Source organism: Nyctibius grandis, chromosome 9, assembly GCF_013368605.1.
Source record: "Nyctibius grandis isolate bNycGra1 chromosome 9, bNycGra1.pri, whole genome shotgun sequence".
NCBI classification, from domain to species: Eukaryota; Metazoa; Chordata; class Aves; order Nyctibiiformes; family Nyctibiidae; genus Nyctibius; species Nyctibius grandis.
In genome coordinates this window covers 41,403,874-41,461,005 of record NC_090666.1, presented here as the reverse complement: position 1 = coordinate 41,461,005, position 57,132 = coordinate 41,403,874, and the positions used below count along the sequence as shown (strand labels likewise).

Here is a 57,132-nt window from a genome sequence, read left to right as displayed (position 1 = left end):
TTGTCTTAGAGTTAAATTAGTGTGTAATGGATTGAAACCAGATTGGACTAAACAGATTTTCCCATTCTTGGTTACAGAAACAATCATAACTTTGGAAGAAAAAGCAGCGTACCTGGGGCACAGGGGAAAGGCTATTCTGGCACACCGATGGGCTCAAGACATCCCTCAGATTTTCTGCCCAGGAGATTTTGGGCCACCATGTCTCTTCACGCCTGCACATCCACTCGCCCTGAGACTGGGGAGGGATGCTGGGTTGCACCACGTAACTTTTGCAGTTTCAACACTACTACGTATGAAGCAAGAATGGGAAGATGATGCTGGTATTCACGGAAAGGAGTGGATAAAGCCACTGAGGACTGGATGTAGCCAACATTCAGGAAGAAGTTCAGCTCCTCCACAGTTATTCCCTTTAAGTTCTCAGGTTTCAGTCCAAATACATTGATTTCTTGTTTGGTTTTTTTTTTTTTTTTTTCTTTAAGCTGTAGTTACTGGGTGACAATACAGACTGTGATTAAATGGGGTTAAATTCATAGCAAAATGTAACTCTTCATTAATTTTTTGAGATTATGCCATTAAAAAATACCCAAAGCACCCACAGATCGCATTTCAAGATACACCAGGTGACTCGGAAACTAAGAACACACTAAGAAAACAGGGACCTTAACTTGAAACTCTCCTTTCCTGTATAACAGAAAGGCACTTCAGAAACAAACCAAGTACTTGGTGAGCTACATGCTTAAAAGGACAGAATAATGTCATAACATTACACTTGAAGTCCCAATATAAATGGTTGTAGATAAACTACATTCACAAGTCTTACCTGAACAATGCTCCCTGATACATAACAAACCAGAAATCACTATTCGAATCATACTGCAGCTATGCACGATCAAATTAGGGAATTAAAGAAGAATGTCATATCCTCAACACACACTTGCACACAAAAATAACTGAGTCATTGGTATCCCCTGCTGTGTACCACTATCAGGAGAAAGTAAAAGACTGCCTAACAATACTCCCTTCCTTTTCTCTTTTTTTTTTTTTAATGAAGATTTTTATGGAGTACAGTATTACTCATCACTCTCCTTTTCTTGCACTTGAAGCACACGTTAATTGCTAGAAATTCTTACGACGACTATTATGGCCCTACTTTACAGTAAAGCTACATCAATACTAATCCTTTAAACGAACCTCATTCACCCTATGGCACACTTACCAGTACAGCCTTTAGAGTCCACAAAATCCTTTTCTCCACCTCACTTTTTTCCAGAATCTATTAAAAGTTAAAAAGCCTTTTAGCTGGAGCTTCTAAGGAATTAGATGAGGATTAGACTATACCAAGTCATAGATGCACAGCAATCTTAGACATTTTCGGTCCAATTTATTGTGAAAGTGATGTATGTTCGTAGCCAGAAGAGTCTATAGTTCAGAGCTCGGCAGCTAAGTGTACAACTTCCAATTGGCAGAAGAAATGACTTCACATTTTCATTAAACCTCAAAAAGGTTTTGGGGATATGGTACAGAAGCAATGTTATTTTTATATATCAAGAAGAATAACTTCTTTTTTCCTTTCAGACTCAGTTTTGCAACAATTCTGCCTCCAAAAACAACCCGCATTCATACTTCAGACTACATAGATCACAGTCATTCCCAGAAATGAACTTAATTCTACACAAAACCTTCAACATCTGTCAAAAGCTCATGTACCTGTAAAGAACAATTGATGAGGAAGCAGCAGATCCAATGAAGGCGATGAATAAGCATTTTGCATTTGCACAGGTGCCTCCCCCGTGTGCTGACACCCCCAGTCCTGTGTCACGTCTCACCTGCCCAAGGCAGTGACGCTGAAGTGTCGCAGGTTCCTCTGACTACTCTCACCAGACAGAATCTATTATCACCTCTCCTTGCAGACTTCGTACTGAACAGAAAACAAGGCATCAGTTAAGCAAAAAATAGCTAATTTTAGACATCTGAGTTTCTGACAAGCTCCCAGTATTTCAAGCTCTGCAAGTGTTTTTAACTGTCAGAACATTTCACTGACAGAACGTAAGACAAAACACGTTTAAACACAACTTAGATTAAAAACAGCTCTTTATATAAAAAGCCAAGAGGAAAAATACACTGACTGCATGACATATAGACAAATCATAGCTTAACTTTCTTCGGGTGGTGACTGGACTAGACAACGTCCCGAGGTTCCTTCCAACCTCAACGATTCTATGATTTATAAGAAATACAGAAACATTAACCAAACAGCAGAAAATCCAAATGATTCGCTCAAAGTAGTACCTGAATTTCCTCTTGCAGAACAAGGAACTGTATCGTTCTGATTACTGCCAGGGCTCAGGGCACAGCTACCAGCCCTTCCCTCCCCTACCGTATACTGTGAGCACAAATAACCACATGAGCTGAACTCTTTTAGAAAAAAGTGCATCTGCTTGGGTCAAAAATCATCAAAAGACCACTAACAGCCTCTAAAATTTACACTTCTGTTGCTTGCACATTGTGAAATAAACACATATGCAACGTGTCCATGTTTTGATATGTATTTTTATTTCCCTGCAGTTTTCACTTATCAAGAACAAGTAACAGGGAAAGTTGTCTGAACTAGTGCATAAACAAACATTCTGAAACACCACTACACGTATCTAATTTACAAGAACCGTATAAAAAAAGTCACTAAAACACTACACTACGAAGGTGTCCAACGCTTACAGTCAGACTTTTTCCAACCCGTTACTTGCCTTGTAGCCACAGGAAAACTCTCCAAAATTGAAAAGACAATCTTGCCACAACCCTCCCTCCCCCCCACCACCTGGGATGGCTCGATATCTAGACATCCAATAATTAATTATTGCAATGATATATAATGCAATACATACCTGGTAAAATATCCTTTATGTGGTGTGTTACAGTTTTAAAGCCGGTTAAAATATGCAGTCTTCAGATAAAATGTAATCAGTTGAAAATTTTCTCATATCTGCACAGTTTTATATGTGCTAGATGCATAATTTTCCTAGTCAGTTTTTTTTTCCTGTGTAATTATTTTTTATAAACTGGTATTATAAATAGAAATATACATTCAAAATATATGGAAAAGTGAGTTACTACATTAAATTTGCATGTATCGATCCATCCCTTTCCCCTGCACAGTAATAGAAAATACTATTTTGCCTTGAACTTCATATTTGACAGTGAAATGCCACTAAAGTATTTACCAAAAAGTCCATCTAGTCAAATTGTGAAACAAAATGAACCAAGTGAAAACTTTACATTTTCTTTAGAAAAAAATTACAAGAATTTTGTTTCCTAGCTATGAATCTTTAACTTTTTTTTTTTTTAGACACAAAGTTGGATTTATTTGTACAAGATACAAAATGTAAACATGGCAAAATAAATAGTTAAAACAAGTGATGCAGGATCCCATTTCATGCTCATGATCCCATTAAAGAATTATTTTTTAATCCATTCAGTTGCAAATTCAAGTGCAAAAGCATGATGATGAATATCTACTATTCAAGTAACAGAAATAATATTGATGATACAAATAAACTATTTTACAAGGTAGTGATTTTCCCAATTTTACAAAATTTACATTATATATCGACTTAATACACGATATAATGATAGTCCATTTAGGTCCATTTTTGTTCTCTGTGATCCACAGAGCGATGTATTTTGCATTTAGTTGGAATATAAATGACTACACCATTAGCACAGGTTGCGACACTGCTTTGAGGTTATGTCACTTCCATTGCTACTGTTGTCTCTGCTATGCCGTTTAAACCCAGTCGTTCTGGTTCATGGTTCTCTCTGCAATAAAAGAAATATCCCATAGTTAGAGGTAGAACATGAGTATTTCCTTACGTGGTTTTAATGATTTCTTACACAGCTGTTACCTGGGTCAGGGAAGGACCTTAACACATACTCTAGAATCAGATTATTTAGGAGTAAATACTGATATTTAAGAACTGCTTTTACTCCACTAGCGGTGCGGTCCCTTCTCCAAAATTGTTGCATTTAGCTGTAAATTACCAGCCTAAATTATGGATAAGAGTCCTAAAAAGTCTCCTGAAGGAGCAGTCAAGACATACCATAATGACTCAGTATCAATTATCCTGTTAATGAGCAAAGCATTGTTCTAACATAATCCCCCCTCCCCAATTCTGCTTTAGCACTAGTGCAAGAAATCTTAAATGTTTTTCTAATTTATTACCATTCTCCATAGAGAAGGTCAAGACCTGTTCAGCTAAGGTGGTACTTCTCAAGGCATTTACTGACATGTCTTGAAATACCCCTCTGACTTGAGGGAAATCAGAACTAAATGCATTAATAATATAAAAGTATGCTTTAAGGCACGATTGATAATTTAAAAATACCTTTTTCTCAGTCTATACAGTGACTAAATAATACAGGCAATCCTCCACCTCCAAAAGCTCTTTTTAACCCCTCCAGAAGCATTGTGAAATAATCAGCAAGCCACATTTGCCAATAGCCACTTTGTACTTTTCTAGCTCATAAACAAACGTGCCCTTTTTTCAAACATCATGCAATTCAGCAGAGACTTAAAACAGCCCAAATATTGTCATGTTCAAAAAAACTTAGCCAACTTCCAGCTCCTGCCACTCCTGTGAGACATCTTCTAAGTCTCCTGAAATAATAGTGTTGCTGCTCAGTGGCAATAAATATCTGTCTGTATTTGTAAGATGCAGGCTGGCACATACCTGGTTTATATTTTACATAAATATATAACACATATATCCATATGTATATATAAAATAGGCATGTGCCAACCTGTATCTTATATACAAAGTTAGGGAGAGAACATGCAGAGTTTGATAGAATCTACCTGAAAGTGCTGTGTGAGAAGGGACAAATGAAAATGTTTACAATAAAGCCATTTTAAACACTTTTGGAAGTTTACCAAAACTACTGGTGCCTAAAATCAGTGCAAATTATTTGGGAGTTCATCTGCAAAATCAGCTCTTGTGGTTTGTCACAGCCATGCTGAAGATGTCAGCAGCTGGATGCTTTTGTGAGGTTGAGTCCAGAGGAGGGCGACCAAGCTGGTGAAGGGCCTGGAGGGTCTGACCTACGAGGAACGGCTGAGGGAGCTGGGGGTGTTTAGCCTGGAGAAGAGGAGGCTCAGAGGTGACCTTAGTGCAGTCTACAACTACCTGAAGGGAGGTTGTAGCGGGGTGGGAGTCGGCCTCTTCTCCCAGGCAACTAGTGATAGGACAAGAGGACACAGCCTCAAGCTTGGCCAGGGGAGGGTCAGGTTGGACATTAGGAAGCATTTCTTCTCAGCAAGGGTCATTAGCCATTGGAAGGGGCTGCCCAGGGAGGTGGTGGAGTCACCATCTCTGGAGGGGTTTAAGAAAAGACTGGACATGGCACTTAGTGCCCCGGTCTAGTTGCCATGGTGGTGTCAGGGCAATGGTTGGACTCGATCCCAGAGGGTTCTTCCAACCTGGCTGATTCTGTGATTCTGTGAAGCTACACTGAGAAGTCTCCTAGAGGCTGGAAACAATTCTATTGAGTGCTCTGATGCAGAGTTGGGCCCATCTATGGAGACAGTCACGTAGCACAAACGTAACCTACAGGTGCTCTACCTTGGTACACACTTACCTTGCTATACTGCTGATGGCACTGCTAGGAGTTACCTTTGGCACTCTGTCCATACTGGCAGCAACTGTGGCAAGTTTTAAGGCTGTTGGCGACGGTGCTGAAGTCCTTGTATTGATATGCACATTGACCGGAGAAACAACACTGACATTGTTGAGGTGCACGGCGTTTGTCAGGCAAGAATTGTTCATGGGAAGCGTCTGAGGGCTGCTTGTGCACAATGCTGGAATTAAGTGGTTTGTGGTGGTGTGGCCAACTGTCCTTACAAGCTGTACAGTTGAAATCCCTGGGCTGGATGATAAAGCCATGTTGGTGGAGTACAAAGTTCTAGAGGTTCCTGTTACAAAACAATTAAAAATATGCCATTCCTTAGATTCAAAGCCAAAGATTAAATAACCTCAAGGGTAATGCTTTAAGCACATATGTCACTGGAATGGTGCAAGGATCTGTTTTTTAAAGAGTCACAAAAGGTAAAATTTTAGAAATATTTCTAGTTCACATTAGAAATATTTTTTCTTTCATTCACAAGAACATCAGAAAGTGAAAGAAGTTCCTGTATGACAAAGAACTTCTATATTGCCCAACTTTGTACACCTCATTTTAGGTGCCTTAAATTAAAGGGGCAACATTCCCCATAAAAGTAAATCGAATGGGGAACACCTTAGCTAGGCAACCTCAAAGACCAACTGTGAAGCCAAATTCTGATGCTTTGAATCACCTCCTCACCTCCTACCTTGTTCTGCTGGCAACACAAGGAGGTTCTGGGGACCACTCTCTCTCAAGGCAGCAAAACTAGGGGTCTCAGACTAGGCAAAGTAAAAAACCCCTCTCCAGTTATGCTGCAGTGCTCCGTTTGCACTCCTGAGCTGTGAGAAACTTCAGGTTTCATGGTGTATACTCAAACCAGAGGCTCTCAAATTTCATCTTGGTATCCAAGCTATCCATATCCCTGATCTTATACCCCTTAAAACATCACCCTCTCTGATATGATCTAAGAGAATTATACACAGATGTCTTTTTCTTCGCTGGAACTGTTCCAGTATATTGATTTTATTCAGTTGTGGTTTCCTCCCTCTATTAATTTCATATTCTCATTAACCCAGCCTGGCAGGAGGTCTATAAAACTATCACATCATTAGCTGTTAAAACAACAAATTACTCCAAAAGCCTTTTATTTGTTATGGCATCAAGTGCCAAATAACATTTATCTCTCGGCAACACGGCTACTGCCCCAGGATGAGTGGCATTACTGCCTTCTGATAAGGGAGGTGCAGCAGGAGGGGTGGGGGAAGGTAGTGAATGCCCATGTCTACACTTCTGCCTGAACTTGGGAGGAATCCTAAATGCAACGAAACCCAAAATTTACAGTAATGTCAAAAGAATTGCTAAAAGTAGTTGATGAGTATGTTTTTGTCTGAATAAGCAAGTGAGACAATGACCAAATAACACAACAACTTTTCTATTTCCTTCTCACAGTACTTAATGTTTTAAGCAATGGATTTTTTTTAATTACACATTCACACTGTTTTTAAAATGCTGTCACTTAGGCTTTTCATCATAACAGATCAGTAAAAGATAAAAGCCTACAGAAGAAAATAGAAACAATGCTCTTCCAATGTAAAAGAGCATTTGGTGGTTTTATTACCACACTAACCTACATGCCATTGCACAAAGTATTTTAAAGAACAATATTTAAAAGTATCACAATTACTATACTTTGTGGTTTTTATTAAATAGTATTTTAAAAATCAGAAATAAGATCAGTTGACATATTCTCAGCTCACACTAGACCCCAAGTTTTAAGAAATCATCACCTGAAGGCTGGACAACACCATTAATGTTGTTGTGGCTGGTGTTTTGTTCCTTCGTTACCTCGCTGCGACTCGGAGCGGGTGCACTAACCACTGCAGATGCAGCAAAGTGGGCGCTGGCTGAATCGAGGGTTTTTGACATACAGTCAGAGGTGCTGGAGCCCTGCAAGAATTAAAAAAAAAAAATTTCTTTATAATTATCCAAGTACAAAATGAAATACCACGTTAGGATTGCTATAATGTACAATCACCAGCAAATTGTAATCTAATGCACCGTAACATTAAATATTTCCATATCACAAGTCTGATGAAAAGTTGAAAATTAGTGTCCAAATGAGTGTTGAGTAAGTCCTGCCCGATTCAGCCAGTCAATGGCAAACGCAATTCTTAGCACAACAGATCACTTCCATGATGTGTTGTTCAGCCTGGAGAAGAGAAGGCTCCGGGGAGACCTTCTAGCACCTTCCAGTACCTGAAGGGGCTACAGGAAAGCTGAAGAGGGACTTTTTACAAGGGCATGGAGTGACAGGACGAGGGGGAATGGTTTTAAACTGAAAGAGAGGAGATTTAGATGAGATATGAGGAAGAAATTCTTTGCTGTGAGGGTGGTGAGACCCTGGTCCAGGTTGCCAGAGCAGCTGTGGCTGCCCCCTCCCTGGCAGTGTTCACGGCCAGGCTGGATGGGGCTTGGAGCAACCTGGTCTGGTGGAAGGTGTCCCTGCCCATGGCAGGGGGGTTGGAACTGGATGATCTTTAAGGTCCCTTCCAACCCAAACCGTTCTGTGATTCTATGTGTTTGAGAAGTTTCCTCTAAGAAAATGACTATGCCTTAAGTTTCCTTCTCTGTTTTGTCTCCAGGCAGCAAATATACTGCAACTGCACGTCTAAGGAACTTCCAGTATTTATGGTACATTCATTCTCACGGAATAACTTGTACCACAGCGTAAGTGCCCACTGCATTCTGGAAGTACACATGTCCTATTGGTCCAGTTTCTCTGAAGGACTGGGAAGTACTGGAAAGACACCCTGAAATGGCTGAATGTATCATTCTGCAATTTCAATTTATATTAACTAAGAAAATGATGTTCCATAGATATTCAGAGTGTCTTAAAAATCCAAAATTCATTCCTTTTTTAAAAATATTCTGGTATCATGTCTTTATACTTACAAAAAATGCAATCAGTAACTGTTAGTAACACAGAATCCCTGATTAATCAAAGTAGAAAACACTGAAGAGAAGGGACAAGCAGCACTGGCAATTAGATATAATATGCTCAAAGTAAAGTAAGTTTTCCTAGTCACAGACAACAGCAACAGCTTTTTTATTTTCTTGGTAAGAAACTAACAGAAAACTAAGCTTGACATAAAAGTATATATTCTTCCCTTGCAAGGCATCACCGAGGAAAAATATGATTCTTTTACCAGACAGAAGTAGTTAAGACTGGGGATGGGGAGGGGGAAGGAATCAAATTAAATATGCAAAACTATCTTTTTCCTCTCAGAAGCTACCAACTTTTAGTGCTCAGTGAACATCTGTTCGTAACAGAATTGTTACCTCATAAAGTAGCTTTAATAAAGAAGTCTCTTCGGAGCACTTATACAAGGGAGGATCAAACTAGTGACAATGGTATGAGTTGGCAGAGCACTGGCTATTTCTACACTGACCAACTCTGCGGACGCAACTAACACATTAAAATATGAAGTCTCTTACTCAGCTTTTAAAATGCAGCCATGATATATAACATTAAAAAACAAAGCAATAACAAAAAAATAGGCTTTGGTGTTAAAACTTTAAAATATTTCCTCATTCCAAACAGAAAAATGAAAGCAAGGTATTTGTACCAGCTGCAGCACAAGTTGCCTTCCAGGCACTATACAGCAAACTGGGAAAGCATCTTGACCCAAACCCATTCACATTCATTCTAAAATTTAACATATTTACTGAGGTGTTATATTTAGCTTATAAGAGAGAGGAAAAACACAGTAAGCAAAAAGGAAGATACAGCATATGACAAGGTGTCAGGTGCATTACCTGTGCTTTCGGATGCGTCTGTTGTGAGGAATGCTGAGATTGCTGTTTCTGCTGGAGCTGAGCAAGTTGTTGCCGCTGCATTTGAACTAACTGCTGTTGATGTGTCTGAAATTGTTCCTCCGTGATCCCCCCCGTTACTACAGAAAAGAAAGCCAAGGCAGTGTTAAATAGGCGTGCAGAAAACAAATACATCTAAAATGCAGGAGTGCAGCCGTGTTGGATAACAACCGGTTGCAGACAACATACATTGTGCTAGATGCTTGCAAAGACCTTAATATATTCTTATGTAAAGGAGAGGTGAAGCTGAATTTGTTTGTTGTGTTCTTTTAGCATTGAATCAATTCATAACAAAAGGATTCACAGCTTTCATTGCTTTTAAGCAGTTTCTGTCTTTGGTGGGTTTCTCTCCAAAGCTTAAAGAAATTCTCTTCCTGGTTTTCAGAAAACAAGCATGTCCTAAAACTCATAGCTGAGGAAGTACACCTGGCTGAGCTGGGTGTTGTAGCTCCCAGAAAACGCTGTCAGTTCATTCCTGCACAACATCCCTTCCTACGGTCCCTTATTATTGTCCTTTTCCCTGACACCAGCACAGCCTCTGTGAAGGAAGCACACGCCTGGCATTTGAGAGCACCTACTTTAACAGCACAACCAGAATTCATATACTTAAATACTCTGTATACAGATTATTTAAATATATGTATTTTCACCTGAACAGGATTTTCTCTGCCAATTAATTTTTTTAAACTGGAATAAGAGTTTAAGAGTGACATAATACACTTGTTTGTTTATGAGGACCAGGTTAATGCAACCCCATCAGAATCATACTCTCAACAAGTAAAGGGAATGGTGAAGTTAAAAAAGCTGTTCTCAATCTTCTCCCTCCAAAGAACAGCACACTTGATAAATTGACAACACTGTCAACTGTTTCATGTTAAAACCTGAGTTTTGTACAACTAAGTTCTCCTAGGAGGAAGTAAAATGAGAATTCACTTCTCAAAGATTCCCATTAACTACATTTCAGCAGTTCACTCTGAACTCTGTTTTTCAAAGACTGAAGCTGTCATTCACCTCAAACACCTGGATTCTGCAGCAATATCTTATCAAGAGACACTGAGCTAACATTAAAATATGATGTGATTTATCTCTCAGGGTCTGGCTGTTTCATTTACTAGTTCTAATACTCGCAGTTGTCCTGAAATTCCATTCTAAATAACTACCAAAATTATGACTGTGACTGTTTAGAAATTATTACTGAAGCTTCTTCTCTACTGCTACATTATTAAAACAGGCTTCAGCCACGTTAGGAGGGCACTTAAAAGTCCAATGACTTAAACAGTTACTCCCATTAGATTCTAGGGATTTTATTATCACTTCCAACATATTTTAAAATAAAATTTATTTCATATGTAAATGTACTTTGTTCCTCTTGAAGACTCTTGGTCCTGCTCTGGCAGGGCGGTTGGACTCAATGATCTCCAGAGGTCCCTTCCAACCTCTAATATTCTATGATTCTATGATTCTTACCTATTACTACAAGCACTCAACTCAAAGTTCAATCAGCAAAACCTGTTAAGTTCCCTCACAACAGTCTCCCAAAACGTGTTGCATTACTAAAGGCAACAGAGCCAAGAACAGCATTATGGAACATTACATATATATATTTTTCTATTTTTAAGTTCTGAGGTAACAAATTCCAGAACATTTATTAAAAAAATGTTTTAGAACAAGCTTATGTGGCACAAAGAAATACCTGAATTGCATTTAGCCGTAATTAGCTATTATTTATCTGCAGTACAGGGGTATTCATCTACACTCAAATTGCATTCTTCTACGGACCGTAAAGACATAATACAGAAAGCAGTCTCCACATCCAAGGATCATCTAATTTAGCCTACATTATCAATCCCATGTTTTCAATCTCCCTTCCTTCTCAGTTTGACACAGACCACGAAGTCACAAAACACTCTATTACAATGCACAGGGAAGATTACTGTAGTAATGCAATGATAGCTTACTCTGCCTTTACGTGTTTGAACTCCACTCAGTTCACTACCTACCACCAGATATTTATTCAGTGGTCAGACTGAACTCAGCTGTTAGCCTTGCTATAAAACAGTAGATGTTCATTAGCACATTTAATACCACTTGCTTCTGCCAAATCAAACAACTGAAGGGTCCTAGAAAAAAGAAAAAAACAGCAAACCTCTATGACATCCCAACGTAGCCTTTAAGGTCGTAGTTAAGTGCAAGTGTTCTATACTTCTTATAAAAGGTTCTGTTCACCAGAATTTTAGCTCCCACTGCTAAATATCAGGATTTTCTATTTTACCATAGCCTGACTGTATTGAAATACTACAACCAAAAGGGTAAAAAAGTCAATGTGAAATTAAGTCTTCCAGGCTCCTCTCCTCTTTGACAGCTTTGGTTTGGATTATTATGTCACTTCTCTTAAGATCTGAAGGCTTTAATCAAAGATCATCTTTCAGGCCACCCCAAAAGTGGTATATCATTAATTACTTCTACATTGTATTTAATTCTGGGGAAAAAAACCCAAACAAACCAAAACCTCTAAAAGGTTAAAAGCTTGTTCCATAAGCAAAATCTTCAGCCAAGAATGCCATCATCTGCAGTTGTCTTCTGTGTCCAGGGACATGGTAACTAAACAGGTAACTATTTGAGAGGGTCACTGGAACTGACAGCTGAAGCAGACTGGAAGCCAAACGCCACATACTGACTGCACTACAAATTGCTGAAGGTTTTGCCCTAAAGTCTACTTCTTACTTCAGTCCCAAAAGTCACCTGAGTTGCACTCTAGGAACTCAGCCAGCAGGTTAAGTATTACTTAGCTGTTGTAAGTAGTACCATCTACAAATTCCTTGTAACCTCCTTCTTCCACCATCTCTCCCGATGATCAGATGCATCCCTAGCTCATCAGTTTACCTCATTTTAGATTAAACAGAGAATTCTTCTGGAGGTGTCTCTGGCAAAGAGACCAGCTTACTTTTCCAGAGAGAGTGCGTAAGACTACAAAAAGTTTACAGAACCGATCAAAGGGATCACATCGTTTCAGTGACCTTGTCTCTTAAAATTCCTCAGATTCAGTTTTCCCATTTGCAGTTCTTATAACATGAGCAAGAGAGTAATTTACCTTGAAACAGCAGTTCTTTATTCATGCACTGATAAGGCATTTTTAAGAAAAGACTAGTCACACATTTTTAAAATAAGTCTGTTTGTACAATGCCTTGCATTTGAGGAAATACCAGAGCAAGAGTTGCTTCATTAATACAAGTGAAAAATATAATGCAGAGGTAACTTTAAATATTCTTGTGCACTGAAAACCAAAGCATGCAACTCCAAGTCCTCTCTAAACTAAAAGAAAAACACAAACCCAATCAGTTTAACTACTGTCATGGTTTCCTCTAGACGCAGCCTTATGCTTCCAGGTAAGTGTGCTGTAAAATCAACCAATTTCAACAATCATCTCCTAGAGTTACTTTAATAAATGCAGTACTTGTGCTCATTTAATGCACAACCAGACTTTGGCCAGCCCTTTTAAAATTTACTCACTATTTACTAACAAGAAAATCTAACAGCAGTGCCTCTTGCTGGCTCAGTTACTTGGTGAAGAATTCTGTTGTCTATTGCATCTGATCTTTTACCAGAAATATAGGATCTGTAATTTAAATCTGGAAAGAAAAAGCTCTTCCATAACCATAAATTTCCCTGCATAACGTACTTCAACTACTGAGTGATCTCTATTCTAATCTAAATGTATTCTTCAGATAATTTCTAAAATTATAAACCAAAAGCTAATTGCAATTCCTCTACTAAGTGGCTCGGATCCAACAGATTTGTTTTTATGCATTTTTTTAGATACTTCTCTATAGCCTCTCCCATCACTAAAATGTGTATTTCTCTATCCTCTCCCTCAGTTCTCTTTCCCTAACAGTGCAAGGACATTAGTGCCAGTCCACATGTGTGTACCTGCTCTGTCATTACTTTGCCATGTAGCACCAACAATTTAGGCTTTTTATTCTTGTTGATGGTACTACCTGAATCGGGAAGGGCTGACATTTTTTTTCTTATGTATACACAGTTTCCTACTGAAACACAGCCCACCCCTTTCCCTGAATATAGTGCTTAAGAAACCAAAAATGACAACGTTTATTATGTGCCATCTTTCCTCTAGCTACTGGAATTCCCTTCCACTGCTGCAATCTTCATTTATACTAACGCCAGGTACAGAGATTTCACAAAGCTCTTCAATCTTTTTCCTTCACTCATTTCTTCATATACTATTCAAATCAGATATATCAGCTTCCATCCCAAAATATTCTCCTCCATCCCAAAATATTTTTTAGGTAGACTTCACCCTCAGGGTGGGGGGAAAAAAAAAGTCTCCCTAGAGCAGAATTCAAAGCCTCAAAGTTTTACATCTAGCTAATCCTTAAACAATTGATTGATATTTATTATATTACCATGACAAATTCTATGAAAAAATTAATCAACTTAACCTCTATCTTTTTTAAGCAACTTTCCTTACCTTGGTGCCATCATACTTAATTCAAGCAAATAGAAATCTTGCAGTACTACTTGTTCTTGTTACTTAAAGAGCTACCAGCAAATTCTTTGTTGTTCCTCACAGTCTGTTTCACATCCTTAACTCTGATAAACAGCATTCCTATTTTCTGCATTTGCTTTAAAAAGACATCTCTTGATGCTTACCAATAATCCCATCACACAAAACTGCCCCTTGCTGCTACAGATGCAACTCTCCAGACCTTCAACTTCCTTACGAAAAAAAATTATACAAAATATGACCATATTATGTCTGTTCTCTTCATACAGCAGAAAAATATTCTTGTGCAAATCTTTTCATGAGAGAGAGAACAATATAAAGGTTGCAATGAGTACACTGAAAAGTTATGAAAGGAAATATTCTGTGCTTAGGTCAGTACTACACTGATGTCACTTAATAAGCTAACGCTCAGTTTTTTAAAATCATAGAGAAAACTGGTTTTGTCTTCAATAAATTTAATTAATGAGTTCTAAAGGTATGTTATTGAAGAATAAATACCCAATCCTGCAACTGACTTTGAAAGAGACGGATCATTCCACATATATATAAAGTTAATTATGGAATTCAGAATCAGCCTATTATATTATCTAATGATCCTGTTTTACAATACCTAACTCTGTACATACACAATACAGCAGGAAAATACTCAGATGCTTGTTAATGTTTGGTAGATCTCTTTTGGCACGCATCAAATTGTTCAGCTTTTTAAAGAATCATACATCTTTTTACGATTATAAAGAAGTGACAGTGTCAAAACTTCAGCAATTTCAACTCCTAGTACATGAAGTAAGTGATGTAAAGACTGATCATGTAAGCTTAAAGCAATTTTTTCTTTTGGTGGCTTTTATTCCAACTTTAGTGCTTCTATACACAAATCGCTAACAAAGGGTCCACAAAGATCAAAACTGTTGTGTATATTTTATATTCTTGTGAAGATACTACAAGAAACTTTTTTTTTTTAATTGTAAAACCGTTTATATGTGAATTGCTGTCTTGCCCCTCTGGAGCTATCAGCTCATAAAGCTGTATAAGAGATGGCTGCACTGGCTGTGAGAGAGCTGACATTTAAGGGAAAAGGCCATCACCTATCACACTTAATCAATGGCTGAGGATTTTCTGAAAAATCAACAGAGAAGGTGCATCACTGTATGCTTCCAGTGTCAAAACTTTTACTAGGACAGATATGAACAGAAAGTGCTGTTTTCAGACTTTTTCACACCTGCTCAGTATGCCTACTAACTTACTACTGGTTTTCTGAGATGTTCTGGCAACTTTTAAAAAGAAAAACTCCAACAACAAAAAAAGACATTCCTCCTCCAAGAAACCACCTGCTTTTCTTTTGCATTCATAAAGAGCATTCTTCTCTCCTTAAACAAGGTTAGACCAATTAAAGTCTTTGAGACTCAATCACACCTAAGCAACTCCTAAATACGAGCAGAATCCCTCTTTTGGATGATGCATGTTTAAGCCCAGCACATTATCCAGATTCTATTGAAACTGAAATAACAGCAGGAAGAAGAGGACTGTGAAACATTTCTGTATGTTCTAAGAAATACAAAGCAATTAGCTTGTCTCTTTGATTCAGGTACATGTCACTGCTGAAGATGTTATCAGTTCAGTCACAAGTAAAACCACTGGAATTCAATATTTTAAGTTCCAGAAGAATTCAAATCCTACCTGATATGCCATTCTTGCTGGTGTTCAATAAAGCTACAGACGCTGCAGAAACTCTTTTATTATTCACAGTCTGCCCTGGTTTCCTTGAGGTACATTCTTCGCTATCACTGTCCGGTAGATTTAGTAGCCTTGGCTGAAAACACTGCAGTCGACATGATCTGATATTGCTTAGTATTTCAGAAAGGGACAGTCTGTTTTCACAACGTTTATTGGAAGCATTGGTCCGTGAAAAATTAGAAGAAAAGTCTAAAGTCTGGGAAGAGCTTGAAAAACTGTTCAGCGTTTCCGGGTCAATCTGTCTCAAGACAGGATCATGTTCTGTGGATATTCGGTCCATTATAACCCTGATTAAAGAGGAGGAAAAAAGATGTTAGTTTAACTGTCTCTTTCCAATATTTTTATCCTTTGAGGGGGAATGAAGAGTAAAAATAAGGCAACTGTACCTTCCACCCCTGCCAATTCGTCTCCTTGCAAATCCTATACATCTCCTTGGAATTGTAAGGGTTGTAAGGCAATGCCTGAACCTCAGTTTGTCCAATTCTGCCAATTCTGAGTTTTCACATGAAGAATTAGTTTGGTCCAAACGAGGCTGTAAAGAAAAAAGAAAAGGCAATTTTGCACTCATTTAGGGCAAATACTTCGGTTAGGTTACTAGTACATGATTATCGTGCACAGCCTACAGGATAGAAAATGCCCACAGAACTATCACTTCATTAATATGCTCAGATCATAAAAGAACTTGGGAGATTTTTTTTTTAAAAAATACATGAATTCATGAAGCAGAACATCCTCTTTCCTTGATTAGTCACAAAACTAGACACCACAACCAAAATATAGAACAAGTCAGAATTAATTTATTCTACTAAGCAGCACGTAAAACTGCCCTCCTCAGACACAGGTCCATCTGGCCCAGTACCTCCTGCCTGATAATGGCTCTTTTGGTGATTCATCACAAGATATAAAGCACAGGGAGAAGTTATTTTCTTGCTACAGCCTCTGAGCTTCAGGCTCTTAGAAGCCAAAGGACGTCTTGCAGGCAAAGCTGCATCTTGACTATGTTTTGTGATCAGTTGAGGGCCTACCCTTCTCACAAATTTGTCTAATCCCATAGTAAGAGTCAGTAGCATAAAAGCTTTTGTACTTAAAAATGAGTTTATGAAAAATAATTAATACATTAAGACTATAGGCACAACTCCAGTGCTAAGTATTGTGTTACAGAAGAATACTTCTAGTACTTATTGTGACAAAGGGAATAGCAAGAAGGCCTGTTCATTTATCGAGGATCCCACTGAATCACCAGCTGTACAAAGCAAAGTGACAATTCCCAACCTAAGTGCGTAAGTAATTGCAAAAGGGGTCTGTAAATTTACAGTTTAGTTTTACTTGTGAAACACATACTGCCAAAGGTAACAGACACTGCTCTGAATGGCCTTCGTTCCCATACACAGCACTCAATTACCAGATGGTGACAGCGTATTTGCCATGGCAGGTTACCTCAGGGTATTTTTATTACTCCATGAATATCTTTGTTATTATTATGAACTCAAAACTGCACAATCTTTACAAGCAGAAATGCTCTGCGCTGTCTGAAACATGACAGCTTAATAAATATTCATTAAAATAATCAATTTTTGTGATCAGGCTAAACCTACAGCAGCAGTAGCGCTGTAGATTCTATTAATTTATGTTAAGAGTTAACCAGAACTCAAATGGCTTCAGTAGTTTAAAAACCCCACAAAGCTAACATTAAGGCTGTTAAATAACCTGCTTCTAAACAGCAATGGGAAAGTAACAGAAAAGAATGAAAATACAAGTTTTCAGTCATCTCAACTTCTTTTGGCACATGCTTGAGAAAAAAACTTCACTGTCAGGGGTTCTGAGATGCTGACAGGACATCTATAACTAGTCTCTGTCCTCTGCTCATTCTTGCAATTGCAATCTAATGTTTTTCAATATATCTACATTTTGCACTGATTTCAAAAGAAAATTTTTACTTAACTACGTGGGAAAAAAATCCTCAACAGATTAAACACCTCTGCTTCAATAGCAGACTCTACTCAATGCCCCAGTAGGATCTGGTACAACTAGTATCTAACTCTAACGAGCTCTACAAGCTGGGAAGAAATGATGTACTAAGAAAACTGAGGGGGACAAAAAAATCTCTCCCTTCTTAACAGTGGCTGAATTGGTCTGCAGGCAACACGTTGTATTGCCTTCGAGTAATCACAGAGGAACAACACAACGAGGAAAATTCTCGTGAAAATTCAAACTATTCTCTGGATTCACCAAATCATCAAGGCTTTGGTGGTGAAAGTAGGAACAGAAGAAATATTACATTAGCACTAGGCCAATCTAAATTTAAAAAGCTACAGAACAAAAATCCCCACACTAAATCCAACAGCAGATCGTCTTACAGCGTAATACTGGCATCCTGCTCTTCTCCTGAAAGCACAGGGTCCATCAGGATCATTTTCTTCTTCTGCTTCTGATACTGGTGAGGGTACCTAGACCAGAAAGCAAAGTCATTCTTCTAACTGCCACATTTCTATACTACAATTTATTTATTATACAAGTTTATATTTACATAATATGAGCTGCCACATTTATAAATTAAATGCAAGCTTCTCAGACACATGGCTTAGAAAAAGAAAACAAACTCATGGTTTATGCAAGTATTTTTTATACATAACCACTGTCCAACAGAGTTATTCTCCATTTCAAGCTAGCCTGGCCAAACCACAGGCAACTGAAATGTCTGCCTTCTGTCCGCTGAGGTTTTGTAACAGAGCATTACCTGCGGGAACTCATCTTCATCGGAGCTGTGGAAGTCATACTGCTTAATATCACTCTTGCTGATAACAGGCAAGGGCTCAGCAGAGGGCTGTTGAGGAGTTACTACACACTCTATTTTAGATTTCTTGAGATACTTCTTCTTTTGACGTACAACATCGGACACCTCCTCCTTCAGAGATGAATGATGAGGATGCTGTTTGTGAAAAACAAACAACAAATTAAAAAAAAATAATTAACCTTTCCTCTTCTCATGTGTGACTGCTTAGCTTCCAAAACCTCCCATCATGCGGCATCTGCAGACTATTTCAGACACATAATGCAAAATTTATTCAAAACATTTTAAAACCAGAACTTTGCCTCTGCTCATCTTTATGGATATTTAATTAATAAACAAATTGAAAGCTTTCGAGCCATGTGACTACCGAAGAGGTTCCTTGCTTTGCAGTACACTCAGTATATTGTCACTGGAAATCCTGCTCCAATTATTTTCTGAAATCTCAGGTTTCTACGGCAAGCATTTTCAATTTTCTGAGATGCTCAGATATGTTTAAATGAAACGATCTGATTTGTTTCATGTTTCTCGGATAGTTTATATTTCTGAAAAGATGTAATGTTATTCAGTTTTGCTACTTAAGGTTTTGTTAACATAAACCCTCTGTAGTAAGCAACTCCATCAATATTAAACCATTCACTTGAACACAAATGCTATTAAACTTCAAAGCTTTTAAATGAAAAGAAAGATTACTTCACTTGCCAAATTCTCAATTACAAGTAAAAACCAGTGCAGTTTTGAAAAACTGTTCAAATTTTCCCCAAATGACCACTTATCGATAAGCTCCTGACTGAGATGAACTCCAGTAATGAGCTCAGCTTCATAAGCAGAGAGGAGAAACTCCTGTGCGAGCACCGAGGCGAGGGGGCTCCACGAAGCCCCGTGACCACTAGGTGCCGCGGGTGCTAAATTCACATTTCCAAGGTCTCCAACTCTCCAGCCTTACATCCAAGCATTTCATAGTAACTAGTAGCTCAGGTTATTGCCTCAAAAACACATCTTTGAATTAACATGGGTACATTTTTTTTTTCCTGCCACATTAACAGTGAAACTTCAGGTCTTATCCTTTTTCTACACTGAGCTTACCTGGAATGATGACATTAAAATGGTTTGCAGTGGAAATTTGGTTTTTTTGGTTTTAATTTGTTTGGGGGTTTTGTTTGTTTGCTTTAAAAACATGACCCTCTAGGATTTATGTTTTAAAGCAAAGATAGTGCCTAAGAAGGGCAAGAGATACTTATGGCTTAAGTAACAATTAAAGGAAACATGGTATGAAGAAGCAGAAACAAGACAAGCAGAACAACATTTGTAATAATACAAGTATGCGAAGATTGGAAGCAGTTAATTTTGCAATTAGTGCTTGTATAAACTGAAAAAAAACCACCCCAAACTTGGTCATATTCAAACCATTAACCTGAGATGGATACATTTGTTGGTACTGCTGCTTGTAGTGTAAGCTGCTTACGACTATACCACTATCTTTCATTTAATTCTGTTGGAACTGCACGTCACCAGGAGCAACAGCTACAGCCATGGTTAACTAGGATCCTCCTGGAAAAAAAGTATTTTAATTCTCTTCTGCACAGATGTAGAGACTGTCCTCTAGGAAGATCGTAATGAGTACACAAAGCATTGCGATCTCATTCAGTACTGGGTCTGAACAGTGACAGGAGATACAGAGCTCCCTTTGATGTGTTTTTTGGTTTGGGTTTTTGAGTGGAATACATTTCTTCATGAGATAAGAAAACCATTAAAGTTCAGCATTTCTAGCTATGATTATTCTTATAGTACTACTTCTCTGGATGTTACTAACAAGGCCAATTATAAAAATAAAACTAATCCATTGGGTTTCTGTACAGATTAAAAAAAAAGTAAAGGAAGACTTTGTCAAAGTGGTGTTAAGTACAGCATAACTAGTGTGTGACACAGCAACTCAAGTCTTACATCCTTCTGCACCCATTCTCCCAGAGCAGCCTTCCATCCCTGTGCAGAAACTAAAGGTTCCTGAATTCAGCCACTCTTCCTTCCACCTTCCTGTGTTTCCTACTTACCTAACACCAAGGGCCAAGCTGTGGCAGATATAAAAATGCCTGCTCGGTATTACTGGGAAGTGTACAGGCCTCAGTAACAACAAACTACTACAAATGCCAGTAAGTGTTTGTCAAAACATTAGCTGCTTGCAAATTTTTTCAGCTGTCAACAAGATATATCAGTTGCATTCTTGTGCCTGGAAATGTTACTAATCAAAGATCACTTGAACAGTGCAGAATAGTTTCTGGAATCCTTTGGCATTCTAGCTGTAACTCAGTAAAATCCTGTATTTTTCCGGACTACCTTTGCACTGACTGAGGGTCAGTCAGTACTCATGGACAACCCTACTAGAAAAATTCAGTGCTCTATGTTCCCTTTGAAGGGAGAAGGAAAAATAATTCACTATACTTTGCAATCTCATGGAGGTCCTGATGTAACACATTCATGTTTACATCACCTCACAAGGAAAGAGACAGAACTGAGAAGGAAAACAGACTCCTACAATGCTGCTGTTTAAAGAAACAAACAGCAACACCAGCCAATTGTTTTAAAACTTAGGTGTGAACGACAACAAACGTTAAACTGGAAGCAAGCATTGCAGTCTCCTGGTCTCCTACCTTTCAAGTAGGTCAGCCTCCTACTCAGTTTTCCAATGCAAACATCTCCAGGGTATATCCAAGGGAACAGTGAAACAGGTAACGAAAGACTCGCAGCAGAAGAAAGCTTACCTTAACTTTACATTCTTGAACTTTGTGATGATTTCCATTATGAAGAGTGGATGGAGTTGTGCTCATCTCTTTTTCAGGTCTATTAAGCTTCACTTCGTTGAGGATTTCACCTCCATAATCACCCAAATGGTACCTCAAAAAAACATGATTAAAAATATAATACTGCATTTCCCCTGGGAAATGTTTGAAGACACCAAACAGGCAAACAGTCTGCATAACACCCTTCTATTTTAGCTTCTGAAGTTCTATAAAAACTATATATAGTTTTTATATATATATAAATATATATAGTGGTGCTATAAAAGCCTTCAGCCATTCACGTGTGCAGAAGACTAGCATCCACACTGAAATAAATTACAGGAGGTGTTTTCAAACCTATTTGATGAAATTAAAACCTTAGTGTTATAAATAACTTCTTACAGATTTAACTTGCAATTTTACCTTTTCTCAACAACTTCTAACGTTAAATGCAACAGCTCGCGTTTTGTTTTCTCTCTTCTCTTAATCATCTCCAAAATCGTTATGGCTCTGCTAAACTCTCTTCTTAATTTCAACATCTTCTCATAAGACGCTTCATCATTCTTTCGATTCTATTGAAAGATTAAACAACTTTTAAGTCAAAAGCAAAACCTGTGAGGCATAAATAGCAAAAAAAAAGTTACACAGTGCTGCTGCAAGTGAGATCATATGAGTACACTCAGAAGAAACCTCCTAAAGCATGAGCTAGTTGGTAAACAAAGCCACAAAAAGGAAACAAAAACCAACTTTGAAAATTAAGCTGAAAAATAACTTGTCAGCCATTTCACCCCTGTGCTTTCTCTGCTCAGATTCCATATCACCCCAGTGGAAGTTTGTCAGAACAAGGAATTCAAGACTTGGTTACTAAAACACCTTTTGCACCTTGATTCTGCACACAATCAGCTTGTGTGCATACGAAGTTGTTGTAAAATGCTGAGTAAATACAGATTTCTGAGTTCAAATCAATTCACGCTACAAACACAAAACCTGAACTATTTACTCCACGGCAAATGGAAGATCGTTTTTCCCTTTTTCATGGAAGGGGAAGTTTGTAACCCAGCAAGTCCCACAGCTGCTGTAGCTATACAGTATGTGCCAATACCTATAAATTGCCCTTTGAGTTTCAGCTTTCTAGAAAATGGACAGACTGTAAATTGTCTGTAGAGACCTGATGGATCACACATGGACCACATCATCCCGCAGGTCTGAAGTTTAGCAACTATTAATAGAGACAATCTGGATACCACAGCACAGATCCTGCAAGATGCTGGATAGGAATCCCACTGATTCCTATCACTGCAGGATTTAAAGTGACAAATTAAACCAGTAAAGTTTGACGAGTTACCTTTCTTGTCTGCATCTTCTCAGTTCTCCTCCGGAAGGCAACGTAAGGGTCGTTGTTGGTGGAGCCATCCCTCTTTTCTTGTTTGATTTGGGGGATGAGGGATGGCCCTCTGCAGTTCTTACGTTTCCTTACCCAGTAGTCATATACAGCCTTGATAAGGTAGTCATCCTCATTTAGCAGCAATTTAGCTTCCTGAAGTGTCACAAGCTAAAAGAGAAAATGCAAAAGGTGCGACTGAGATGGGGGTGGGGTGGTGGTGGTGCAGGGAGAAAGTCACTGCACACTTTCCTGTACACTTTCTAAATAAACTTGATTCTTTTCTAGCACAAGAGAATGAAGGGAGGAAAAAATATTGATCTAAATTGAAGTACTTAAGCCACCAGTTGGAATTCCTAAGTTAAATATATAGTTCCCAACTTTTCTGAACCAGCACCATCATCTCTCAGAAACTTTCATACAATAGTCTAGAACTTCATCAATTTTTCGTGAAATCTGAAAACACTGTTTGAAACAATTACAAGCACAGGATACAAATAACTTAGTACAGGCTGCACATCATGATTTGGGAATCACTTTGACTATTTTTTTCCTAAAAAAAAAAAGTAGTTTCTTATTGGTTAGCCATTATTAATGTATGATTCTTTGCAGTTTAATATTGATTCCCCTAGAAGATATTTTACTGTAGACAGAACATATTCTGAAGGAAACTAGTTTCTTAATTTTTTCCCCCAAAACATTTACTTTGTGATAGAAAAGGATAATGACCATCCCCATTTATTACAGCCCAGAGACACAAAGACGTTCACTTCTTAGGTAAGTTATTTCAGTAGGAGATAGTTAAACATAGGTAATTAAAAGATAACATTTTTTTTTTCCTTTTTATGTTCAGCTTTTTACATGGAAATAAGACTAAATAAATGCAAAAACCATCATTAACTAGTACATTAGTTGAACAAGCTTGTATCATCTTAAACCTATTCATTAAATAAATATAGTTTATCTCTAGTATTACTTAAAACAGAAGTTGGACAGCACTTCATCTTCCCCCTAATTTGAGAAGTATCAACTGAACTTACATTTGCAGTTTTGCAACATGTCAAACTATGTTAAATCTTGTCCCTACCTTAGGATAAGCAGAAGTAACAATACATTTCAGAAAAATAAGATTATCCTAAGTGTAACCATTGCTGCTACATAAGTGTTAATTGCAGCCAGAATAGAATAAAACCCTTGCAATCTACAGGAGAATTAGAAAAACATTTAACTGTTTTTAAAAGAAAGGAAAAAAAAAAAAAGGAGGTCACCAATCCCTCTGTGCTTATGACCTTGTGCAGCATTAAAACAACGATTTTGCAGCTGTTCTGCCTAGAATGGACATCAGCCTGGTTAATCAAACACAACTACTCAACAGCATACCCTATCTACATGTAAAAGTTGATAGGATTGTGTGTGTAGCTACTACACAACTTAAACATCTTTCCATCACTGTGAATACTGCTTAAAAATAATTTCAGTCATTTGTTCTTTGCTCCCTTTTTTCCACTAACATATTTTAAAAAAAAACAAAACAAAACAAAACTCACTTGCCTTGAATACACTGTTAGAAAAGTTAAATTTTGACCCTGCTTGCTTGCTTTTGCAAGTACCACCAGTAACATGGATGCAGATAATAAGCACTTTCTGGTTCAAAATACTCTTCACCTCTCTGTAATGCTTCAGTGTTATTTACATTTAAGGCAAAGAGAAAGGGGCAGCTGCCTAAGCAGAAATATTAATATTCTCGTAATATTTTATTTTAGGAAAAAAAAAAAATCTTTCAGTTCTTAAGTTTAACTTCACTACTCAAGCAATGGAAGATGAAATCAGCATAAGAAGGATGTAAATCAGTCTTGAAAAGTAATAACCAGAACCACTTTAACTGAAAGCCAAAACAGGGGTGTCTACATCAAAGCTCTGAGATACCAGAGTACCACATATTCAACAAGCATCACCCAATGTACTCTGCAATCTTTTTCTTCACACCTCATCTTCTTCGCATAGTGAGAAATCTTTACCTAATCCTTGTTCAAGTTGCTCTAAGATGTAGAGAATACAACATGTTGGCCTCTTAACACCTACCATTGAACTAAATCAGGTTAAGTAACTGAGGCAGAGCTACGGATCCTACAATGGACCTTTCACTCCTGCAAAGCATCCACCTCACTGAGAAATAACTTTACCCATTTCAAACTTGCCTTTCACAAGCTGATCCTTCAGATGCAGTTTTTGAGTAATGTTTTTGGCTTTAAGAACCTTCTCCACACACTGGCTTCCTGGAACACCTCAGGAACTGACTATGAAGATACTGGTACCCTTCTGATAAGTGACTAGACAACACACAGCACATGCTTGCTTCTAAAGCAAGGAAACCAGCCTCCGAGTCCAAACTGGAGTCTAACTTTCTTGCATCTGTGCAGTTTTTACTACAAGGGCCCAAACTTAACAGATGCTTTGCTTCAGTGTCTGTGCTTCTAAGCTTCCAACTTTCAAACGTCAACAGGAGTCAATGTCCACTAGTAGCAAGTGAAACAAAGAATTTGGATTCTCATATATATTTATAGCCAAATCTATACACCTACTGATCGCCACAAGCTTCTTCCAGACCAACACAGGTGAAACAAGATGCTGTAAACTGTCTCCTCTAACATACTGTGGTTAGGAATTAAAATTTAAAAACAACTCCTCCCAACCAGCCCCCACAAGCTCCCTCCCTACCTGTTTTTAATAAGTTACCAATACTGACAATAAGAGACAGCAATGTGATTTCTGTATAACCGCAGACTCACACAAACACACTTACCATGTTAATAAGAAATAAAACAAATTGAAAAACAAAACAAAAAACACCCAGAACCACGTCACCACAAAACTCAAATCAAAAAACCTCAGTCATTTCTTAACACAGTACAGTACCTGACTAGAACTGGCTTTTTCGAGTCTGTCAACCATTATTTCAAACTGTAGCGGCTTGATTTCCATCTTCCGATTCAGTCTGTTCAGTAAGGTTTCATCCTCAGAGTCCATATCATAATCTGGCTGTTCGTTGTCCAGATTAAAGGCTGAAACAAAAACATACATGTACCAAAAAAAGTGAAATGCTTGGAAAAGAACACGCTATGGAAATACAGAAGCATGCACCTGACAAGCAGAAGTCAAAAACGATGGATGAAATTTTGGATTAGCACATCTCTGCTATAACACTTTTTTATGCTAAAAAGTTTCCCCATATAAGAGCTGCAAGACAGTAGCTAGAACTTGCTTGTCTCCAGCTTCCAGTACGAGGGAAATCAAAGAAATTTCACTTTAGGTGGCTTGAAGGGGTAACAGGAAAAAAACTTTAAAAAATTACCATAGAGATACAGAAACTTTAATGTATCTTTGCAAAACGAGCAAAATACTTCTTAATGCTGTTATAATACAGCTCCTCCAGGATATCACGATACTTAACAATTCAGATAATTTTCAATCAGATCCCAGACTTGGAGAAAAAGCACTACACTGAAGTTCTAATATAATTTCAGTTGCCCATTTTTAAATATTTCAACAAACCTATAGTCTTCAAATACTTAGTAGACTAAACTTTTTCCTTCATACAACTGTGCGACAAACTGTAAAAACTGCTAGACCAATCCTGTGGGAATTTTTCCTTTTTCTCCAAAATCAACTCAACTCTAGGTGTCAACCTGAATATTCCTCTATACTCTCCAAACAGTAAGTCCCCACTTCACAGCAAAGCTCATGTCTTCATTACAGATTGTGCTATTCATTTTCCATACTTAGACAAAGTTTCTGGTCCTACTAAAAGCAGAAGGAAGTTACCATTCAGATAACACAGCAGAAACTCTATTTTACAACAAGTACCAGCATTTAATCTATTTGGCTGTGCATGGGAACTCATCAGATACAGCAGTGCTAACAAGCAGTCCCTTACCATTTTCAGCTGCAAGCTGCTACCTCTCAGAAGAGACAGTGCTCAACTGTACTAAGACAACACCACTTGGTCAGAAGGCTTCTCTGGCCTGACACACACACTGTAAACATACTATAAAAATTTATTTCAAGAAGAGATTAATAATAACAGGGTGTAACTACGGGAGGAGAGAGACTGTTAACAGTGCCTGGGGTGACCGCCACACGATCCTGTTCGGAGAGCTGAACAGACAGAGACTAGCCACATACCAACGGACTAGCTGCCAAGTATCAGTGCTGGACTCGATGAAACCAGCGTGCTACGTATCATCTTCAGCTCCTGTAAGCTTCGCTCCAGCTCCTCCTGTGCGCTCCCAGCAGAGCCGCCTGGGAGCACAGTGTTGGCACCAATAGTGCATCACACCAGCCACAGACTGAACCGGGCTGAACTGTTCCTTCTGAGCTGTAACCTTCACCCTCCCTACCTCCACTCCGCTTTCCAGCACTGGAAAAACCTTCTCTCACACAGCACCGACCACTGTTCAAATGTGGACCGAGTATGTCTGACTCCGCCTGTTATTCACCAGAGTTTCAAAACTCTTCAGAGCTCTCCCAGGCTCTACTACCTGAAGGGAGGTTGTAGTGGAGCGGGAGTCAGCCTCTTCTCCCAGGCAACTAGCAATAGGACAAGAGGACACAGCCTCAAGCTTCACCAGGGGAGGTTCAGGTTGGACATTAGGATGCATTTCTTTTCAGAAAGGGTTATTAGACAGAAGGGGCTGCCCAGGGAGGTGGTGGAGTCACCATCTCTGGAGGGGTTTAAGAAAAGACTGGACATGGCACTTAGTGCCATGGTCTAGTTGACATGGTGGTGTCAGGGCCATGGCTGGACTCGATGATCCCAGAGGGCTCTTCCAGCCTGGTTGATTCTGTGATTCAGGCAAGTCCAACCTCGGCAGCTCACACTTCTGCTCCTGCAGAATGATGCCCAATACTGCACTTCCCCTCCACTACACTCTGTAGTTCGATGACCTCTTAAGCACAAACTGCCTCTTTCACCAGAAAGGAAATTGCAAGTTTCCCCTGCCCCAAGACCATCCCCAGAGCCTATAAAACTACTACAGGCCTAATGTACACTGTGAAATCACATTCAAACAACTCTGCTCAGATATTCCCATCATTTTGGAAGAGCTCTCCTAATAAAGCAGGTGTCTCTACTCCAAAAAACAGGTGTTTAACCCTATTCTCACAGATGATGTGGGAATGCACAGAAATCCATTAAAGTCCAGAAAAGGTACTGCTTCTTTACCCTCAGACAGATGTTCACCTTACATACACAAAAAAAAAAAGTCAACCTATTACCTGCCAGTAGATAATTCAGTAATCCCCTGCAAACAAAATATTTCAAGTCATTTTTTTCTAAACCAGAGTATCAGTGAGCAGGAGGATCCCCACGACAGAGAAGACGTGACGCTGTTCACCCGTACACTGTAGGCAGTGCCAGTAAACTTGCCTTCACTTCCACAACGAGGAAAGAAGAGTTGCTGGAAGTTCTTGAACCATGCATCTTCCTGAATTACCTTCCACAACAAAATCAGACAGGCTCAAGTGAGATGCAAGTAGCAGGAGACACCAAGACTAGCAAGAAGAAAATAAAAAGCCCAACCACTCCATCGACAAGCAACTCAGAAGACCAATCAACCTCAGGAATGTATTATGAATATTAGTGATCAGAAGGTGAGATCTCCATCTCAAATAAAGAAGGCAGATTAATGCACTGGCAACATCTAAAGTGACCCTATGGTGCACCTCAGCTGAAAGCAGGAGAGTCCCTCCCTCTCACTGCTCACCGGTAGCAACTTGAACCAGTTTGCAGAGGTATCCAGTAAGCATCAGGACCAGTTCAAGACACACAGGAGTGTATGCAACGAAAGTGGCACAGGGAAGAAGAGTGGAACCTCCCATTCTTGTTGTTATATTGGTTCTTCTGCCCCCATGAACCACTGGCTAAGTAACATGTCAAGTCCACCTAGCTTCATGCATAGTACTAAATTATTTGCTGATAGATCACCAGCTCTCTTAGCAGTCATTCTGAGACTTCACAAATAACAAATGAAGTGCTGACAAACTGGAAAACCACCTGTAATCCATAAAAAACCCCAAAACAAAACACAAAACTACACCCTGAATTTCAACTCTACAAAAATATTTTGACAAATAATCAAAACGACAAGATAAAAGGTTTCCAACATGTACCTGCCAGGAACAAGTTACATCAAATAGTCTCATTTTCTTATACAAAAAGACATCAGTAGCCCTTGTCACATATCCTGCTCTTCATACCTTCTAGCAATGCTGCTCTTTTGCTAGCAATGCTTCTCACACTATTTGTCATGACCTGTACTTGCCAATATCGTTCGCTTTCAAAGAAAGGGGGTTTACACAGAGGCCGCAGGTTAATGACGCTGAAGCAATACTTGCGTTCCACCTCCTGTTTCGATGCAGACAGGAAGGCCACGAAGTCTCAGCAGCCTGTGGAAGCCTCCAAGTGTCAGGAAACGCAAGGCCATCACTCTTTAACTGCTGCGTGCAACTGTAAGGAGTTAATCTAACCCAAGTCGGCTCACCACAGCTCTGGGACACTCATGGAAGCGTCCTCCTTCCTTGAAGTTTGTCCATCACTACCTTTTGAAACATACTTTCAGTAACATCCTTTATCACCAGTTTTCTTCTTTTCCCAAACACCGAGTGAACTATACAGGTTCCAGAAAAAGCCATTTTTCACCCTGGAGTTGGCCCCTATAGTATGGCAGCTTGCTGGCTTCAAAAGCCACCACAAGACACGGGTGGTTTATGTGTTGTGTGATGTTAACTATCACCCCCTCCGTTTCTGCCCCTGCCATAGCAACAGATGCAACTGTCCATTCATGCCTGCAAGAATTAGTGCAGAACTGGACTCAGCCACAGAAAGCACCGTATTTCAGATGACCTGCTACCAGTTAGTGTTTTAAGAACAACCAACCTGCTAGTTCATGTAGTTAAAAATGGATCGTCTACATCCCTTCCTCCTGGTAATTCCTGGGAGATTCTTGTGATTGACTGATGAATCCAGTTTTCCTACCCCAAAACTTCTGCATTTCTCCACACTGCCTGTTTCTACATTGTACTGTCGGACAGGGCCCCGGTGATCCTACCAGTAAAGTTTACCTCATGTGAACGCTCAGAACTTGTGGGCTTGCTAATTGCTGTTGCAAAACCAACATCTAGTTTACATCCTCTGCCACTTTAACCACTCCTGATGGCAGTACCTGTCAGAGGTATTTGCTTTTCTTTACTTGAGCTCCCCTAGGAACTGAGTTTATACTAACTTACAGAAAAGCAATTTAAGTTACATTAAATTGGGTTTAACTTAACTACATTAACTAATTTCACTTAGCTAACTAAATTAAGGCTGTGGTTCCACAGTCATTTTAAGCTGACACAGGCGTGAGTTACCACTGAAGCAAGCGGTTCCACTCACTTCCTTCCCCAGCAAGCCACATTCCTACCACCTTGCTTGTGCCAACACCAGCAATCCTGGAATGAGCCAAGACAGAGAACTGGTAAATACAGAGGTTCACCCAACCAAAAACCAACAGATAAGCTTTCTGCCAGATCCCTTTCCCCGAGTGAGCTCACCCATGCACACAACTACCACCAGGAAGGCACTGGCAGTAAGAAAGGAGCAGGCAGTGTTGATCCTGATGGCAGCAGATACATCTGGGCTGACCAGGAGCAGATGAAGAACCACATCATGGTGATTATATCCAAACCAGGAACAAAGCAGCAAAACATCACCTCAAGGGCAAGTCTGCAGTGCCTGATGAACAGAGCACTCCCCACCTGCACCGAAATACCATGGCAGGGGAAGTATCACTATCATTTAACTTTTCTCTGCTTGGAACCACTGGTCTAAATAAAAGAATTATACCAGTAAAGTTAATATTAAAATCCTTGGCTACCAGATGAACAGTAAAACATCATTTGCTAGAAATAACCACCAGTAAGTATGGATTACAGTACGCGGCCTCTTGGCATCTATCAGTTTACATAACTTCCCTGGCCAAACTAAGCATTGTTGCTCTTTGTGCTTTTAGCATGAAAACAGAATTTCTAAGCAGTTTATGCAGCATAAAGCTGCCTTGTATCACACCTACTCCAACCAGAATATGTGGGAAAAATTATCTTGGAGCAGTATCTTATGTTTAGCTTCAGCTCAAATACCTTCTGTAATTCTGTCCAGAAAGACTGTGAGTCTCAACAAGACAAAGAATATTTTGGCATAATACATTTAACACTTTTAGACATGTTTATTAACAATATTTACAGTGTTTCTGGCAACACCCAACAGAGAAAAGAATAAAATACATTCCCTATTAAGCAGCTTCATTTCAGTTAATTCAACCTGCCTTGCTTGCAGGTTTGTTTCTTCTATTAAGGAGAGAAATACTTAATCTATTTCCTTTAGCTCGCTTCTCACATTACCAGTATGATCTCTACTGTATCACAGAGGATCCTGAGCATATTATTTTGAAAAATAGATGGAAAAAATGGGAGACTTCACCATGTTAGTGAGAAATGATGCAAGGATCTTCAATACACAGCTGGGTTTGGGCTTAAGTACCTTTGCCTAACTTCAGTTTCAGTTATGTGCATAAGCAGATGTCACACCAACGTAAAACGCTCTCTCTGCTCAAATCCACATGCAGGTCAACGGCCTCTTGTTGAGGCAGCTGAAAAAAGGATGCGAGGAACAGATTACCAACATAATCTGCCTGGCTAGACGACGTTCAGTAAGATCACCGCTGTCTGCACAAGCCCACAAACTAACAACTGAGGAGCACATTCCTGTTCGAGGTGCTTTAGCACACCTCTGTCAACAGACTTTCCACTCGGACTAAGAACCAAAAACACGAACCAGTGATGAGAGAAGTTTTCTCTGCAGAGACCCAGGACTGAATCTGTGCTTTACCATAAGGACTGACAAGCCACTGCGATGACCTAATCTAAGGTTTTGCTATGAAGGTAACTCCTGGGAGAAGTCCAAGTCACAAAATATAGCGCTAGAAACACGTGCTGCAAAGAACAAACATTATTTGTGTGCCAAGGAACAACTGAACTATAAATGTGTGTCACTTGTCAACAGAATATCAACCAAAAACAGTGTTAAAATTAATCCACTACAATTAACCACAATTTTAGATTAATTAATTAGATCTTTTAAGACATAGGAAGCTAAACTCATGCAAAAAGAATACTTCACCTATCAAATAAGCTCAGAGCTCCCTACAGAAAGGGAACTCTATAGTTTTAGCAAAACACAGAGAAAAATACCTGCTACCCATAGCCCAGAACACATTGATGCTGCAGTGAATAGCTTGAACTCCACTGTTAGCACAGTTGAAACTGAACCTTCAGGTACTCTAATATGATCAGCAGAATGTCGGCTGATTTCATTACAAAAACTCTTCTATGTTATTAATCTCCATTTATACAGAACTTTTGAGTTAACAAGCATTCCAGACTTAATTTAGCAAGGAGGACAACCGCTCTTCCACTCCCTGCATTAGTACAAGCAATTGGGAGACAGCCAGGCTAGTTCAGTTATTCCTTCTCAGGATTAGGGGAAAAAAGAAAAGAAAAAAAAAAAAAAAAAGAATGGCTTGATCAACACCACTGGATGGCCAACAGAGAGGATAAGGCTTGCAGCTACTGGACATGGACACACAGTATCAGCACTGAGCCCAGAAACAAATACAGCAGGAAAAAACCTCACATTTACCTTCAACCTTAAATTCTTCCAGAACTTGAGAAGAGAGACTGGAATTTACATATATAAATCCCCCTTGGATTTTTGAGTCCTCTCACTTTCTGAATATTGTAGCAACTTTGTCCTCAAGATTGTTTGAAGATTACTCTATTTAAATAAAGGGCGAGGAGGGGGGAACAAAACCAACATTTGTTAACTTACGTTGAATGTGAATGAACTGCTTTGGTTGCTTAAACTCTCCTTTATACAAACGATTGTAATAGTTGACATTGCTCTCCGCTTCAGGGACTGGGATAACCATGCTCTCTTTCTTTTCTCTGAAAACTTGTTGTGCTGAGATAGCCCGTTGCAAGTGATGTTCCTGCAAGAGGAAAATTTAAGAGTTTGTTTATTCAGGTATTAGTACATAGAAGTGCATACAGTCATCCTTTGCTCCTGCTGCTTTCCTGGTGTTCTACAGGAGACCCAGATAAAAGAGTTGAGGCTTTACTGTATTTTAGAGGACAGCAGGACACTTGCTTCCAGGTTAGTGACAGCAGAGGACATGTTCTCCATCATTTAGTGTACTGTGGGGTTCCTAACTGATAGGAATCTTAGAGCTCTGGTGAATGTAAGGCAGGACTACAAAGAGATGAAAAGAACCCTTTGGTCAGACAATAGCACACACCTTCCACCAGACTGGGAAAAAGTCAAACATTCAAACCACACAAAATAACCGTAGGAGAAAATGAGGGCTAGTACAAGCCAAACACATCAAAACCTGTCACAGAGAAAATTTCTGCACGATCAGTTAACAGATGCATAGTAAGTCCTTTAAAGTATTATAAGCAACAGATTCAAATCAAAATAATAGCTAGTTTCATCATTCCTGTCTACCCAGCAATTCTTACCAGCTTGCTTTCTTCAGAAGTTCAGCTAGTTAAGAGCAGTCCTCCCAGAGCAACACCTGAAAAGCACAGACTCCCTGAACAGGTATCACTTCATTTTATTCTTACAGGACAGGAGTCAATCGCTACAGAATCATCTCAAGTAAAACACAGAGCACAATGGGTGTATTCATTTATAAAGATTTTTTTCACACATAATTTTATTATTTAACTCCGTGAAACTCATCTACTGCTGCAAGTCAGCACTAATCCATGGCTTTTCTTCCACAGATTTTTCATGAATACTCGTGTTGAACTTTGGCAAAGAAAACCAGCACAAACGCAGTATTGTGATTCATGCTACTGTGTGTGTACCATTTCAGTGCACTCTGCAGCACACCTGGTATGAACTGACCAGCAACAAGAGGAGCCTGTCTGGCAGACTGTCAGATGACAAGATGGTTTTGAATGCTACTGTCTCCCTCCTTGAGCCAGAGGCTGGCAGTTGTAGAGCGGATGTGTATGCTTCAGACCCTCCAGTGCAGTCTACTCATTTAAACCATTAAACTTGGTCGAGTCCAGAGGAGGGTGACCAAGCTGGTGAAGGGTCTGGAGGGTCTGACCTATAAGGAACGGCTGAGGGAGCTGGGGTTGTTTAGCCTGGAGAAGAGGAGGCTCAGAGGTGACCTTAGTGCAGTCTACAACTACCTAAAGGGAGGTTGGAGCAGAGTGGGAGTCGGCCTCTTCTCCCGGGCAACCAGCGACAGGACAAGAGGACACAGCCTCAAGCTTCGCCAGGGGAGATTCAGGTTGGACATTAGGAAGCATTTCTTCTCAGAAAGGGTCATTAGCCATTGGAAGGGGCTGCCCAGGGAGGTGGTGGAGTCACCATCTCTGGAGGGGTTTAAGAAAAGCCTGGACATGGCACTTAGTGCCCTGGTCTAGTTGCCATGGTGGTGTCAGGGCAATGGTTGGACTCGATGAGCCCAGAGGGCTCTTCCAACCTGGTTGATTCTGATTCTGATTACAAAAATGTCTCACGCTAAGACTCCAAATGGCTAAGTTGGCACATGTCGCCTTCTATGTGGCCAGCAAAGAGGAAGAGTGGTAGTCTTCACCAGGACAAGTTCTTAAATAACCACAGCCATTTACTTGGGAAAGTTAAGCAATGAGTTCTCCATCCGTGTAAGTCAAATATCAAACAAGCAAACTGCAGCCTCCTAGCAGATTAACTACTAGTGTCTAGCAGAACCAGGAGCCTGAAAGTTTCATTCCCCTTTCACTGTTCTCTCCCACCAGAGCGTTCTTGCCTCCAGCTTCCAAAATTTGAGGGGAGGGAGGATGACACAGAAGAATATCAACGTGAAACTGAAGCTCAGCTCTGTCACAGATCTATGCAACCTTACCTTGCCTATTCCAGGGGCTTCAGGTTATCCTCTAGCCATTCCCACACACCTGACTGCTGGAAAGAGTATTTGTTCTGAACAGAAAAAAGAAAAAAAAAGACAACTTTGCTACTCTAGCTCCTCTTTTGCTTTTTCAGGGTACCCCTCCCCACGATTGACACCAGTGAGGTCACGCATCAACACCACAAACAGGAGAACCAGCCAGCGTTTCGGTAAGTCGACTGCGATGCAGTCTGGCAGACAGGGCAGTCTTGCACGCAGAGATTCTGTGCTACATGCTTGGTAAATCCTCTCAAGAACAGGATTTCTCCCTCTTTAATTCTACAGAACATTATTTTTAAAAAAGGTAGTGAATGAAAGCAAATACTTAAAAATATGTAAATGATATTTAATAAATTACACCCTTCTAAATATTAAGATCTTGCAGAAACGCAAATAATGCAATTTCTGCAAAATTAGAATATAACAAATCAGTGACTTGAAGAGCAGCTTTGGGAATCTCCTGTAGCAGATGAAGGAACATTAAATCAAACTATCAGGCTCCCAAGTGAATGCTATTAGAATTAAGACAAGCGTGCAATCAAATATCTGATGTGATCTGCTTGAGTTACTACATACTGAGTAAATCTGTCACTCCACCATTAAAAGGTGTCTTGGAGAGCTTCACAGAGCTGAGTAAGTAATTCAAGTAAAATAAAATTTGTTTCATTACTGTGTTGCTTTCAACTGATGTCCCTGGAGTTGTCTCCTAACAGTTAACACAGCACCACCACAGAAATGCTCTTGGGAAGGACTCGTGAAGGCTCTGTTCAATGCCCACTTGAAGACAATTATCTCCAACACTACATACACAGCCATGACTTCTTCAAGGCCTGAAACCCCCCCGTTTCCACAGCCCCTCTAAGTAATCTATTTCAGTGACATACTAATGCTCTTTTGCCAGAAGTTGCAAGAGCAGTTCCCTCACCCTCTCCTCAGAGCAGCTACACTCTAAGCTTTTAGCCACTCTGGCAGCCCACTGACAGATTATCTCCCAGATTCTCAACATCTTTGAGAAATTTGGGGAAAGCAGAGTAACAGGAGAGAGCATTCCAAGAGCAGCTTCACCACTGGCAAGCAGAGGAGCGTAAGAACTTCTCCATCTAGTAGCCACACTCCTCCTAACATCACCCAGTCTCCAGCATGCCTTAGTCACACAGTGCATACACACCGCTGGCCCATCCCCTGGTCCATCCTTTCCACCAGTGCTGCCCACCAGCCAGGCAGTTCCCTGCCTATATGATGCACAGATTATTCCACCCCAGGTACAGAAGTTGTGCGCTTCTCCTAACTCATCTTCACAAAGCTGCAGCTGGGCCAGTCCTCAAGTTTCTCAGGGACCACAAAGGCGGACGTTCCACTGTTGGCAAGCCAACCACTCCTCCTAACGTAGGATCATCGACAAGTTTGCTGAGGATGCGTTCTGTACCCAGCCAACCAACTGAAGCTGACCAACTTACAGCTCCCCACCACACCCCCAAAACAAAACAAACCCTGACACTCTTCTACAACAGGATTCTACAACAGGATTCCAGTTCTGGGCCCCGCACTTCAAGAAAGATGTTGAGGTGTTGGAGCGAGTCCAGAGGAGGGCGACCAAGCTGGTGAAGGGTCTGGAGGGTCTGACCTATGAGGAACAGCTGAGGGAGCTGGGGGTGTTTAGCCTGGAGAAGAGGAGGCTCAGAGGTGACCTTAGTGCAGTCTACAACTACCTGAAGGGAGGTTGTAGTGAAGTAGGAGTTGGCCTCTTCTCCCAGGCAACTAGCGATAGGACAAGAGGACACAGCCTCAAGCTTCGCCAGGGAAGGTTCAGGTTGGACATTAGGAAGCATTTCTTCTCAGCAAGGGTCATTAGCCATTGGAAGGGGCTGCCCAGGGAGCTGGTGGAGTCACCATCTCTGGAGGTGTTTAAGAAAAGACTGGACATGGCACTTAGTGCCCTGGTCTAGTTGCCATGGTGGTGTCAGGGCAACGGTTGGACTCGGTGATCCCAGAGGGCTCTTCCAACCTGGTTGATTCTGTGATTCTGTGAAATAACCTGTAGAGAAGCCACACTACCCCACAGTGGCCTAAGTAATGAATGGATAAATAAAGTTTAACTTTCAGAAGTAGTAGTGAAGGACACACAGCAACCAAAATTCAAAACACCTTTTCATTCCACAGCCCATTAACAGTGCAGGTGAGTAATTCAGATTCTCAGTGTTTGTAACACTGCTAGTGAGCACAGAGTTCCCACAGAAAATCTGACAATAGACGTTAGTACTCACTTTACTATAAAAAGTCTTCAAGCATAACACAGCTTTCAAACACAAAAGTCTTACCAGTATCACTGTCACTCATCAAGCAGAGCTTCAAGAGACATAAGCTATGTATTTTTTAACATTAGGGAAAAATAAATCTTTCTACTGAATATGAAGTTAAGGAAAATAAAAATTTTAACTCCTGAAGCAGTTCTGTTTAAACAAACTCTGAAGACTTTTGTATGAAAGGTGGTCTAATTAAACGGCTTTATTAAACGTGAAAAAAGTGTTTTTAAAGATAGATTTAATAACTGGCATACCAATCCATCTTTTTGTCTATTTTTCACCTTTTCTTATGGTTTTGAACGACATACATCATATTTTAACTTGTACTCCTTTCTCACTCGTGTGACTAAAAAGTTTCACACAAATACAGCTGAGATGGTCCTATTTCTCCAACAGTGTAACACAGTTAGAAACATCTAAATGTTTAGTATATCTAATACTGCTGCTTTAGCATATTTATGCGTTAAAACAAAATTGTTCTCCAAGTGAACTGGAGATGAACAATTCATCTCTCTAGATACACTTTAGCCATGCAGATGCCTTCACTGTACAATAACAGTAATGACAACAGTTCACAGCAAATTGCTCAAGTCACTGACTTTATATAATCCAGTCTGTTTTTCTTGGTGTAGACAGCCTGTCCTGCCAGCGTGAACCCCCCCACCCCGTGCGGAGCGGCACAGAAGAGCACACTGCACCCAGCAGTCTCACACCACCACCTTCGAAGCTCCAGCCCAAATGATCTGACAGCCATTCACAACAGGCTTGACAGAGAGAGTAAGTATCACCTTTAGTCCAGAACAAGACTTGAAATCACACCTCTGAATCCACACTGAGACACTGCAATCCTTGCTTTAATTTTTCCTCAGAGGGGAAAACCAAAAAATCCTACAACATTGGTACCTAAAAAACACTTAGCTTTGGTTGCACAGGTTCAGAACCAGGCTCAAAGTCCAAATCAAAGCAAGGTACCTTCACTGCTACATCCTTTCACCCCTGAAATACCACAGGTTTCATGCTCTTTCTAAACTTTCTGTCTGAGAGTTTCTTCACTACGAAAAAAAGTTCAACAAAAGTAATGTCAACAGGTAATATTCTCCTAAAGATTATTTTTGTTAAGCTTTAAGAGAAACAACAATCAATATTGAACATTATTTTTACCCATTAGAACTGTATCTACCAATGTACTCTCTTTTATTCCACTGCTGCAAAACAGAGCGCTTGGATCCTACAGACCAGTTTGGTTTTTACCTTATCCTTTAAGTTCCCTGTTGCCATCCCCCACAGTACTCTCTCTGAAACAGAGTTTATCATGCTTTAAATAAATGTGCTAGTTTTTTGGATGAGCACAGCTGGAGATGCCTATGGTTGAATACCGTCTTCACACCCAAAAGCTGGTCTGTCTGAATTATGAAACCGCAATGAGCAATTCCATAGTGGATACAGACACCCTAGAAGATGAACCTTAGGACCAAACATATCTGTAATGAAACATTACAGTTTACTGTGACACTGTTTGAGAAAATAACTTCCTCTTTGCCAGTCCTTTCCCAACAGAGCTTCAGGTCACACAATTTACATCAGATATTTGCAACACTGTAGACTTTAATGAAAGAAATATCTTGACAGATGTTGCCCAGACTTAAGGGAAACAAAACACAACATACCACACCTCAGCTGTTACGATCAACTCCCTTAACAAGACAGATGGCTTTAACTCTGTATCACTCCACTGTAAGTATGATGGAAGAGAAAAGTGAACCTATTAACAGCTTTCCCTACTCAAAACAAGCTGTTTCTAGGCCAGCCTAGAGCCAGCCTTCCATTCTACCTGCAATCAAGAACCGAATTAAAGCAAAGAAAACAAGGAAAACTTACTAAAGCCTAGGGATCCTATTTGCTTAACATTATATTCAAATTAAGAAATAGAAATTAACTGACATTTTTATATTTAACAGGGAGATTCGGAAACAAAAAGTATAGCATTTTAATCCCAAATGTGCAGACTCATCTTGCAAGGTGTCAACCCCAGCGAGTAACACTTGTTGACAACACTTACAGGAAGGAGTGTCCTGAAGCTCAAAAGCTACTTTGATCAAAAGCCTCTCCCCCTCCTAGAGCCACAGGCCTATTATCTGCTCCCTCCTCACACACCCTTCCCCTGTTTTTTAATAAAGATTCCCAAGACAAAAATGTCAACTCAAGCACCATCTTTTCTTCTGCTGTTAACCCTCTCAACCCTTAACTGCCACAAAAAACACGGCCAGTAGCTACCCTCCTCAGTGCACAAAGAGCTTGACATTGTCAAGGATTCATTTGTCACAACACAAATGGGATGAAACTCCTACTGACCTGTTAGCAGCTTACTGGCAAGGGGTTTGGTTTTGTTTTTGTTTTTAAAAAAGAGATTCCTGGACATGCCAACTTAGTATAAACAAAATTATGACCAATTACATGAAGTATGACTGTCTTCTTGCCTTAACGTTATCACAACTGAAAGCGGATCTAAGCAGCTGAAAACCCATCTATGCACCACAGCAATCGTCACCCTTGAGACAGCAGTGAGTATCTTAGGAGAAGCTCATTGCTTTATTTCCAGTTCATTTTGAAAAACAAGTATTTTAGTGAATTAGCAAAGTTGATAATATGCAAAGGGCTCATGGAACCACTTCTCAGTTTCACTTTTGGCCATATCATGTTTTTCCAATATGATACCCCCATCCTTTTTTTTTTAAAAAAAAAAAATAATTGCTAAACCACTTGCCACACACTTGCTTTCTGTTCTGCTGAATTATGACTTCAGGCAAAAAAAAAAAAATGTACTAATGGTAGGCTGCTGTTACAGATGACTCCAAGAAGGAGGCAGCGGCAAAGTGAATAAAATTGGACTACATCATCCTAAAAATTCATGGAAGTCCGTGGAATGGGTAAAATTTTTATTATAGAGCTACTCTAAAGTCACTCTATTATTTCAAAAGTGAGTGAACGAATAAACCAACAGAAAAAAAAAACCTTTTCTGTCACTTTCTTCCCTTTTCCAGTTCTTAAACAATCGTAATTTCACAAAGCAATGCTAGTGCTACCTAAAAACCAAAGATAAGCCATCCTGTGAACACTTTACATCCAAATCACCTCATTATAGACAAATCACCTGAACGTTATCTCAAGAATGCTGATGTAGATTGGAACAATACAAGAGAAGGGCCACCAGCAACACCTAACTGAGCCCAACACCCTTGGATGACACTTCCCGTCTACACAGATAGCTCTACATAGGAGCTGTGTATCTAAATGAAGAAAAATCCAGTTTGGACCCCTAAAAATTCCTTCACTTCCCTCTGGCAGTCTGACCAAAGCCAATTTAAGCACTATAAAGTAATTACAGGCAAGCTAGGAAATAAGAGTGGAAATTAGCCCATGAGACACTGACGGAGGTGTAGGGGAAGTGAGAAACCAGAGAATATCGCAATTATTTTTGTGTTTCTTTAGTTAACCTTGCAGCACAAAAAAAAAAAAACCACAAACCAGCAAACTCTAAATAAGTTTAATGCAGAAAAAGCACACAATGCCATTTCAATCATCCTATGCAATAATGGACATGAAACAACTGTGAGACATCCCACATATTACCCTCCTGAGTGGGACAGTACTAACGTATGAGAACATGAGCAATCTCTCATTCCTACAAATAATAATTGTTCGTTATTCATGATCATTGACACAAAACTGTCACTGTTTATGAAATGTCAAAAAAAAACCAAACTAGAGCACTGTATTTTAAATTGCATTTAATTATACAAGTTTCCAGTCTGCCAAAATGTGACTATAAATGAATTATTAAAAATAGCATTACTGTTAAAACAATGAATTAAATTGAAATTTATTAATTCCAAAGGAATTAAAAATTCCTTTTGGAAAGGCTGAATATGGAAAGGCTGAATTATGAGAAATGGATATTTCCTGAAAAGCAGAACCTTTTTTCACCAAAATGCCTTTGCATGACCTTAAGAGAAAATTATTACAAATAATGTAACATCTAGTCCAAAGACACAGAAAGGAGCCCTCCTCTAGCTCCCTGTGGCACATTTGTATCATTCACCACCTAACAAATGCAACCTTACACAGAAAAGACTGTTAAAATAAAAAGGAATTCCTCAGATGCAATTTGTTCTTTACAGTCTGCTTCAATTTGCATAACTTGATTGTTCCAGGTCAAACTGGGATAGGAAGGTATACACCTACATATAAATATTCTCTCTTATTTTTCATGTAATTAACCCTACAATGTATTTTAAAAGGCTGAGATTATCATAGAATCACAGACTGGTTTGGTTGGAACGGACCTTAAAGCCCATCCAGTCCCAACCCCCTGCCACAGGCAGAGACACCTTCCACCAGACCAGGTTGCTCCAAGCCCCATCCAGCCTGGCCTTGAACACTGCCAGGGAGGGGGGAGCCACAGCTTCTCTGGGCAACCTGGGCCAGGGTCTCACCACCATCACAGGAAAGAATTTCTTCCTAATATCCAATCTAAATCTACCAAAACAACTAGTTTTCTCCTTTATTAAATACAATATTATTTATACACAGAATCTGAACTCAGTTTGATTCCTGGCTCCAGGCATTCAAACCTTCATGTGACCATGGGTCACAAAACTGTGCTCCTTGCAGAGGAGGGGAGGAAGAGTCACCAGGAGAGGAGACACTGGAAATTCTCCAGCAGAAGCTGAGAACAGCTCCCCATGGGATCTGCTGTCTACCTGCTGGGAGGCCAAGAGGACCTGGGCAAGGCAGTGCAGTAGGGGCCGCTGCCTCGCTTCATCCCACGGTTAGAGACCTGCATTACCCAACAACTTCAGAACAACTTCAGAACAACACACGCTGCTCCCGGTCCCAGCACAGAAACCTCACCTGAAGCTATGCAAGAGCCTCACGTGGCTAAGACGTCTGAGGCCACGTGCTCTACGGTATTTGTTAGTAAATAAACGTGTTACCTTAATATTCAAGATCTGGCCTTCCAAAACATCAGCTCTCACTTGTGACACACAGGTTAAGTGGAGTCTCGTTTTGTTGGTGCCCATCAGGAGCCTAAAGGCTGGTTACAGCAGGCAAAGACCAAGAGGTGTGAACACATATGGCTGCTTACATGGAAGACATATATTAAAAATAAGTTTCTGTGGTTAAAGCAGAACTTACTGCCTTAGCACTGAAGTCAAGTTACCAAGAGTCTGAGCACCAAATGAGCCTGTTAATTTCATCTTCATCAGCAACGCAATTTCCTGGGAAGTTTCAGGTATAACTTTTACATTCAAGTTGCTTACAGTACCTCTCCCTCTCTTACTGCACTAGGCATTTAACCTTCTGACTTGGGAGTAACATTTTCTTTCCAGGAGCAAGATCCAAAGTTCTTATTATGGGTTTTTATTTCACTGAGGTACACGCACCAATGCTGGGGAATCTGTATTTTACAGAGTTTTTAAAACAAATGTCATCACCAAAGCGATGAACCTGGAGTGCTGAAGACCTGACGAACCAAACAGAAATCCATCATATTGTAACAAAAAAAAAAAAAAAGAGATATCAGAGATTGGTTCTAAAGTTAAGACAACCTGGAAAAAGGTTAAAAAAAATTACAACACAAGTACACATAAAGCAATTGGTAGGAATTAAAATTAATAAAAATTAACTACAAAATTCCATTTTAACTCAAACACCTTTAACTCAAGAAACATATATTATTATTTTTTAACTTTCTGTAATAAGTGTGTCTCTCTATCTTACTTATCTAGTCATTGGATACCTCTGCAAGATGCCCAGCATTTTCTTTGTATCTAAGTTTAGCACAGGGGAATCGGACATTACCAGGATGCTTCAAAGCACAAATAGTTTTTGTTATGCAACTGGTCAAACGGATAAAAAGTGTGAGTTGCAGCCATAAAAATGGCAGAAAGCGAAGAAAACCAAATTATAAATTAAAATGTAAACAACAAAACAACTAGGGAAAAGGGGGAAGGAAGCATTTATAAATACACTGGCTAAGAATCGATACGTACATGACCTCCTTTGTGTGTCACAGGGGACGTGATGAGATTACTGATATGGAAAACTGACCGAAAAATGACATGTAATGAACTGGAGAGCAGTCTCACAAGGCAAGCTGGGTGAGCCTTAACTTCTTGTAACTGAAGATGACATAAACGTGAGAAAACACCTTATAGAGAAAAATTCTACTGAAGCAGACATAGTGGTGAGGTGTTGAGCACACCAAACTTCAGAGGAAACAATCCAGGTCTGTCCTCACACATCTACCAGTGGGGAAAGGCATTTTTTTTTCCAAGTAACTTATTTGAAAGGATACATCTCTGGTATCAACTCACCTACTCTCTCCACTCTGAAGTGTGCATATAAAATAATAACAGACCAAAGGCATATTTGTATTTAATAAAGTCTGAAATTCTTACTCCAGGCATTTCCTTGTTGGCTTCTGAAGAAATAAGGTTTTTTTTTAAAAAAAAACTATGAGAATCAGGTGTGGTAATCTCTTTTTTTACCTTAAAGGATTAGGTACTTTATTGATGGAAATCTATTAATCACTATTAGAATTGCACCAAAGTAGATTAGGAAAAATAAGAACTCAAGATTTTTTTTTCTGCAAACTTCTGCTCCCTTATATTTAGGGCACTTCTGTTACAAATAGAGACAGTATTTCAACCCAACACCTTTATATACGGTGATTATTATATATTAACAAGTAGGAATTTGCAAAATGGATTCAAATCAGAACTTTAAAATAGTATATTCCAAAATACTTCATTTCTTTGACTCAGAACTAGTCAACATTAAATACAAAATGATGACAGTCTATACTGCTGTTACTTTCAGTTTCATAAAACTATCTTCTCTCCTTACTCCTTTCCATACACAGTAGTTCAGTTCTGGTTCAGTTCTTCTCTACCTGTTACAAAAATTTCAGTTCTACAATTAACCTTCCCCACCAATGGCTTCTGGGACACCTAAGATTCAACTGTAATTTTGTTTATGTAAATATTTAATGTGTTATTTATCTTTTAAAAACTTGAACAGTTAGAAGGATAAATATGCTAAGGCATATAACTCTTCAAGTAAGTATAAACAAGGCATAGTTTGTTAGCTTTGTTGGCAAAACAAATCATAAATAACCTTTTGAATGTCCAGCACCAATCAAAATTATCTTTCTTATGAAAAATAATTAAAGTCAAGATTAATATAAGCAGATTTAATGTCTGTTGATCTAAGTTATTCAAATGGGACATCTCAACTGATCTCAATCAACACAGCGTTGTACAACGCTGACTACTGCTCAATTTTGCCAAGCAGGAGCAACATGAAATCTGGCACCAGGTAATTCAAAGCACAACTAAAGTTGCCCAAAGTGTTTCTTTCCGAGGTTTTCTTCAACTGAAGGAAAAGGAAAAATCGCTACCTACATTTGAGACGTTCCAGAGCTGGGCGACAGAGCACAGAGAGGCAGGTTTCAAAATGCTCTCCTAAGCTTTCATCATGGAATTACACATCCTGAAGAAACCTACCTATCAGGGAAAGTTCCTGCATAATGACCTGAGGTGTGACTCTCAATTAACATCCATGCAGATACCATTGTTCTCCACTACGGGCTCAGGCACCCAAACAAGTCAGGGCAGGTTTAATGGATGGGTGTTAACTGACCCCATGCATACAACTAGCCTGCAGCAAAAACGCAGCTTTATCTCAATTAAGAGTGTGGTTTTAAGATAGGCTGAACCCATCTAACCTCAGGATGGCACCAAAAGCGTAGCAGTCTCACGCTTCTCCATTCCCAAGCCTTCTATCCCCACACGCTCCTACCATTTCTCCTGAAAGCACAGGATGCTCAACTTTTCCATAGTGGGCTTTCACCTCCCATTAGCGAGTCTGACGGGCCTCAGCACTCTGAAAAGCAGAACATCCCTCCTAGCTGCAGACCACAGTTAGTCTGGCTCAGCCGTACCTTAAAAAGCACACTCCAAGATAAATTACTTGACATTTGTCACAGGCTAAGCCTGTACTCACAAGCAGTTGTCACAGGTTAGCTGATAGGTGTTAGCATGATAAGCCCTAATCAACTGATCCTGAGTTTGAGACTTAAGAGCAAATCTTTGTATTGTTTAACTTCAGCCAGGTAAATACAGCCAGAACAAATTAAAACAAAAGCTCCTCAGTTTAACAGTTCACCAGTTAACGATCCTCAGCTACTGTAGCATTTAGATGAGGTCCACATTCATCAACAGCTTATTTTCATCCCCACTACCCTGTGGTGTCACGCTAACACAATCCAACCTACTTAGTGTTAAGTCTGATATACCATTATCAAATGGGACATTAAAAAGTACCAGCGGTGGACTGAAAGGATGTTTCTGTTAGCCACAAAAATATTTTGCAGCTGAAAGCACAGGAAGGATAGAGGAATAATGGCTGGGAAACGGAGCTGAACTGTACACTCGTGAGGAACATCACTGCATGATGCGACAGGTCTCAAAGGGAGGGAGACTAATACAGGACCTGAAGGCAGGGGAAGAGGTCTCAAACAGAGCTGAAGTTTAAAATTCCATGAATAAAGATGACAACGCAGCACTATGCTACCTACAACCAAACATACTTCAGTAATCCCAGCACTCTCCAAACATACCCAAAATAAGTAAATAAATAGAAGTGCTGAACTCAAACTGAGAAATAAACTTCTACTTGCAATTACATTTCCCCAACACAGAAGCCAGTTGATTCTAACCAAACAAACCCCATTTCTTTCCTAAGGACAGTCTGCTGTCATGATTTCACTTAGTTTTGCATGGATGTACAATCTTTTGAGTTTCTTACTTGAACTTTCCTAAAGTCTTTTTGATGGGTTTTCGTTTTACAGAATATTTGCACAGTTTGAACTGAAGTTATCCTCTGTTGACCTTCTATTTTACACACTGGTGTCCTGGCTGCTTCTTTGTTCTACAAAGCCCCTCATTTGTAAGCAATTTTGAGGGTTCAACCACAGGTTATGAATGCACATCCAACATACGAATCTCAGTTTAGAACAGGTTCTGTTTGCATGGGTAGTCCTTTATGTTTTTAAACCTAAACCTGAGTGCATCAGACAGTACCAGGTAGGTACTTCTGACCAACAAGCTTAAGGAAGTCCTCACACATTTGATACCTCCCACCTTGGAGATACTCAAAAGCCATCTGGACATGGTCCTGGGCAACAGGCTCTAGGTGGCCCTGCTTGAGCAGGGAGGTCAGCCAAGATGCCCTCCGGGGTCCCTTCCAATCTCACCCTTTCTGTGAGAGTCTGTAATACTTGACTGAGTTAAGAACCTTCCTAGAAGTCACGGACCTCCACAGCGCAACTAACAACAAAACTTCATCTCTCTCCAAAAGAAAATACCATTGTCATCATAAAATTTAGGTTAATTGTTTTAAGTCACCTATTGGTTAACAACTATAATTTAGTATAAATAATTATTGCTAAATTGGGATTAAAAGAAAAAAAAAAAGTCTGTTCATGCTATGAAAACAACCATCTGTAACATTTCCATATACAAAATCAGCTTTAAAAGACTTATGCTTCCCAATAAAGATGTGATCGTGTGTCTGGAGGGGAGACTTGAGCACTGAACTCCAAACTCTGATTTCACTGCAGAAAGCAAGCTGGTAGCACGGACGCCCAACCCAATTCCAGTGCATAGAACACGTATCAAACAAGACTTACTTGCCTTCATGTTGACAATTAGCTGTAACATGTGAACAACTCCATTAATCTCCTTATGAAAAAATTACATTATCAGTTAATGCAATGTACAAAAAGCATAAGCTGTAAAATGTGTATGATTTCAACAACAGACAGAAGGGGTAAAAGCAGAGCACTCCTGAAGTCCCCAACCAATACCAATGTGTTTATGCTCGCACATGCAGGGTGAAACCCTTCCAAGAAACGACTGAGACTATTATTTGATCTTATAAACAGAAATCACAAAGAAAATGTTTAGGCATAAGAGTATGTGCACGAAAATGTGGATGTAGGACTGGGTCATAACAAACTTTTTTAAAAAAAGCAAGTAAGCATTGCCATAAAATTAATGATATCTCTGCGTGTACACACATATTTCGAAGTCCTCCTGACTGAACTCTTCTTCCAGTTCATTGTATCAGCAAAAATATTCAGTGTGTTACACTGTATCAGCAAAAATATATAAACAAAAAACTATGGCTTGTGCGAAGTTAATGCTTTCTGCTTTAAAAGAATGAATATGCTGCTTCAGAAGCATCACTAGCTCCAGCATGCCTTGCAAGCCAAATGCTGAACACTTCGAGTTTCCAGTGTTACGAGAGAAACTGAATGAACTAAGGGATGGAGAGCGTGAACAGAAGAGAAAGCAGGAAAAAAATTCTTCAAGTTAACTACTTCCAGTTGAACATTATCTTTAACAATCAGTGAAAGATCATCCTGAGGTGATCACTTAAGGACTGAGAATGAAAGTCACTTCTCACGTGTATTCTGTCAGCATTTTAGTGACGTTAAACCATGTCCTTAAGGTGCTATTCATGCACTTTTCCCTCTATAACCTCAGCCTTCTCTCGTGATGTCAAACTGAGGTGTAAATGAATGTATGTTCAAACAAGAATTGAGATGAACATTCAGATAACTTTCACTGGGCAATCTAGGTATCATCAATTACCACCATGCTTTTAGCTTCCTAACACCTCACATAAGTTTACTCCTGAAGGCCTTCAGCCTGAATTTACCTCATTATTAAGCATGATTTTTCCCCCCACAACATGCAACTCAGCAATCTCCAGTTATACGTATTCAAATAAAAACCACAGTTATGCGATAAGGAACAAAACTAGGGCTTATCTATTCTGCCACTTTTCCCCATTCCAGCCAAAACAATTCATTAGCATTATGAAATACAACTCTTACTCATCAGAAAAAAAAATATGAAATGTTCCCGCTGCATTTCTGAAGTTCACAAAAGGATATCTTCCTGCTTTTGCTTAATAGTAATCTCTCTCTTACATGAGTTAAAAAAAACCCCACACACCAAAAAAAACCCAACACCCAAACCAAAAAAACAAACCCACACAATTTTCTTCCTCAGGTTTAATTTAGGGCAAATTATAAACACTTGCTAACATAAACATGCTACAGACAAGAAGCCTAATTCTTTCACAGCTGGAATCTCCAAGTGAGATAAATGAGCTGCTGATTTGTAAAATGCTGCCAGTGGATATAAATCTCTAAGATACTTAAATAGAAATAATTCCAGAACATTCATCAAGATCAAATCAAAAGAAAAGTGAAACCAAGATGCTCATACTGACGAACTGGGCAGTGTACTTTTTTGTAGTGTATTGTTGCCCAGTCTGGGACTACAGTGACTCTATAACACTTTAATATAGAGTCCAAATAACTTTAGTAATTGTAGTAGAAATGACTGATAATCATTAAGCCCCCTTCCCCTGGCTTTAAACCTTTTCACGTTCCAAACAGATTGTACTAGTTTAAAAACAAAAAACCACCCCCCCCACACACACACACCCCAACACAAAAAAAAAAACACATATTAAAACCAAACAGACCAAAATTTGCATTTCTGTATATACAAACAAAGCAAATCACACGCCTGCACTAGCAAGACTAGGTTGTAAAGAACGGGTCAGACAGACACGTCAATCTTAACCACTTTAAATCTCACAAATCTGTAAACACACAGTTATTTTCAAAGAAAGTCAGCCCTGGAAGATGACAGGTGACCCCAGGACACACTGTACTACAAGACCTTTCTGATTTCACCAAGGCTTCACACGGGTGGCACAGCAGGAAAAGCAGCGTCCTGGGGCCAGAGCCTCGTGTCTTTGTACAGCAAATGCAAATCATCAGCTACCCTGATGGTTCAAACACCTTTCACAAGATGCACCCCGGGCAAAAGTCCGGGCTAAAATAAGGCCTTGAGACACTCCAGTAACTGAGATGTCAGAAATGAGTATGTGGATCTCTCTCTCCCTGCAGAAATCCCTTTCAAAACATCAAATCGATCATAGCAATGTTTGCTATGAATAAAAGCTGTTTAAATACTTCTCCAATATTTAACTACTGTCATCCACAACAGCCTTTACATACCACTACCACAAAAATTTACATTAAAGAATTATTTGTGCAACACTGGGAAAAGGGCTACCCTATGAATTAAAACTGTCACTACACAGCAATAATCTAAACAACCTATTAATAGTACCATTTATAATCTTATCTGGTTGATGTGTCTAGCATTATGCTTATATATTGCTTCAATATTTTGAAGCTGTTACACAATATATCGAATATAGCTACATTTCAGTGCAGAGAAAATAAACCTCATTCTTACAGAAAGGCAATATTTCAGTACAACACTAAAGCAGTTTTACTGAAGTATAAATCTAATCTTCTTCCCAATCATTTAAGCAGTCCACACGCAGCTTGCTTGCTTGAACTCTTATAGCAATTTTCCATTAACAAGTTTATTTAAAACATGATTTAACAAAATAACACAATCATGTTGAAAAACAAGCCATATTTTATAAACATTAAATGCAAGCACGGCACTGCAAGGTAGACTTTAAAGACTGAGAAAACCAAATTACTCTCCAAGATCACCTCGTTAGTACCACGCTGTTGTCCTTTTTAAATACACTCCCAGATTCTAGTGGAAATTTACTCTTTGGGACGTACTGATCAGTGTATTACACATTGTAAAACAATGGGGCAAATAGTAAAAAATAAAGACCCACAACGGTGAGAGGATCCCTTTTAATATCAACAGTCAAGTGAGAGAAACCAATCGGAAAGGCAGGGAGCCTCCTTTGACAGCTGTAACCTCTGAAAAGCCAATCCACAGGCACAGAGGTTCGGCTGAGGCGGAGACACGGATTCATTGAAGAAATTCTTGAGGGTGCATTTACTATCAGCTTTACATACAAGTACAGACACATCAGGCGACAGCCTCTATCTAAGCCTTATACAACTCTACGGAGCACAGGAGTCGATGTTTAAAGATCAATTAAGACAAATTAACACATTTAAACGACACCAGAACTGTGGGTGAGCATCTTCAAAGCGGTGCTGTCCTACTGCTGGTCAAAAACCCCAGAAACTTATCTTTACTTAAGCGGACAAAAGCTTTCTTTCCCCCCCTTATAACACTACAAGAAGGACACGCATCACTTATTTCTTTTTAACACTTGCTGGTTTATTTAGATATAATCTAAACGCTGAAAAGCCTAACGCTTAATGCAGCACGTCCAGCCGATGCATCTGGCACTTGATGTACACCACGCAGCACGAACCGTCTCTTCTGACAAAGTACGGGCAGGACTCGAACTCGTGACAACTGCCGGGAATTTCTCTCTCCCGCCGCATCCGCAGCGGGGAACGAGCTCTACAAGCCGAAGCTGCTCGCCGGCCCCTCCAGCCCCCTTGCCCTGCGAGCGCACATGGAGACAATCTGTAGTAAAAGAGCCGTCCCGCTTCCTCCGCTCCCCGTCCGCAGGGCCGCCGGGCCGCCCCGCTCCCGGCCCCGCTCCCCGCCGCCGGCCCCGCTCCGCTCCCCGCGCACAAGGGGAAGCGGTAGCAGCAAAGGCACGCTACGCCAACTGCGGCCGCAGCGCCCGCGCGCTCATTCAGAGATGCATCTTGCGCCTTCCTCCTTCTTACGCTAGCGTAAAGGCCTTCCCCCCTCCCGCCCCCCCCCACTAATCAAAACACTCGCGAGTCGGGACGCAAAGAAGATGGCGGAGTAGGGCCCGCTTACGGCGTCGGACAGCAGTTTACGCTGCGCTCTTTGCGCAGGGCCCCGTAAGAACCGTGCAGCGCTGCGGTGGGGAGCGTGCGTAGTGCACTTGGTGAATGCCAGCGGCCTATTTCCCGTGCGGGGAGGGGGGTGTCTGATAAACAATGGTGCCCCCCCTGCGCGGCTCCCTTACCGATTCCTCCTCTTTCTCCATCCCCGTGGGCATCTGCGGCACAGCCCGGTTGATGGAGACGCAGTCGTTGAGGTCGGGCATGTCCTTGCCGCGGTAGATGGGCAGCGGTTTGGCGGCGTCTAGCGCCCGGGCTCGGAAGGAGAGTTTGCTCATTGTCTCCCCCTCACAATAACACCCCGGGGCCGGGCGGGCGGGGGGGGCCTTCAGTGCGGCCTCGCCGCCGCCTCCCAGCCGCTCCCGCACCCGGCCCGCACCACCATGGAGGGTCCCGCCGCCCCGGAACAGCTCTCCGCGGGGCCGCCCGTAGCTCACAGCGCACGCCCCGCAGCCCTAGATCCGCGCCGGGCTCGCTCGATCCGCTCCCTGCGCCATGGCAAACATGGCGGACATTAACCAAAGCGGCCAGCGATCCCGACAGCCAACGCGAGAGCTCGGGGTGGGGGGGGGAGGCCGGGAGGGAGGAGGGAGGAGAGGGGCAGCCGCGGTGCGCGCGCAGCCGAGGGCGGGAGGCTGAGGGGGGCGGCCGGGACGCGGCGGTGTGAGGCGGCCGCTGAGGCGGGACGGGACGGTGCCCGCTGAGGGGACTCGCTGTCCCCCCCCGCGCCCCCCGCTGCGGGCGGAGCGTGTGACTGGAGAAAGTGGCGCCGGGCGGGTCGGGTGGTGGCTGGGAGCGATGCGCCCCCCCGTTCCCCGCCGCCCCGGAGCCGGTGACAGACACCGAGGGTCACCCCGGAGCCGGTGACAGACACCGAGGGTCACCCCGCGCCGGTGGTGGGGACTGCGAGGCGGGAAGGGCGCGCTGCTGCTCTGCGGGGCTGGAACCCGCATCCCCGGCCCTGGGCTCCTCTCCTCGGCACACGCCGGTGGCTCGCATCGGTAGCCGTTTGGGGATTAAAACGCTTTAGCAATAAAAACAGCCACCAGGAATATTAACTTCAAATATTGTTACAAACCAACGCTTCAGAGACAAACTCATACCCGGTCAATTTTTCTTTTTTTCCCGTCAAGAGTGATGTCCTGTACTGCTGTCTCCAAGAGGGGCTGAAGTTCCGTGTACCACAGCGAAAGGTGCTTCTCGTGCCCAGAAGTTTGTACGAAAGACCTGTCCGTAGGTCTGGAGTTACTCAGGGGTAGCCGTGTGGTGTGTGCTGTTGATGCTCTTCTGCTGTAGAAGTGCCACGCTCCTGTTCGGTTCGTCCCTCTTCAAAGGGTACAGTGCTAAACAGGAGCAAGGTGTCTTGGAAAGAGAAACCCTGAGTTATCCGTGTGGACAAAGCCATGGTCTACTGATCCAGAGCATCCCACATCGGTTCGATGTATTGACTTTAGTCTGCAAAGCCCTTCATCAAAGACCTTTAGTACTTCAAATACCTCATCATTTCCATATTATTTTGACACCCTGAGATCAGGCCAGCTGCCTTTTCTCACCTCCACCTGAGAGCTCTTACAGGAGTTGTCAGTGCAGTCTGCTGTCTCTGGAATAAACTGGAACTGTTTGGCAGACAAAACTTGACCATGTTACCAGTTGGACCACAGTGCCAACTGCACATTATTCCATTTTTTAATTAAAAAAAGAAAGCTTGACCAAATAGGTTCAGTTTCTGAATTGCTGTTCATTTTATATAGCAAATACAAGTGCTGTTCATGATAAACACATGATTTACAAAATGAAGAATAAAGAATTGTGTCAGCAAGAGAGAGAGAGATAAGGAAGATGAAACAAGTGAAAGAAAGAAAGAAGCAGCAATGACATTATACTCGTGAGCCATGGACCCAAGTTAGCTTGGAAAAGAGATCTGGAAATTATATTAGCTTCTCCTATGAAAGCATCAGGTAATCAGTTCAGTAATGGTCATATGAACAAATGAAGCTTTAAAAATTATGAGAAAAGGAACAAGAGAACAAAACTGTGACAGATTACACTTATCTACAATTTCCTTAAAATATTTTTATTCATAAAGATACACAATTCTTGACTTGGATTAGAATTAACGTACAAATATTTAAAAGTTGTGTAGCTTCTAGCCTAGAATTTATAGTTCAGCACCATTTTAGAAGTGCCCAAACTTCCAACACCCCAAATCGGTTTGATACCATCAAACTGATTCACAATTGATTGGTAGCAGCAACAGTTGCCATTTTCCAAAGAGTAATTACACCACGCTTCTGCGTGAGCTTTGGCATCTCAGTCTTGCTGTGCAGCACCAATGCAGGGATTGTAAAGCAAATTAAGCCACGGGCTCTTCCTAAGCTGGAGACTCTGCATCTTCTTCATCCTTGCAGGTCTCTGGAATAAGCTAGTCCCAACAACTCTGAGAAACCAGAAGTTGAAATAAAAATGGTCATGCTGTTTTGGCTAGACAAAGGTAGTAGCAAGGGTGGTCACTGCAGCTCTCAGCAGCTCAGGAGTTAGGTTTGCATTGTGATGACTGATTTAGTGAAAGGAGGAGAGGGGCTCTGTGAGTGTTTCCCCACCAGGCAACTGCCTGAAGTTACCTTCTTTATCAGCTACTGGAATGTGTGCCTAAAGTAAATGCTGAACTGAATTCAACCTCACCTCCCAGGACCCACCTTCACATCTTGGCACAGACATTTAAAATTGTACCCAAGCGTGAGCTTCCCCTACAGTTGCTGACAAAGAGCATAGCAGGGGCATGAATTCCAGTCTCTGTAAATAAAATGCATTTTCAGCTCATGTTTCATGAATTTTCCGTATAAATGCCATGACAGATTCTGTTGCGGCACTGCTGTACAGATAATATGCATTTGAAAAGACTCGGTTAGCTGCACGGAACGGGCAGTTCCTCCTGAAGTATTTCCTCAAGTACTTAAAAGACAAGGACTTTCCTCTTTCTGCTTCCCTTGTAGCAAGAAAGAAGCATTTTACACGCTGCCATATGATTTTTTTTTGCTTTTTCAGTTAGCACAGCTCAACAATAGATAATAATAACCTTTCCCCTTTGTGTGCATGTTCTGTTCTTTTTCACTGCTTAAACCAAAAAAAAGAACAAAAATGCAACATATTTACCCTCAAGGTGGCTCCTAGTCCTAAACTAATCCCATTATTTTATTTCTACAAGCAAGGCATTTTTTTTAAATGATGCCCTGTAGGATACTGAGGTTTTCTATGTAGTCAAAAAAGCAATTGCACAGGGGCAAACATGGGTAGAACTAAAGTTTCAACTTACATTAGCTTAGCTTTAAGTCAGAACCATACATCTTTTCAGTACTCTGGTCTCTTCATCTTGTAAAATATCACAGATTTTCTGAAGAATTTCAACTCTAAAAAAATTGTGACCTATACTTGACCTACAGATAAAAGTGCTTTTGATGCATAAATCAAGGAAACAATGTCTCAAATGAAATTATTTGTTCAGTAGTTGAATTCTGACTTGTCTTCGTATTTTCTGTGTGAGATAATTCAACTGAATATGCACACTTGCAGACTGGATAGACCAAAAATACCCAGATTTCATTTGAACACATATATCAATGGAAACGTTAGAATTCTATAGGCTCGGGTGCTTTATCACGTCCTTCCTTTTGGTTCTGCTTCTCCGTAGTGACACGGAACACAAGGAATGCTTGTTCTCACTGTAGCTGCCTAAAGCCTGGGTCATTGCTGGTGGTTGTCTTGCAAGTTTTTCCCGTTTCTTCTTTTTTTTTTTTATTTTCTAATAATATACATCTCCCTGCATTAGCTGTATACCAAGCAGAAGCATCACTTATGGGCAATTATGTCAAGAAATCTCAGTGTACATTATTAGAACATGATATGTCATGAGCATTGAATAGTTCTTTATTGTGTGTGTTGTTACCGTATAAGTACAAGAAGTATTAAAAAAAAAAAGGCATGGACAGTATAGAAACAGAGATTCCAGAAGTGGTTAATGGCCTCTGAAAAGGCATGGTGTTGTTCAGCCTTGTGGGGTGTTTGAAACCTTAATTAATTGTATGGTGTTAAAAGACAACTAGAATTTTAGGGTGCTAATGACTTAACTGTAAATACACAGAAATAATCATCAGGATACAAAGTGTGTAGAAGGATTGACTTTGTCTTCTGCACCATGCTGGTTACATGCTGCATGAGGGTGAGAAGATGTGATTAGGAACGTGATGCTGACGAATCTATGCTAACGAATATTTCCCTTGTCACTGATAACAGCCATTGTACATTCAGGATTCCTGTCTCGGCGGCAGCAGCAGCCTCATTATAGAGTGTTTTGATGTCGTGTTGAAGCAAAGCTTCACTAGAAGCGAGCCTAAAAGTAGCCAGGAGGCTGGCTTAGTAACTTCAGCACAAGGGAAAGTGCTGAGCTTTCCAGGAGAGATATGAATGGACTAGGGGACTCTTTTTAAAGGTTATGAAGTCCTCCTTTCTCCCTATGTCTGAGAACTCCTATTGAAGTGAAAGGAACCTCTGTCCTATTCATTTCAAAGGGGGTTTTGTCAGGAAAAAGAGCTTGATCAAAGTAGCTACTAAGCATGCTTAGTGGCTAATGTTCAGAGTTAAATGTATCAGCTGTTCCAAACCATTTCTATTTCAAATTATTCAAAGGGTTTAGGGGACTGGCAGCCTGCACATTTTCCTCTTTAAGGTCACCAAAACCCATCAGTCAAAACCTGAAATCTAGTATGGAATAGCTTCTTGGGAGATTTAGAGCTCTGAATGAAAATTATAAGAGTTGAAAACTGAGTTAAAATCTTGAGCCCAACAGCAACAGACACCATATAAAACTAAATAAAAAGGCAGCTATGAAAATAGCTGGTTCCCCAAATTGTAGCAGGCAGGTAAAATGATGAAATATGCTTGAGCTAGGAAGCAGCAGGAAGCTCCCAATTTAACAGTTTTATACTAAAAATATCCAAGTCAAGAAATACATTTAAAATGAAAGTGTGCTTTATGTCTAAAGGTATTGGCACTGGGTACAGGCACTGGGAGTGGGCACCAGCTCTTTTAAGGAACCTGCTGCAGCTGTTTCCTGTAGTATAAAATCTTGAATCCTTAGTCAAAAGGTAAATCTACTCTTGACTGCGCTTTTCTATGACACAATTCAACAAGTTAACAACAATGCCATTATGAAACCAGATGAATGTCTTAGAATTATACTCCATAAACCCGCATGTTTATACGACAGACTATTTCCTTGTAGCCTTATACGACACAGACTACACAAGACAACTAGTTTGCCCAACAGATACCTGTCGCTGAGGTTGCAAAAGCTTTCCTTGTAAGAGAGGTCATTGGTGCTTATAAAGACATTCAGTTTTACCTTGTAGGCTGAAATTTGTTCTTCATCGATGTAGACGTGCATACAGGTATATATTCCTCTCTCTCACGTAGTATTTACGCTGAGTGTATGTAGAACATCAAGTAAAACCACCTGTAAGAGTGCAGCTCAGAAACACAGGAGTCTGGGGTTGATTTTTAAAATAGGCAGGATACAATATGACACAAAAATGATGCATTGGAAAAAACCCTGGTATTCTAAACCAGCAATACTTTTTCACCAGAGTATGTAATAATAAGGATATTCATAGGTCAAATATGACACACGTATTCACGTTACAGAAATCACCATGCCTCAAGAGATAAACCCACTGAAAAACAAACATTCAAAAGTCTACCGAAAGCATTTTGAACCTATTTGACGTCACTTAATGTTGAAAATGCTCAGCATGGAGGGAATCACTGGTTCTTTTGGTATTTGACAGGCAAGACTTGACAGAAGATCCAGTGCGGCAGCATCGACATCCCATGGTGTGATCTTGCGGACGTTGCAGCGAAGGCGTGAAGCGAGATGATGCCAAGGCAGCAGGTTTGGTTACTCACGTGTGGGGTTGGCAGACTGGCCAGGGGCTTCAAAGTAATGGCTGCTTCTATGTCACAACTAGAACATATGCAAGTGAACAGAAGGGGATAATGCCAATAGTATAAATACCAAACCTCCCCTGTATACAAGGAAATGTCAGCAGAGATTTTTTTATTATTTCTCTTAAGACAAACAAGTACTCCTCCCTATTCTCTCCTCTTCCCCCTCAACCAAAAAAAAAAAAAACCCT

The 57,132-nt window shown here is 40.3% G+C and overlaps 1 protein-coding gene and 1 long non-coding RNA gene across 2 annotated transcripts; one reads left to right on the top strand and one right to left on the bottom strand.

Moving 5' to 3' along the window:
- Positions 1–2,530: 2,530 nt before the first annotated feature.
- On the bottom strand, positions 2,531–51,481 carry EPC2 (enhancer of polycomb homolog 2). Its single transcript, XM_068408095.1, has 14 exons — positions 51,070–51,481; positions 32,650–32,809; positions 25,644–25,789; positions 22,692–22,898; positions 21,770–21,918; positions 21,329–21,461; positions 18,519–18,710; positions 18,139–18,228; positions 16,168–16,313; positions 15,725–16,068; positions 9,469–9,605; positions 7,440–7,599; positions 5,629–5,962; positions 2,531–3,813 (listed from the first exon to the last, which is right to left on the bottom strand). The coding sequence occupies exons 1-14, from the start codon at positions 51,220–51,222 to the stop codon at positions 3,741–3,743; spliced, it is 2,424 nt and encodes an 807-aa protein (XP_068264196.1). The 5' UTR covers positions 51,223–51,481; the 3' UTR covers positions 2,531–3,740.
- On the top strand, positions 50,860–56,862 carry LOC137667373 (uncharacterized). Its single transcript, XR_011048785.1, has 3 exons — positions 50,860–50,941; positions 52,078–52,137; positions 56,785–56,862. It is a non-coding gene; the product is annotated as an uncharacterized lncRNA (long non-coding RNA).
- The last annotated feature ends 270 nt before the right edge of the window (positions 56,863–57,132 follow it).

Coding starts and splice junctions, on each gene's coding strand:
- EPC2 (XM_068408095.1), bottom strand. CDS start 51,222: ATGAGCAAACTCTCCTTCCGAGCCCGGGCGCTAGACGCCGCCAAACCG. Junction 32,810..51,069: donor TGGAGAAAGAGGAGGAATCG/GTAAGGGAGCCG, acceptor TTCCTCTTGCAG/GAACATCACTTGCAACGGGC. Junction 3,814..5,628: donor GCCATCAGCAGTATAGCAAG/GTAAGTGTGTAC, acceptor CTTTTATTGCAG/AGAGAACCATGAACCAGAAC.